Raw genomic sequence first — 69,248 nt, forward strand, 5'->3', positions numbered from 1 at the left:
CACACCCAGACAGCTATTTGTTATCCCTTGGCTTTTTGGTGATGGCCATTCTAATAAGCATGAGGTGATATCTCATTGTGGTTTTAATTTGTGTTTTTCTAATAACTAGTAGTATTGAGCATCTTATCATGTACCTGTGGCCATGAGTATATCTTCTTTGGACAAAAAAATATATCTATCCAGGTCCTTTGCTCATTTTTTAAAAAAAGTTTTTATTCATTTATTTTGACAAAGAGAGAGCAAGTGCGAGCAGGGGAGGGGCAGAGAGAGAGGGAGAGAGAGAATCTCAAGCAGGCTCCAAGATGACAGTGCAGAGCCCCATGTGGGGCTTGAACTCATGAACCATGAGATCATGACTTGGGCTGAAATCAAGAGATGAACGCTTAACCTACTGAGCCACCCAGGCACCTCTTACCCATTTTAATGGATTTTTTTTTACTATAGAATTGTATGAGTTCTTTATACATTTTGAATAATAACTGCTTATCAGATATATGGTTTGTAAAAATATTTTTCCCATTCTGAAGTTTGTCTTTTCACTTTGATAATGGTTTATTTTGCTGTGCCTCTGCCTATTTTTAAATCACATTGTTTGAGGTTTCTGTTTTTTGTTTTTTGATAGTGAGTTAGATGCATACCTTATATACTTTGGTTGGCAAGTATAGTCTCCCATTCCACAGGTTGCCTTTTCATTTGGTTAATTGTGTCTTTTGTTGTGTAGAAGCTTTTTAGGTTGATGTAGTTCTCTAGGACTTTAGGATTATTTTTCTATTTCTGTAAAAGATGCCATTGATATTTTGGCAGAAACTTAATTTAATCTTTACATAGCTTAGGGTAGTATGGACATTTTAATAATATTATTTCAATCAGTGAACATAGGATTTGTGTTTTATTCAATTTCTTTAATCATTGTGTTATAATTATCAGCATATAGTTCTTTCGATTGTTTGGTTGTATTTATTCCTAAATATGTTACTGAGGTTTTTTCTGCTTTACTGACATAATTTACATGTAACATTGTGTAAGTTTAAGGTGTATGGTGTGTTCATTTCATACATTTATATATTGCAAAATGATTACTACCATAGCATTAACTAACACCTTCAACACATCACATAGCTATTAGTTTTGTGTGTGTGGTGAGAACGCTTAAGATCTATTCTCTTAGCACCATTCAAGTAAATAATATATTATTAGCTATAATCACTATGCTGCAAACTACATCCTTAGAATTTGTTAGTCTTATAATTGTTAAGTTTTCATCCTTGGACCAATATCTCCTCTGCCACCCTTCCCCATACCCTAGTAACCACCGAACTGTATTTTATTCTTTTTGATGTTTTTGTGAATGGGATTTTACTTCTTTCTTTCTCAAATATTTTATAGTTAGTGTATAGAAACACAACAAGTTTTTATATGTTGATTTTGTATCCTGCAACTTTAGTGAATTTGGTGATTAGTTCTAGTTTTTTTGGTTGAGTCTTTAGGACTTTTTATATATAAGATCATTATATCTGCAAATAGCAACACTTTTACTTTTTCCCTGGAAATGCTTCCAATTTGGAAGTCACCCAGGCACCCTCCAGGGACATTTCTATGACCAGTTTTAGCCGCTCTCTTTTCCCCTCCACTCACCAACGGCTCCCTGAAAAGGGGGCTCCCTGCCCTCCCTCCATATCTCCGGTCCCGGCCTGTTTTTATCTTCCCCAGGTCACACTCACGTGCCAATGAGATTGTTTCCTCAGTGTACTCTGTCTCTTTTCCTCCCAATCTCCTGTGGTTCAGTGTCCTATGGTTTCAGGCCTTCTCGGTTTGAGAGATGGGGGCGAGTGAAATGTACGGAGCTCCCTACTTCTCTGCCATCTTACCTCTCCTTAATGACAATTATTCTCAAATGCTTCCAAAAAATTAAAGAGAAAGGAACACTCTGACATTCGGTTTATGAGGTCATCATTTCCCTGATACCAAAGTCAGATAAACACACTACAAAAAAAGAAAACTACAGACTAATATCCTTGACGAATATGTGTAAAAGTTATTTAAAAAAATACTATCAAACCAAATTCAACAGCACATTAAAGGACCATACACTATTATTAAATAGAATTTATTCCTGAGATTCAAGGATGGTTCACCATATACAAAATAATAAATGTGATTCACCACATTAATAGAATAAAAGATAAAAATCAAGTGATCAGTCTCAATAGATTCAGAAAAAGCATTTGAAAACTATAGCATCATTTAATGATAAACATTCTCAACAAACTGTGTATAGAAAAAACATGCCTAAGCATAATAAAAGCCAGATGTCAAAGCCCAATCAATAATGTTATTGAAAGTATTTCCTCCAAAATCAGGAAAAAGACAGGGTGCCCACTCTCACCACTACTATACAACAGAGTACTAGAATTCCTAGCCAGAGCAATCAGGCAAAAAATTGAAACAAAATGATTCCAAATTGGAAGTCAGGGGAAAAAATTAACAATATAGAATCCAAAAACACAGTTGAACAGATCAATGAAACTAAGAGTTGTTTTTTTGAAAAAATAAACAAAACTGACAAACCTCTAACCGGGCTTCTCAAAAAGAAAAGAAAGAACACCCAAATAGAGAAAATCATGAATGAAAATGGATTTACTACAATCAATTCTTCGGAAATACAAGCAATTATCAGGGAATACTATGAAAGATTATATGCCAACAAACTGGACAACTTAGAAGAAACGGACAAATTCCTAAACACAAACACACTACCAAAATTCACACAGGAAGAGATAGAAAATCTGAACAAACCCATAACTAGTGAAGAAATTGAATCAGTTATCAAAAATCTCCCAACAAATAAGAGCCCAGGGCCAGATGGCTTCCCTGGCGCATTCTAACAGACATTTAAAACACAATTAATACCCATTCTTCTCTTTTTTTTTTTTTCTGTTTTTACAAAGAGTTTATTGTCAAATTGGTTTCCACATAACACCCAGTGCTCATCCGCACAAGTGCTCTCCTCCATGCCCATCCTCCCTCCCCCGCCCACATCCATCAGTCCTCAGTTTTTGTCAGCATTCAAGAGTCTCTCATGGTTTGCCTCTCTCCCTTTCCCTCACCATTTCCCCCCTTCTTCTCCTCCTTTTTCCTCAGTTAAGTTCCTCCTAATCCTCCTATACGTGCAAACATATGATATATGTCCTTCTCTGCCTGACTTATTTCGCTCAGCATAACACCCTCAAGGTCCATCCATGTTGCTACACATGGCCAGATTTCATTGTTTCTCATTGCCGTGTAGTATTCCATGGTATAGATAAACCACATCTTCTTGATCCATTCATCCGTTGATGGACACTTAGTCTCTTTCCATGTTTTAGCTATTGTTGAGAGTGCTGCTATGAACATTAATACCCATTCTTCTCAAGCTATTCCAAAAAATAGAAATCGAAGGAAAACTTCCAGACTCATTTTACGAAGCCAACATCACTTTGATTGCCAAACCAGACAGAGACCCAGCCAAAAAAGATAACTACAGGCCAATATCCTTGATGAATACAGATGCAAAAATCCTCAACAAGATACTTGCAAATCTAATGCAACAGCACATAAAAAGAATTATCCACCAAGATCAAGTAGGATTCATTCCTGGGTTACAGGGCTGGTTCAAAATTTGCAAATCAATCAATGTAATACGTCACATCAACAAAAAAAAAAAGATAAAAATCATATAATCCTATCCATAAATGCAGAAAAAGCATTTGAGAAAATACAGCATCGCTTCTTAATAAAGACCCTCGAGAATGTCAGGATAGAAGGAAATTACATAAACATCATAAAAGTCATTTATGAGAAGCCCTCAGTTAACATCATCCTCAATGGGGAAAAATGTAGAGCTTTTCCCCTGAGATCAGGAACACGACAAGGATGTCCACTCTCACCACTGTTGTTTAACACAGTGCTGGAAGTCCTAGCATCAGTCTTCAGACAACAAAAGGGAATACAAGGCATCAGAATTGGCAAAGAATAAGTCAAACTTTCACTCCTCGCAGACGCCATGATACTCTACATAAAAAACCCGACAGACTCCACCAGAAGCCTACCAGAACTGATCCATGAATTCAGCAAAGTTACTGGATACAAACTCAAAGTACAGAAATCGGTTGCATTTTTATACACCAACAATGAAGCAACAGAAAGAGAAATGAAGAAACTGATCCCATTCACAATTGCACACACACACACACACACACACACACACACACACAAATACCTAGGAATAAACCTAAATAAAGATAAAAGAGATCTGTTATGATGAAAACTATAGAAAAGTTATGAAGGATATTGAAGAAGACACAAAGAAATGGAAAAACATTCCATGCTCATGGATTGGAAGAATAAATATAGTTAAAATGCTATTACTACCTAAAGCAATCTACACATTCAATGCAATCTCAATCAAAATTACACCAACATTCTTCTCAAAACTAGAACAAACTATCCTAGAATTTGTATGGAACCACAAAATACCCCGAATAGCCAAATTATATTGAAGAAGAAAACCAAAACAGGAAGCATTACCATCCCAGACTTTAGCCTCTACTACAAAGCTGTCATCATCAAGACAGTATGTTATTGGCACAAAAACAAACACATAGACCAATGGAATAGAATAGAGAACTCAGATTTGGACCCAAAAGTGTACAGCCAACTAATCTTTGACAAAGCAAGAAAGAGTATCCAGTGGAAAAAAGACAGCCTCTTTAACAGATGATGCTGGGAGAACTGGACAACAACATGCAGAAGAATGAAACTAGATCACTTTCTCACACCACACACAAAAATAAACTCAAAATGGATAAAGGACCTGAATGTGAGACAGGAAACCATCAAAACCCTAGAGGAGGAAGCAGGAAACAACCTCCTTGACCTCAACCACAGCAATTTCTTACTTGACACATCCCCAAAAGCAAGGGAATCAAGAGCAAAAATGAACTATTGGGACCTCATCAAGATAAAAAACTTCTGCACGGTAAAGGAAAAAATCAATAAAATTAATAGGCAACCGACAAAATGGGAAAAGATAGTTGCAAATGACATATCAGATAAGGGGTTAGTACCCAAAATCAATATGGAACTCACCAAACTCCACACCTGAAAAACAAATAATCCAGTGAAGAAATGGGCTGAAGTCATGAACAGACACTTCTCCAAAGAGGACACCCAGATGGCCAACAAACACATGAAACGATGTTCAGCGTCCCTCCTTGTCAGGGAAATACAAATCAAAACCACAATGAGATACCACCTCACGGCCAGTTAGAGTGGCAAAAATGAGCAAAGCAGGAGACTCTAGATCCTGGCGAATGTGGAGAAATGGGCACCCTCCTACACTGTTGGTGGGAATGTAAACTGGTGCAACCCCTCTGGAAAACAGTGTGGAGGTTCCTCAAAAAATTAACAATAGAACTCCCCTATGACCCAGCAATAGCACTGCTAGGAATTTACCCAAGGGATCCAGGAGTGCTGCTGCATAGGGCACATGGACCCCAATGTTCATAGCAGCACTCTCAACAATAGTCAAAACATGGAAAGAGTCTAAGTGTCCATCAACAGACGAATGGACCAAGAAGATGTGGTTTACCTATACAATGGAATACTACATGGCAATGAGAAAGAATGAAATCTGGCCTTGTGTAGCAACGTGGATGGAACTTGAGGGTGTTATGCTGAGTGAAATAAGTCAGGCAGAGAAGGGTAGATACTATATGTGTTCACGTATAGGTAGATTGGAAGCAACTTAACGGAGGACTATGGGGGAGGAGAAGGGGAAAAAATGGCTGGGAAGAGGGAGGGAGGCAAACCACGAGAGACTATTGAATGCTGAGAACAAACTGAGGTTTGTTGAGCGGGGGGGAGTGGGGTAGGGGGAGGACGGGCATGGAGGAGAGCACTTATGGGGATGAGCACTGGGTGTTATATGGAAACCAATTTGTCAATAAGCTATTTGTAAGAAAAAAAGGGAAAAAAAAGAAAAGAAAAGAAAACTTAAAAAAAAATTCTTATGAGAAAATCCCAATATCTGATTCATCTCAGTCTTATTGTCTGATGATTATCTTTTCTTATTTGCATAGTGACTTTTCTGATTGTTGGTATGACACTTGACTTTCTATTGTATACAGAGCATATTAGATATTGTATTATGAGGCACTAGATCATATTTAATATTTTTGTTTTAAACCAAGCATAGGTCCTATTGACGTGTACCACAAGAGCTATGTGGGTGGATCCAACAATTGCAGATTGATGGAATGGATATTCAGCTTCCCCTTGACTCCACTAACTTTCTCATTGTGGTAAAGGGCACCAAATTTCATTGCCTCTGTTCCTTCTGAGTTCTGTGTAAGCCCAGATTCCCAATATTTTTAAATTTGTCTTGAAACTTCCTCTTTGATTCATTGATCACTTACAAGTGTAGAGTCTTTGAAAATATTTACAGATTTTCCCAGATACTTTCCTTTTATTAATTTCTGGTTTAATTATGTTATAGTTGAAGAGTGTATCTTTTCTTTTTTATTCTTTTAAATTCGTTAAAGTTTTTTTTTCTTTTATGGTCCAGATGAAGGCCTATGTTTCTTAATGTTCAGCATACACCTAAAAAAATACTGTTTATGCTACTTTTATTAGGTGGAATGTCCTGTAACTATCAGTTAGGTTAAGTTTGTTAATGATATTGTTTAGGTCTTGTATACCTTTGTTGGTTATCTGACTACGTTTTTATCAATTACTGAGAGAAAAGTACTGATTCTGAAAGTATAACTATATATTTGTCTGTTTCTGTGTGATGTTCTCTCAAATTTTTCTTTATGCACTTTGTAGTTTTATTGTTAGGTATACTCATATTTAAGATTATTATTCCTTTTTGGTGAATTAACCCTTTTATTATAAATTAATGTTCTTCATTATGCCTAATACTTTCTCTTATTCTGAAATTTGCTTTTTCTGATGTTATTGTAACTACCCTAGCTTTCTTTTGGTTAGACATTGTATAGTATATCTTTGTCCATCTTTTATTTAAACCTATCCATGTCATTATATTTAAAGAGGATTTTGTAAATGGCACATAGTTGAGTCTTTTTTCTCTTTACCTAATATAACATTTAATTTTAATAAATGTGTTTTGAAAATTTATATTTAACATATACTTATTTATATGTTGGATTTAGCTCTACTATTTTATTGTATGGTTTTTGGCTTTTCGTTATTGTTGTTTTTCCCTTCTAGCTTTATTTTTCTGTTCAACACTACTTGAATTGCTTTAGTATGCCATTTTATTTATCTTTTGATATTTTAACTGTCTCCTATTAATAATTTTAGTGCATGTTCTAATGATTAAAATATTTATACCTTATATTTAAAAATTGATTTCAGTTAATGTTTTATCATTTCAAGTAAAATCATCTTCCCTTTATAGTTGTCATATACCTTACATCTATGTACTATGATAATCTCACCATCAATGTTATAAGTTTTGCTTTCTATAGCCAAACATATTTTGAAAAACTTAAGAGGACAAAAATAGTCTATTACATTTATCTGGCATTTGCCATTTTTCTCTTTACTTTTCTTCATTCTGAAGTTCAAAATTTTCTGTTCTTATCATTTTTCTTCGGTTGAAAAAACTTCATTTAACATGTATTTTAGACTAGCTCTACCAGCAACAAACTCTATTAGTGTTCCCTTTATCTGAGAATGTCATTATTTCATTGTCATTCCTGAAGGATATTTTTGCTGAATGTAGAATTTGGGGTTGACAGTTATTTTCTTTCAGCACTTTAAGGATGTTGCTACACCGATTTTGGCCTCTCTGGTTTCCTAGGAGTAGTGCACTGTTATTTGAATTATTATCCCCTTGTACGCATTGTGTTATTTTTCATTTTCAAGTTTTCTTTAAAATATTTGGGTTTTAGAAGTTTGATTATGATTTTTTGGACATGATTTTCTTTCAGTTTATAATCTTCAGGGTTTGCTGAGTTATGCCTTTCACCTATTTTGGGAAGTTTCAATAATTATTTTTTGAAATATATGTTCTTGGTGCGCCTGGGCAGCTCAGTCAGTTGGGCATCCGACTTTGGCTCAGGTCCTGATCTCACGGCTCGTGGGTTCAAGCCCCGTGTCAGGCTCTGTGCTGACAGCTAGTTCAGAGCCTGGAGACTGATTCAAATTCTTTATCTCCCCCTCTCTCTGACCCTCTCCTGCTCACGATGTCTCTCAGAAATAAATAAAATATTAAAAATTTTTAAATGAAATATATGTTCTACACCAATATTTTTTCCTCTCCTTTTGGGAGTCCAATGAATACTATAATTGTGTTGTCTCTGCTCATTTTATTTCGATCTTTGTTTTTCTCTGCTCATGTGATTGGATAATTTCTATTTATCTAATTCAAGTTAATGAATTTCTTTTTATCATTTTCATTCTTCTATTGAGTCCATTTAGTGAATTTTAAAACTTCTGATATTGTGTTTGATTTATAAATTTTCCAGCTGGCTTAAAAATAATTTCTATTTCTCTGCTTAAAGTTTCCATCTTTCCTTTTGTTTCAACAGAATTTGCTCTCATTACAACTTCACCCCATGGAGCATCTTTTTAATGGCTTTTTTAAAATATTTAACAATTCTACTATTTAAGACACCTTCCAGTTGACATATGTTGTATTTTCCCTTACTTTTTGCCCTAAGTTTCCTCATTCTTGACATGAAGTATAGTTTGAATTGCATTCTAATATACAATTTCACTGTATTTTGGGGGTTTTTTTGACATTTTTAAAATTTTATTTTTTATTTATTTTATTTTTTTCTTTTCTTTTTTGTTTTTTTTGTTTTTTTTTTTTACAAATAGTTTATTGTCAAATTAGTTTCTACATAACACTCAGTGCTCATCCCCAAAGTGCCCTCCTTCATGCCCATCCCCCCCTCCCCCCCACATCCATCAGTCCTCAGTTTTTGTCAGCATTCAAGAGTCTCTCATGGTTTGCCTCTCTCCCTTTCCTCCACCATTTCCGCCCTTCTTCTCCCCCTTGGTCCTCCGTCAAGTTCCTCCTAATCCTCCTATACGTGCAAACATATGGTATTTGTCCTTCTCTGCCTGACTTATTTCGCTCAGCATAACACCCTCAAGGTCCATCCATGTTGCTACACATGGCCAGCAATAGCACTGCTAGGAATTTACCCAAGGGATACAGAAATGCTGAGGCATAGGAGCACATGTACCCCAATGTTCATAGCAGCACTCTCCACAATAGCTAAAACATGGAAAGAGCCTAAGTGTCCATCAACAGACGAATGGATCAAGAAGATGTGGTTTATCTATACCATGGAATACTACATGGCAATGAGAAACAATGAAATCTGGCCATGTATTTTATTTTTTTCTTAAATAGTTTATTGTCTATTGGTATATAGTCTATTGTCAAGTTGGTATACATATAACACCCAGTACTCATCCCAATAAGAGCCCTCTCCCATGCCCATCACCTTTTGAATTGTGTTGTTAAACTCTAGATCCTATTAATATTCTTTGGAGAATACTTTTTTTGTTTGGATGCTTTAGCTAGAAATCAACTTGGTTAGGTTTAAACTAGGTTAAAAGTTCTGTCTCACCTTCTTTGGACAATTTTTCCATTTTCAGTCCAGTTTGCAAAGAAATTACTACATTTACTACACTTCTTTGACTATCCCATGCATGTGCCTTTGAGGATTTTGTCAGAGACTTGAGAGGTGGTTTATGGCACAGTTAAGTTCAAAGTATCTTGGTATGCTGCTTTGTATCTATCCTGTGCATTTGCAACTTAACAATAAGCCTGAAATATATACATATTTACTCATAAGATTAGAATATTCCTTGTTTGCACATTCTCCAAGATTCCCCTCCCATAGAGTCTGGCTTCCAAGAGCCCCCTTAATCAAACCTTTGTTCAGAAAGATGAATTTCTCTTGGAGTTTTAATCACCCATGACACCACAGAGGAACCCTGTGGATTAAAATTCTCTCTAGCTGTGAGTGACACAGAGCTTTAAGGTAGGATATAACCTCTTTCCCAGATATTCTGGTAAGCTGGTCTCCCTGAAGAATTGACCCTACTTGAAGGGCAGAACAGAAAAAGCAATGCTATTTCCCAAGTCCCTTAAACTCTGTAAGATACCCATCCCTCTTGTAGTGCTTTTTACTTTTGTTTAAGTTGCATGCATCGTCTTTGCCAATGGAAATTTGAAAAGGTAGAATACAAATTTTTTTGTTTCTACCAAAAAGAGCCATTAAGTATTAATCAAGAATACTTTACAGGGATGCTATGCCCTGTGAGGTGACTATTTTTCGTCATTTTTTTTTGACATGGATGACTATCTTAGAAATAAAGACATCTATATCTCAACAATTCTAACATAATTTAATTACTATTATTATCCCATACTGAGTATTTATCTACATGCTATGAAATAGAAAATGGTCCATTACATTAAAATTCTTAACTGCATGATAAAAACAATTATACTTATCAGCATAATGAAATATTTCCCCTTTTTAAATAATTACAAAAACATATTTAACTTCCTGAATATTACAAGCTAATTTGAAAAAAAAATCCCCTTACATGTGTCTAAAGCATATGGCTTCTCTCCATTCTTATGTTTTTTTCTCTTTGGGGGCATCTTGACTTCTTTCCCAAAATCTAAGTCCTTGATCTAAAACTTTAAAACGACTTTAAACATTATATCTCCCTCACCATCACTCTCCACAATAGCCTCTTTAAGAATAATGCTTATGATCCCTACTTTTTGATACATTACAATTTACAGTATCTATCCACTTCATTGAAAATGCAATGAGGTTCCACTACTTATTCTTTTCTAAATATTATATTGGAGCATGGAAATTTTATTGACAAAATGTGTAGCTCCAGGAAAGGCTCATGCAGAAAACACAGATTTTTTTTAACTTTAACAATATCCATTCATTCATTCATTCATTCCAGCCATCCTAGATGTAGACACACACACACACACACACACACACACACACACATGCACACACACATCATATAAATTCAACACTGTGACAAACAAAAACTAAAGGCTGCCTATAAGAGAAGGACAAATGCCATATGCTTGCATGTATAGAAGGATTAGGAGGAGCTTAACGGACGACCATGGGGGGAGAAGAAGGAGGGAAATAGTGGAGAAGAGGGAGAGAGGCAAACCATAAGAGACTCTTGAATGCTGAGAACAAACTAAGGACTGATGGCTGTGGGGAGGGAGAGGGGAGATGGGCATGGAGGAGGGCACTTGTGGGGATGAGCACTGGGTGTTATATGGAAATCAACTTGACAATAAACTGTAAAAATAAAATAAAATAAAATCTAATAAAAAAATAAAATAAAATAAAGGCTAACTATATAATTTTAGACATAAATAACCAGAAAATTCAAAGTGAGGGGATTGAGAAATATCTATCGTGCAAATTGACATCAAAAGAAAACAAGGGTAGGGGCACCTGGGTGGCTTAGTCGGTTAAGCGTCCGACTTTCGCTTAGGTCATGATCTCGTGGTTCGTGGGTTCTAGCCCCGTGTCGGGCTTTGTGCTGACTGCCAGCTCAGGGCCTGGCGCCTGTTTCAGAGTTTGTGACTCCCTCTCTCTCTGACCCTCCCCTACTCACGCTGTCTCTCTCTCTCTCCTAGAAATAAATTTTAAAAAAATTTAAAAAAGAAAACAAGGGTAGCAATATGTATATCAGGAAAAGTAGGCTAAAACAAAGACTGTAACAAGAGACAAAGAACACTCTATAATAATAAAGGGGGTGATCCAAGAAGATAAAACAATTGTAAACATGCACCCAACATAGAAGCACCCAAAACACATAAAAGAGTTAATAATAAACAATTGGTAATAATACAATTATAGTAGGGGACTTTAACACCCCACTTACATTAATAGACAGATGTTCTAAACAAAAAATCAAAAAGGAAACAATGGCTCTGAATGACACACTGAACCAGATGAATTTAACAGATGTTCAAAACATTGTATCTTAAAATAGCAGAATACATATTCTTTTCAAGTGCATGTGGAATATTCTCTAGAATAGATTACATATTAGGTCACAAGACAAACCTTAACACATTCAAGAAGATTGAAGTGATACCATGTGTCTTTTATGACCACAAATCTATGAAATTAGAAGTCAACCACAAAGAAAAATGTGGAAAGACCACAAATACATGGAGGTTAAACAATGAATGGGCCAACCAGGAAAATAAGGAAGAAATAAAAATGTACATGGAAACGAATGAAAATGACATAATGTTCCAAAACATTTGGGATGCAGCAAAAGCAATTCTAAGAGGGAAAGTTACAGAAATACAGGCCTACTTCAAGAAGCAAATGAAATCTCAAGTAAACAACCTAAATTTACACACAAAGGAGCTAGAAAAAGGAAAACAAAAAAACCTATTAGTGCAGAAATAAACATTATAGAAACTAAAAATAACAATAGGATAGAGCTGATTCTTTGAAAAAATCAATAAAATTGATAAAGCTGTATCCAGACTTAGCAAAAAGAAAAAAGAATGGTGTCAAATAAATAAAATGACAAATGGGAGAGGAGAAATAACAACCAATACCATAGAAATAAAACAATCATTAGAGAATATTATGAAAAACTATATGCCAAAAAATTGGACAATATAGAAGAAATGGATAAATTCCTAGAAACATATGAACTATGAAAACTGAAACAGAAAGAAATAGAAAACTTGATAAGATTGATAACCAACAAAGAAATTGAATCTGTAATAAAAAACTCCCAACAAATAAAAGTCCAGGACCAGGTGGTTTCACAGGTGAATTCTACCAAATGTTTAAAGAAGAGTTAATGCCTATTCTGCTCCAACTATTCCAAAAAAAATAGAAATGGAAGGAAAACTTCCAGATTCACTCTATGAGGTCACCATTACCCTGATACCAAAACCAGATAAAGACACCACTGAAAAAGAGAACTACAGGCCAATATATCTGATAAACATAGATGCAAAAATTCTCAACAAAGTATTAACAAATCTAATTTAACAATATATTTTAAAAAATCAATCACGATGATCAAGTGGGATTTATTTCTGGGTTGCAAGGGTGGTTCAATATTCACAAATTAATCAACATAATACATTACATTAATAAAAGAAAGGATAAGAACCATACAAAAATTTCAATAGGCACAGAGAAAGCATTTGATAAAGTACAACATCCATTCATGATAAAAAAAAAAAAACTTCAACAAAGTAGAGTTAGAGGGAACATACCGCAACATAATTAAAGTAGTATATGAAAAACCCACAGCTATCATCTCCAATGGAGGAAAAACTGAGAGCTTTGACCATAAGGCCAGGAAGAAGACAAGGAAGTCCACTCTCACCACTTTTATTCAACACAGTACTGGCAGTTCCAGCCACAGCAATCAGACAACAAAAAGAAACAAAAGGCATTGAAATCGGTAGGAAGAAGTAAAACATTTATGTTTGCAGATGACATGATACACTAGATAGAAAAGACTCCACAAAGAACTGCTAGAAATGATATATGAATTTGGTAAAGTAGCAGGATACAAAATCAATGTACAGAAATCTGTTGCATTTCTATACACCAATAAAGAAGTAGCAGAAAGAGATTTAAAAAAAATCCCATTTACAATTGCACTAAAATATAAAATACCTAGCAATAAAGTTAACCAAGGAAGTGAAAGACCTGTACTCTGAAAACTATAAAACACTGATGAAAGAAATTGAAGATGACACAAAGAAATGGAAAGACATTCTATTCTCGTGGATTAGAAGAACAAATATTGTTAAAATGTCTATAGTACCCAAACTATCTACAAATTTAATGCTACCCCTATCAAATCTCAACAGCATTTTTTCACAGAACTAGAACAAATAATCCTAAAATTTGTATAGGACCACAAAAGATCTTGAATAGCCAAAGCAATATTGAAAAAGAAAAGCAATGCTGGATACATCACAAATCAGGACTTCAAATTATACTACAAAGCTGTAGTAATCAAAGCAAAATGGTATTGGCACAAAAATACACACATAGATCAAAAGAACAGAATAGAAAACCCAGAAATAAACTCACACTTATATGGTTGATTAAAGTTCGGCAAAGCAGGAAAGAATATCCAATGGGAAAAGGACACTCTCTTCAACAAATTGTGTTGGAAAAACTGGACAGCTACATGCAAAAGAATCAAACTTTCTTACACCAGACACAAAAATACATTCAAAATGGATTAAAGATTTAAATATGAGACATTAATCCATCAAAATCCTATAATAGAGCATAGGCAGTAACCTTTTTGACATCAGCCATACCACTTTTTTTTCTAGATATATCTCCTGAGGAAAGGGAAACGAAAGCAAAAGCTATGGAGACTACAGCAGCATAAAAAGCTTTCACACAACAAAGGAAACAATCAACAAAACTACAAGTCAACCTAGGGAATGGGAGAAGATATTTGCAAATGACATACAGATAAGTGGTTAGTATTCAAAATATATAAAGAACGTATTAATGTAAACATCCCAAACCCAAATAATCCAGTTTAAAATGGGCAGAAGAGTCTGTTCATGTCTTCTGCCCATTTCTTCACTGGATTATTTGTTTTTCAGGTGTGGAGTTTGATGAGTTCCTTATAGATTTTGGATACTAGCCCTTATCTGATATGTCATTTGCAAATATCTTTTCCCATTCCTTCAGTTGCCTATTAGCTTTTTTTATTGTTTCCTTTGCTGTGCAGAAGCTTTTTATCTTGATGAGAACAAACTGAGGACTTACTTATGGTGGGTGGGGGGGAGGGGCAGGGGGGTGATGGGCATGGAGGAGGGCACTTGATGGGATGAGCACTGGATGTTATATGAAAAACAACTTGACAATAAACTATAAAAAAATAAAATAGGCAGAAGACATGAACAAACATTTCTCCAAAGAAGACATCCAGATAGCCAACAGACACAGGAAAAGATGTTCATTATCACTTAGCATCAGAAAAATGAAAATCAAACTGCAATGAAGTATCAACTCACACCCGTCAAACTGGATAAAATAAAAAACAGAAGAACTAACAAGTGTCGAGGATGAAGAGGAAAAGGAATCCTTGTGCACTGTTGGTAGGAATGCAAACTGGTGTAGCCACTGTGAAAGATTGTATGGTATTTCCTCAGAAAGTTAAAAATAGACCTACCCTAAGATCCAGCAATCACACTACAGGGTATTTACCCAAAAAACATAAAAACACTAATTCAAAGGGAGATATGCACACCTATATTTATAGAAGCATTACTTGCAATGGCCAAATTATGGAAGCAGCCCAAGTGTTCATCAATAGGTTAATGTATAAAGAATATGTGGTAGGATGTGTGTGTGTGTGTGTGTGTTTGTGTGTGTGTGTGTTGTTACAAATATAATGTTATATTATTCAATCATAAAAAAGAATGAAATCTTGCCATTTGCAATTACATGGATGGACGTAGAGAGTATAATACTCAGTGAAATAAGTTAGTCAGTGGAAGATGCATACCATATGATTTCATACATATGTGGAATTTAAAAACAATTGAGCAAAGAGAAAAAAGAGAAGGAGAGAGACAAATCAAGAAACAGTGTCTTAATTATAGAGAACAAACTGATGGTTACCATAGGTGGAAGGATGGGTTAAATAGGTGATGGGGATTAAGGGGAGTACACTTGTGGTGATGGAAATATTGAATCACTATATTGTACACCTGATACTAATATAACACTGTATGTTAACTAACTGGAATTAAAATAAATCTTAAAAAATAAAGTCAAACAGACCCATAACCAGTGAAGAAATTGAATCAGTAATCAAAAATCTCCCAACAAACAAGTCATGGGCCAGATGTCTTCCCAGGGGAATTCTATCAGATATTTAAAGAAGAGTTAATACTTGTTCTCAAACTGTTCCCAAAAATTGAAGTGAAAGGAAAACTTCCAAACTCATTCTACAAAGCCAGCATAAACTATATTCCAAAAACCAAATAGACACCCCACTAAAAGGGAGAAATACAGACTAATATTCTTGATGAACATGGATGCAAAAATTCTCAACAAGGTACTAGCAATTAAAATCTAACATACATTAAAGAATGTGTCAAGTAAGAAATCGCTGCGGTTGAGGTCAAGGAGGTTGTTTCTGGCTTCTTCCTTTAGGGTTTTGATGCTTTTCTGTCTCACATTCAGGTCCGTTATCCATTTTGAGTTTATTTTGGTGTATGGTGTGAGAAAATGATCTAGTTTCATTCTTCTGCATGTTGCTGTCCAGTTCTCCCAGCACCATCTGTTAAAAAGGCTTTTTTTCCACTGGATACTCTTTCCTGCTTTGTCAAAGATTAGTTGGCTGTACACTTTTGGGTTCACTTCTGAGTTCTCTATTCTATTTCATTGCTCTATGTGTCTGTTTTTGTGTCAATACCATACTGTCTTGATGATGACAGCTTTGTAGTAGAGGCTAAAGTCTGGGATGGTGATACCTCCCGTTTTGGTTTTCTTCTTCAATATAATTTGGCTATTCGGGGTCTTTTGTGGTTCCATACAAATTTTAGGATAGTTTGTTCTAGTTTTGAGAAGTATGCTGGTGTAATTTTAATTAGGATTGCATTGAATGTGTATATTGCTTTGGATAGTAATGATATGTTAACTATATTTATTCTTCCTATCCATGAGCATGGAATGTTTTTCCATTTCGTTGTGTCTTCTTCAATTTCCTTCATAAGGTTTCTATAGTTTTCATCATACAGATATCCTATATCCTTGGTTAGGTTTATTCCTAGGTATTTTATGTTTTATTGTGCAATTGTGAATGGGATCAGTTTCTTCATTCCTCTTTCTGTTGCTTCATTATTGGTGTATAAAAATGCAACCGATTTCTGTACGTTGATTTTGTATCCTGCAACTTTGCTGAATTCATGGATCAGTTCTAGTAGGCTTCTGGTGGAGTCTATCGGGTTTTATATGTAGAGTATTATGTCGTCTGCGAAAAGTGAGTGTTTGACTTCTTCTTTGCCAATTCTGATGCCTTGTATTTCCTTTTATTTTCTGAAGGCTGATGCTAGGACTTCCAGCACTGTGTTAAACAACAGTGGTGACAGTGGACATCCCTGTCGTGTTCCTGATCTCAGGGGGAAAGCTCTCCATTTTTCCCCATTGGGGATGATGTTAGCTGAGGGCTTCTCATAGATGGCTTTTATGATGTTTAAGTGAGCTCCTTCTGTCCCGACTTTCTCGAGGGTCTTTATTAAGAAGGTATGCTGTATTTTGTCAAATGCTTTTTCTGCATCATCCCCAAAGGCAAGGGAATCAAGAGCAAAAATGAACTATTGGGACCTCATCAAGATTTAAAGCTTCTGCACGGCAAAGGAAACAATCCATAAAACTAATAGACAACCGACAGAATGGGAAAAGATAGTTGCAAATGACATATCAGATAAAGGGCTAGTATCCCAAATCTATAAGGAACTCACCAAACTCCACATCCAAAAAACAAACAATCCAGTGAAGAAATGGGCCAAAGACATGAACACACACTTCTCCAAAGAGGACATCCAGATGGCCAACAGACACATGAAATGATGCTCAGCATTCCTCCTCATCAGGGAAATACAAATCAAAACCACACTGAGATACCAACTCACGTGGGTCAGAGTGGCTGAAGTGAACAAATCAGGAGACTCTAGATGCTGGCGAATGTGGAGAAATGGGCACCCTCCTACACTGTTGGTGGGAATGTAAACTGGTGCAGCCCCTCTGGAAAACAGTGTGGAGATTCCTGAAAAAATTAACACTAAAACTCCCCTATGACCCAGCAATAGCACGGCTAGGAATTTACCCAAGGGATGCAGGAGTGTTGCTGCATAGGGGCACATGTACCCCAATGTTCATAGCAGCACTCTCAACAATAGCCAAAACATGGAAAGAGCCTAAGTGTCCATCAACTGACGAATGGACCAAGAAGATGTGGTTTACCTATACAATGGAATACTGCAGGGGAATGAGAAAGAATGAAATCTGGCCATGTGTAGCAACATGGATGGAACTTAAGGGTGTTATGCTGAGCAAAATAAGTCAGGCAGAGAAGGGTAGATACTGCATGTATTCATGTATAGGTAGATTGGAAGGAACTTAACAGAGGATCATGGGGGAGGAGAAGGGGGAAAAGTGGCTGGGGAGGGGGAGGGAGGCAAACCATGAGAGACTATTGAATGCTGAGAACAAACTGAGGGCAGATGGGTATGGAGGAAAGGGAAAGGGGGATGATGTGCATGGAGGAGAGCACTTGTGGGGATGAGCACTGGGTGTTATATGGAAACCAACTTGACAATAAACTATTAAAAAATAAAATCTAACATATATTAAAATAATTATTCACCATGATCGAGTGGGATTTATTCCTGGGCTGCAGAAGTGGTTCAATAATCACAAATCAATCAAGGTGTTACTCCACATTAATAAAAGAAAAAATAAGAATCACATTATCTTCTCAATAGATGCAGAAAAGCATTTGACAAAATACATCATCCTTTCTTTAAAAATATCCTCAAGAAAGTAAGGATAGAAGGAACATACGTCGACATCACAAAGGCCATATACAAAAGATCCACAGCTAATATCATCCTCAGTGGGGGAAAACCTGAGAGCTTTTCCTCACAGGTCAGGAACAAGACCATAAGGTCCACTTTCATCATTACTATTTAACATAGTACTTGAAGTCTTAGCCTCAGCAATCAGATAAGAAAATGAAATAAAGGGCATGCAAATGGGCAAGAAGAAGTCAAACTTTCACTATTTGTAAGTGACATGATACACTATGCAGAAAGCTTGAAAGATTTCACCAAAAAATTCCTAGAACTAATACATGAATTCAGCAGGCACGGGATGTAAAATAAACCTGCAGAAATCTGTCGCATTTATACACCAAAAACGAAGTAGCATAAAAAAGAAATCAAGGAATAGGTCCCATTTGCAATTGCACCAAGACCAATAAGACACCTAGGAATAAACATAAGTAAAGAGGTAAAATATCTGTATTGTGAAAACTATAGAACACTTACGAAAGAAATTGCAGAGGACACAAAGAAATGGAAAAAACATTCCATGCTCATGGATTGGAAGAACAAACATTGTTAAAATGTCTGTACTACCCAAAGCAATCTACACACTTGATGCAATCCCTGTCAAAAGATCACCAGCATTTTTCGCAGAGCTAAAACAAACAATCCTAAAATTTGTATGGAAAACAAACGACTCCACATAGCCAAAGCAATCCTGAAAATGAAAAACAAAACTGGAGGCATCATGATTCCTGATTTTAAGCTCTATTACAAAGCTGTAGTCAGCAAGACAGTATGGTACTGGCACAAAAACAGACACATAGATCAATGGAACGGAATAGAAAACCCAGAAATGAACCCACAGATATATGGTCAACTAATCTTTGACAAAGCAGGAAAGAATATCCAATGGAAAAATGATAGTCTTTTCAACAAATGGTGCTGGGAAAACTAGACAGCAACATGTTGAAGAATGAAACTGGACCACTTTCCTACACTATACATAAGAATAAATTCAAAATGGATGAAATACCTAAATATGAGACCAGAAACCATCAAAATACTAGAGAACACAGGCAGCAACCTCTTACACTTTGGCTGCAGCAACTATTTACCAGACACTTCTCCAGAGACAAAGGAAACAAAAGCAAACATGAGCTACTGGGATTTCATCAAGATAAAACGTTTCTGCACAGTGAAGGAAGCTATCAAAAAAACTAAAAGGCAGCCTACAGAATGGGAGAAGATATTTGCAAATGCATCTGATAAAGGATTGGTATCGAAAATCTATAAACAACTTATCAAACGCAACACCCAAAAAACAGCCCAGTTAAGAAATAGGCAGAAGAAGACATGAATAAGCATTTTTCCAAGAAGACATCCAGATGGCTAACAGACATCTGAAATTATACTCAACTTCACTCATCATCAGGGAAATACAAATCAAAACCACAATGAAATACCACCTCACACGTGTCATAATGGCTAAAATTAACAACACAAGAAACAACAGGTGTTGGTGAGGATGTGGAAAAAAAGGGAACATTCTTGCACAGCTGGTGGGAATGCAAACTGGTGCAGCCATTCTGGGAAACAGTGTAGAGGCTCTTCAAAAAACTAAAAATAGAACTACCATATAATCCAGCAATTACACTATTCGGTATTTACCCAAAGGATACAAAAATACAGATTTGAAGGGGTACATACACCCAATGTTTATAGTAGCATTATAAACAATAGCCAAACAATGTAGAGAGTCCAAATGTCCATTGACTGATGAATGGAATGGATAGAGAAGATATGGTATGTATATGTGATGTAGGTGTGTATACATACATATATATATGTATACATATACACAAAATGGAATATAACTTAGCCATCAAAAAGAATGAAATCTTGCCATTTGCAACAATGTGGGTGGAGCTAGAATGTATTGTGCCATGTATAGGAGGATTAGGAGGAACTTAACGGAGGACCATGGGGGAGAAGAAGGGGGAAAATAGTGGGGGAGAGGGAGGGAGGCAAACCATGAGAGACTCTTGAATGCTGAGAACAAACTGAGGGCAGATGGGAGTTGGGGAGAGGTGAAGGGGGATGATGGGCATGGAGGAGGGCACTTGTTGGGATGACCACTGAGTGTTATATGGAAACCAACTTGACAATAAACATAAAAAAATATAAGCTATATTCAGGTATAAATGACGTGCAATAAACTGCACACATTTTAAGTATACTGTTTGATAAATTTTGATTTATGGATACACCTGTGCACTATTGTTACAATAAAAATAATGAACATACCCATTACCCTTAAAAGTTTCCCTCTACCTCTCTTTGTCCTTCACTTCTGCATCTCCAATCGCTGGCCCAGTTTCAATCATTATAGATTCATTGACCTTTCTAGAATTTCATATAAATGACATCAGAGTATATATTCNATATACAAATCAATCTTATGTTTCTGGAATAAATCTTAATGGGAGACAATGTTCTTTATATGTTGCAAGATTGGATTTATTAAAAATTTTTTAAGGATTTTTGCATTTATGTTTATGAGGGATATTGGTCTATGATTGTCTTTTAATTTATATGTCCAATTTTTATTTTATTTTATTTTATTTTTAAATGTTTTATTTATTTCTAGGAGAGAGAGAGACAGCATGAGCAGGGGAGGGTCAGAGAGAGAGGGAGTGACAGACTCTGAAACAGGCTCCAGGCTCCGAGCTGGCAGTCAGCACAGAGCCCGACGCGGGGCTCGAACCCACGAACCGCGAGATCATGACCTGAGCGAAAATCGGACGCTTAACCGACTAAGCCACCCGGGCACCCCTATGCTCACTTATTTTAAACCAGTTACCTCTGAACTTATTTACACAGAAATAGTGATACTAACACATATTAAACACTTAGGATATGCCAGCACTTTTTAAAGTATTTCACGTGCATGGACTGACTTATATGTGAGGGAATGAAAGTCCTTAGTTAATTTACACAACAAATGGTGCTGAAATTTCAATCCAAGCATTTGTTTTGTCCTAGCATCCATGTTTTAGTCCACTACAGTACAATATTTTTTCCTTATTTGTGAAAAGAAAAAAATAAAATTTCATGCAGGAATACAGACATGGTAGGAATTTAACCCTGTTAAACTACTCTCTTTCCCTCCCCTTTCCTACTCTAGTCCATCAAGTCTGTACTATATGATATTGTACACTTTTAAATTCATGTGCTCCTTTGACATTCTTTGACCACAACCTCAAAATAAATGGCCATCCTTGGAGAGACAAAGTTTAAATCACAGAGAGCAAAAGCCATCTTGGCATGCTAGAATGGCTGCAGCATTGGAGACTCTCCAGAAAGTGGAGGTGATCAACTGTAGCAATTTCTTCCCCCCCAAAAAAACGTTGTGGTTGTCAGGCTATGAGGAAGGAGTGTATTAGGAAAAATAGGTCCTTGATTCCTTCTTAAAGTAGTGTTGGGGAAAAGGGAGGGTGGAGGGTAGAGGGTAGGAAGGAGGGCACAAAGGCAAGCTTTGCTTTTCTGTGTAATGGGCATAATTGCCTAATTATTTCTACCCTGCACAAAATACATCACTACTTCTTGGGCCCTTTACACTGGAAAGTTACTGCATAGTAGAGGTCTACCACGCCTAGGGTACTAATTGGTGATGACGGTTGATTCATGAGAGAAAAGTACAGGAGGTTAAAGGGTACCCAATGTGAAGTTACAGCAAAGGAACAGTTTAGAAAACCTGCTGTTTTCATGCTGGCAGGCTCTGTGTAACTGGCTTTATAGGTTATTTCTATTATAGTACACTCATGTCAGAATAAATGAGTGTTATTTTGATTTTTATGGATTTAAAAAATAGTTTATAAAATTCATTTAGTAAAGAATTCAGTAGCTCTCCAAGTGAATTAAGTATATTGATCAACAGATTCCCTATCCATTTTTACTAGCACACTGTACACACTGTTCTGTACCTTGCTCTTTGGAAATAGAACTGTTACCATAGACAACCAAAAAAACCCCTACATATTTCTCAAAGTGGGCAGTGATTAAATGAATTATGCTATACCTATGAAATTAAATATTATGGAAACATTAAAAATGTTGGTGGAGGCATATATTATTCAACATAAAATATATCCACCTACCAACACAAATGAGAAAAAAAAGCAACTTTTGAAATAGAAATGTGTGTGTGTGTGTGCATGCACATGCATAGTAAAAAGTTTGGGAAGATACCCAAACACACAAAATGGTTCACTGTTGACATCTCTGAAGAATGACATCACAGATACTATGTTTCCTCATTTTTATGTGAATTTTGTTATGTTTGGGATTTGCTACCATGTGAATTAATTGCATATTCAATTATTTTATTTTTGGTTATATATTATTTTCACAGAATTTTTAAAAATCAGCAAATAACCAAAGGTATATATTAAAGTCTCCATCTCACACCAGGTCCTTAGCCACTCCCCCCCCCAAGTTCCTATTCCCAGATTAGAGCACTTTAGATTCAAAAAATCAAAATATGAAAGGGTTCTCATGATACAGTCTGTATATAAGGAGAGTGAGATGCTATGTAAGCAAAGAAGCTCAATGTATTAGTATCACAACTAGGATAGAAATCTGTTCCTTTTGCAAACCAAGCTGTCTTTGATTTTCAGGGCCTCAGATATACTGTTCCCACTATGTGGAAAACTTGTTGGCCCACAGTTGTCTGTCTCTTACTGTCTTTTCAGGTCTCACCTTATACATCTCTTTCTTTGAAGGTCACTCTAACCTAGGAGGGATTTCCATCTTATCTAATGTCAAAGTATCCTGAATGTCTTGTATCTCAGAGAGCACTTACACACTTTTGCTATAGTTTCTTTTTTTGTTTTGTCTCTTAGCAGAAATCATGAACTTGGTGTCGCTCATTTTTGCATCCCAGGATCTAAAAAGGTGCTTGACAGGAAAATTTGGGAAAATAATTTACTTTATTTGGACCCCAAGAACCAATACTAAAACTTTGTCCCCACCATTACCTCATTATCCAACACAAATTAGAGTGGTTTGAAAGGGCACAAATAAAGGAGTTGAATATTTAGTGGGTGGAAGATGACAGAAGCTCATCACTAATATCCCAAATGGACAAAGATCTTTCTAAGGCTCAGGAAAATATAATTGGAAATAGAATTAAGGGCATCAAGGGCCCTGGGTGGCTCAGTCGGTTAAGCGATCAACTTAGGCTCAGGTCAACATGTCATGGTTCCTGAGTTCAAGCTCCGCGGCGTTGGGCTCTGTCTGATAGCTGGAAGCCTAGAGCCTGCTTCCGATTCTGTGTCTCCCTCTCTCCGTTCCTCCCCGGCTCGCTCTCTCTCTCTCGCTCTCTCTCTCTCTCTCTCTCAAAAATAAAGATTTTTAAAAATTAAAGAATTGGGAGCAGGAGATTTCTGCGGAGGGTTTTCTTACTCCTCAAGAGAGAAGTACAAGAGAGGGCAGTCTTCTCTTTCTGCTGGATGCCATTGTGCCTAGACTTGATGCCAGGAACTCTTACTGCAGAGGAAGGCATGTTAATTGAAGTATCTTTTGATGTCAGAAGGCTCATTTCTTGGACTCTCTGGAGAGAGACAGCAGCGATCTGCTGACTTCAGATAATCCTTCCAGGCATGCTGAAAAGGGGTCTGTCAAAATGCTGGCTTCCCAAACAATCCAGGATTGTACAATTTCCTCCAATATCCACTGGAGGTCGCTACTTCACTGCTGATACCGTATGCTATGGTACATTGATAGTAAATGTGAATTATTTACAGCCCATTATTATAAGCCCTTATAGCACAAAGCTCCTAAATGTACAATAGGTCTAGGACATAGGTGTGTGGACAAAGAAATAAGACAGAAATGTCAATTATCTTGCCCCAGCCTTATATTCCCCATGCAATGCCTGAGAACCCTAGGCATCCTGGCACATTTCCCACCACACTGATGTTTGGCAATAAACATGTAGAATATCACAACCATAACAAGGCCTTTGTGGGATGATATGGAATTAAACTGACATTACATACTCCTTGGAAATTTTTCATAAATTTTCTCCTAAATATCTCTAATCTCCCCCGCCCCAGTTTTCCTTCCTTATTGGCAATGACACAGTTTTTCTCCCTCTCTCTAAATCCTCCATCTCTTATCAGACTTCTTGATTCCCCAAGAATAGAAGTTTCCTCATCTTCCTTCCCTCTGTCATCTGTTTCCTCAGAAGCCAACTCCAAGCCTCCAATTTGCGTTTTATCTACCAGAAATCATTTCTTTAAATAAAGGACCCTCCTCAGGACAGTTTTTGAATGATAGCAAGACATTATAAACAACAATGATTTTTCCCCTCTCAGAAAGTGTTCAAACAAATTTCCCTGTACCCCCCAAAGCAGAAAATATGAGCACATTTCAAGAATAAAAAAAGCAATACTTAACCTCAATGGGTGATTTGAGCATTTTGCCACAATATAAAAGTCTTTCAGTTTTACTGTAAACATTAGACAAAAAGAGCACAGTAGGATCCAGAATTGCCAACAATATTAAAAGTAGTGGATAAATGGATGAGTTCTGAAAGATGTTAACCCAAGTTATGTCCTGTGGAGTGGACTATGCTGGCTGCAGTGAAGGATGACACTGAGAAATGAGCCAGAATTCCCCTCTCCGTTAATACTCCATAGCACAATAGAAAAATTTACTAGGCATATAATACACAGAAGCAAAAAATTATGGTACCTACTTTGCTAATTCCAGACAGAAAGAGAGGTTTCAACAAACACTTGATGATGCTTACTCAATTTCAGTTTGGATTTCCTAGAGTCTAGTGGGTAAAAACAATGCATACATGGAACAGCACAAAAATGAGACTATAGGAGATGAATTTGAATCCTTTACCTGGCACAGGAGGAAGAAAGATACCAAGAAGAAAAAGATTGTGGCACCTGGGTGACTCAGTCGGTTGGGCATTTGACTTTGGCTCAGGTCATGATCTCACCATCTGTGAGTTGGAGCCCCATTTCAGTCTCTGTGCTGACAGCCCAGAGCCTGGGGCCTGTTTCAGATTCTGTGCCTCTCTCTCTCTCTCTCTGCCCCTCCCCCACTCATCCTCTCTCTCTCTCGCTCTCAAAAATAAGTAAAACCAAAAAATTTAAAAGAAAGATTAATTTGAACAGATTGAAAAGGAGTGGCCAAAGGAATAGGAGGAAAACCAGGAGACTCGTCCTGTGGGTGTGAAAATGTTCACTTATAATGACAGTTTCACTAATCATTGGGCTTGTTAATTTATTTCTGTCAGGATTTAATTCTGTCAAAATGCTATCTATGAATGTAAACTCTAAAACAGAATAATACCGTTGGCAGGCTTATATTAATTCAACAGTTTATTCACCGAAAAAGAATTTATTGAAGTTTCAGTGTTTATCACACAGTTTGTATTTGGAAAAGTTTCAGTAAGTTACATAACATACTTTCACATCAGATCAGTGGACAATATAATAACAAGTTGGGAAAGATTCATAAGAAGCAAGAAAGTCAGAAGGGGTCTAAACACAGATGAAAACCAAAAATCTTATTCTAAGTGAAAGGAAGTTTTAATTCAGTGGTGGGATAAGAGCTATCCTTTACTGAAGGATCAGTCATACAATAAACATTTACTGAATACCTGTGTATGCCACAACCAGGCTTTCTGGACATGGAAGGAAACACCAAGCCAAGGCTACAAATACTTCTGGTATAGAGGAAGACAGTCTCTATTTGGTAATGACAGAAATGTTATTACCAAACCTTATGGTGAGGGCTGTGATGGGGTAAGAAGAAGAGGCACTAGAAAACCAAACTAAGTCCTCTAAACACCATGCAGAGGATGGACGAATGTGACTAGGCTGTAAAAATAAAGGCTTAACTTGGTCAGAGAGATAGAGTTAAATAGTGGTGTGGCCAGTTTTTATCACTAAATCAGTCTGACTCCACTGCTCCATGCAGTTTACATTATTCCAGGCTCCCAGCTATAATAATGCCATCAGTTTTTAGATCAGCACTTAAAAGGACATTGCCCTTGATTCTGCTGTCACTTTTCATGCTGCCTTCTCCTTGACTCTCTATAAAATGAAGTTTTTGACCCAAAGGCCTGTTAGTTTCTGAGCAGCAATTTTGAGATTTGATCTAGCACTGTACAGGGATATCTCCCCCCGCCCCCCATGGATGCCTAGAGTTTCCATATGTGAATCTTATTGAAAGCATAATGCATGCATTGTCAGGAAGAACAAGTATATCTCAGTAAGTATAATGTAAGTGAAATGTTGTCATAATGAGTGTATGAAGATCTGGTTTTGGAGATAAACTCAAACGAATCCCAGCTCCATCACTTACTACTCAAATTATGTAACACCTTTCAGCCTGCTCCCTCATCTGTAGATGGCAGAGGACATCTACATGTTGATAAATACCTGGGAAGAGTATTTATCACAGAGTAGCTGGGAAGGAAAACACTTCATTATTGAGATAATCTGTTTATAGTTCTCCCCTATGAGACTGTGAGCTCCCAAAGCACAGGGTCCTTGTCTGAGTCATCCCTGTGACCTTAAAATTTCCAGAACCATGTCCACTCCAGAGTAGCACTCCATCCAATCTCTTATGCCATTTTTCTGAACCAGGTTTCAGCTTCTTCTGCTCTAAAGCAATGATGCTTATATTCCTTATTCTCTATCTTGGAGTGTTTTTATTGCATTCTAGAAGTCTATGAAACTGCTTTTATTACAACATTGATGGTAATCTCAGAGAAAAGCATATTTTTCTCCATTGTGAGACTTTCACCGTTATTTGAGTTTTTGAGCTACATTTGGATAGATCTGAGCCAGATATAATTCCTCACTCTCTTCCATGTTAAATTTTACACACAGACAATTCAAGAGGCAGATGGAAGTAGTGATGTATAGCTTTATTACTAGAAAGATTGAAAGAACATGAACAGCAATAGCTTCTCTTATTACATCTGCCAGTGGCAGGCTATAATATCACCATCAAAGCCCTAATCCCATTGTGATGTAAATAGTGGTTACTTGTCTGTCTCACCACTGTGACCTTCCAGAGGCCAGGAAATATATTTATTCCTTTTTTTTTAATTTTTTTTTAGAGTTTATTTATTTTTGAGACAGAGAGAGACAGAGCATGAGCGGGAGAGGGGCAAAGAGAGAGGAAGACACAGAATCTGAAACAGGGTCCAGGCTCTGAGCTGTCAGCACAGAGCCTGATGCGGGGCTCGAACCCATGAACCATGAGATCTGACCTGAGCCGAAGTCGGATGCTTAACCAACTGAGCCACCCAGGCGCCCCTATTTATTCCTTTTTATTCCCAGCACCCATGACAGTACCTGGCACATATAGAACATTTAATAAATGCTTATTGAATAGATGAGTGAGAGCTTTTGTGAATTTTATACAACTATGCAGAGGAGGTAACAGGCTAAGAGTAGTTCTAAATCAATCCCAATGTCAAACAACTTTCAGATGAGGGGTGAAATCCAATCCCAGGTCCACCTAAATCAGAAAGCCTGCAGATTTGGTTGGATTGGCTTTACTAAGGTTGAGGCTTAGAACACACCTCAACACAATAAGGGCAAATATAGAAAACCCACAGGTCACACCATACTCTATGGTGCATGATACTATATATAGAAAACCCTAAGGACTCCACCAAAAAACGACTAGAGCTGATAAATGAATTCAGTAAAGTGGCAGGATACAATATCAATGTACAGAAATCCATTGCATTTCAGAGCACCTGGGTGGCTCTGTCCATTACGTGTCCAACTCTTGATTTCAGCTCAGGTCATGGTCGTGAGTTTGAGCCCTGTGTTGGTCTCTGCGCTGACAGTGAAGGGCCTGCTTGGAATTCTCTTTTGCTCTCTCTCTTTTTCTGCCCACCCCCTGCTCTTTCGCTCTCTCTCTCTCCAAAAATAAATAAATAAACTTAAAAAATGAAATCCTTTGCGTTTCTATATACTAATAAGGAAGCAGTAGAAAGAGAAATTAAGAAAATAATCCCATTTACAATTGAATAAAAAATGATAAAATACCTAGGAATAAACTTAACTAAGAAAGGGAAAGTCCTGTACTCTGAAAACTATAAAACATTGACGAAAGAAATTGAAGGTGACACAAATGGAAAGATATTCCATGCTCATGGATTAGAAGAGCAAATTTTGTTAAAATTTCCATACTACCCAAAGCAAACTACAGATTTAATGCAATCTCTAAAGTTCTTTATAGGTTTTGGATACTAACCCTTTATCAGATATACCATTTTCAAATATCTTCTCCCATTCTGTAGGCTGCCTTTTAGTTTTGTTAAGTGTTTCCTTTGCTGTGAAGAAGCTTTTTATCTTGATGAGGACCCAATAGTTCATGTTTGCTTTTGTTTCCCTTGCCTTTGGTGAAGTGTCTAGTATGAAGTTGCTGGAGCTGAGGTCAAAGAGGTTGCTTGCCTGTGTTCTCCTGCAGGATTTTGATAGTTTCTTATCTCACATTTAGGTCTTTCATCTATTTTGAATTTATGTTTGTGTATGGTGTAAGAAAGTGGGAAATTCTACCATTTTTTTTACATTAGACACAAAAATACACTCAAAATGGACTAAGGACCTAAATGTGAGACATGAGTCCATAACAATCCCAGAAGAGAGCACAGTCAGTAGTTTTTCTGTCATTGGACGTAGCAACATTTTTCTAGATATGTCTCTTGAGGCAAGGGAAACAAAAGCAAAAATAAACTATTGGGACTATGTTAAAATAAAAAGCTTCTGCAAAGCAAAAGAAACAATTGACAAAACTACAAGGCAATTTATGGAATGGGAGAAGATATTTGGAAATGACATATCCCATAAAGAGTTAGTGTCCAAGATATATAAAGAACTTATACAACTGAAAACGCCAAAACCAAATAATCCAGTTTAAAAAATGGGCAGAAGACATTAAAAAAAATTCTCCAAATAAGACATATAGATAGCTAAATAAATATATGGAAAGATGCTCAACATCACTCATCATCAGGGAAGTTCAAGTCAAAACTAAAATGACCTAACACCCTTCAGAATGAGTAAAATCAAAAATGTAAGACTGAAATGTTGGTGAGGATGTGGAGAAAAAGGAATCCCTGTACACTGTTGATGGGAATGGAAACTGGTGCAGCACTATGGAAGTCAGGACGGAAGCTATGCTAAAAATTAAAAATAGAACCTCCGTATGATCTAGTGTTCACACTACAGGGTATTTACCCAAAGAGTACAAAAACACTAATTTGAAAGGATATATACACCACTATGTTTACTGCAGCATTATTTACAATAGTCAAATTATGGAAGCAGCCCAAATCCCCACAGATATATGAAGGAATAAAGAAGAGGTATATATATATATACAACAGAATATTATTCAGCCATAAAAATTAATATCTTACCATTTGCAAGGACATGGATGGAGCTAGAGAGTATAATGCTACGTGAAATAAGTCAGAGAAAGACAAATACCATATGATCTCACTCATATGTGGAATTTAAGAAACAACACAAATAAGCTGAAGAAAAAAATTGAGAGAAAGAGACAAACCAAAAAACAGATTGTTAACTATGGAAAACAAACAGATGGTTACCAGAGGGGAGCTCAGGGTGAAATAGGTGAAATGGGTTAAGAGTACACTTATCATGATGATCACTGAATAATATACAGAATTGTTGAATGACTATATTGTACACCTGAAACTAATACAACGTTACATGTAAACTACACTGAAATTAAAATAAAATGTAAGAAAAATATTGATAATAATGTCTCTTTAATATTCTTTTGCCACAAAATGAAGGATTCCCCCAGCAAAAGCCAACGTTAAGACCATAAAGAACAGAGCACAGAGCATAGTAAAATTTCTGCATTGGTCTAATACATCTTGAGATGATGTGACTGCCTGGAGCCAATGGTTCCTAGAGACTAAAGACTTTAAATTTAGAGTAAGGGACTTGAAGTTTAAAAGAAAGGTAATTTTAGAGAAACTGGATCCCAGTTTTAGTCCTAGAGGTGGGCTGGAGGAGGATTGAAGAGGGTGGAGTTTTCTTGTGATGCACTGGTTAGGGTCTGTCTCAGTTACCTGAATCTGTGGAGACAAGGGACTCATGACTAATGGTGTGCTATAGGCAGTGCATATAACTCTACTAGAGGTGATGATTAGAAATTAAATTATATAAACTTACAATAAATTTCATTATATTAAAAAAAGAAAAAGTACTCAAAACTTACTGCTTCTGAATTCTTTTATTACACTTTACTATTGTCTATGTTCTTGAATTTAACTATGTCTTTTGTATCTGTCTTGTGGACATGTTATTTAATGGTATACAACTACACATCTTTTCTTTTTTAAAATTGATGTATAGTTAACATACAGTGTTATATTAGTTTCAGGTGTACAATATAGTGATTCAGCAATTCTATACATTTCCCAGTGCTCCTCAAGACAAGTACTCTCGATCCCCTTCATCGATTTCACCCAATCCCCGTCTGCTTCCCCTTTGGTAACCATCAGTTTGTTCTCTCTATTTGGGAATCTGTTTTTTGTTTGTCTCTTTTTTACTTTGTTTGATCATTTCTTTTGTTTCTTAATTTCCATATATGAGTGAAATTATATAGTATTTGTCGGCACATCTCTTCTTAAGTATGTATTCAATGACTGCTCATTAGTTAGTAACTTGAAATAGACCATGGTGTGGGTATTTACTCAACACCATGGAGATCAGGAAATTAGGTTTAATTTATTGTTATGTTGATTGCTTAGAATTAAGAAAGTGAAGTAAAATATATTAATAATTCATATTAAAGTGAAATGTATTTTGTGGCTGTGGCCATTGCAGTGTGAATAGAACAGCACACAAAATTTAAGAACTAGTCTTTAGTGTTTCAAATCTATTGTCCAGCTCAAGCAAAGAGGTTGCTAGAGTCATTGATGACTTAGTAAAGTCCTAATGTAGGTCTTCATCTATGTTTAAGTTTTCATCTTACTCATTAACTTAAGTTAAAAAAACAAAATTGCTATTAATTATCTGCTGTCCCCAAGGGGTAGGGATTCTCAGCTGGCAACCTCAGTGATGGTGCTTGTGGTGCGAAGTGTGCCTTCACCTCCATTCCAGCTTGCTGAGAAATAAAGGTCTTGTCTTTTACCTGTCAAAACAAACCAAAACAAAAACCAAAACAACAACAACAACAACAACAAAAACCCAAACTTCATGTCAGAACTGCATTTGGAGAGACATGTTAATTATTTGTCAGTATATATCAGGATAATACTTCAACTCCCCACCCCTCACATGAAATGACCTGTCTTCCCAGTGCTAGCTAGTGGTTCCAGAGCAGGTGACATCTGAAGAGATGGTTAGATAAATGGGTCATAACACCTGGAAACAAGGTGTAGGAGTGCGGGACAAATGGAGGAGGGAAGTGGAGATGATGGGGGAGGGGTGTTTAGGCTATTTCTATGAGTACACATGTGTGAAAATAGATATTCATGTTTACTTTGGATCTGTTTAAAAACCTTAATGAATATTTTATGCGTATCCAAGAATATACATGTATACACAAGTGAACACACAGATATATATGTATATTTATATAGCATATAAATACAGTAGATTTAATGGATTTTATTTATTCATGTTTAAACAGGTTAATGCTTGGGCATAGCAGCATGTACAATGAATTCTCAAAAACACTGGTTAGCTCACCAGAGAAATGTAAATCAAAACCACAATGAGAAATTAAGTTAAACTTGTCAGAATGACTGAAATCAAAAAAGCAAGAAATAACATGTCTGTGAGAATGTGGAGAAAAGGGAATGCTCATACACTGTTTGTGGAAATGTATATTGGTAAAGCCACTGTAGAAAACAGCATGGAGTTTCCTCGAAAAATTAAAAATATAAATACCATATTATCCAATAATTACACTACTAGGTATTAGAAGACAAAATAAAACAAAAACACCAATTCAGAAAGATATAGACCCCACTATATTTATTGCAGCATTATTTACAATGGTCTAGAAATGGAAGCAACCTAAGTGTCCATCAAGAAACAAATGGATAAGTGAGATGTAGGGTACATATACAATGGAATATTACACAGACATAAAAAGGAGATTGTGCCATTTTCAATGACATAGGTGGACCTAGAGGGTATTATGCTAAGTGAAATAAGTCAGACTGAGAAAGACCAATACCCTATCATTTCACTTATATATGGAACCTGAAAAAACAAATGAATAAACAAACAAAAAGCAGAATCAGACATAAATACAGAGAACAAACTGATGGTTGCCAGAGGAGATGGGGTGGGGAATGGGCAAAATGGGTGAAGGAGAGTGGGAGATACAGGCTTCCAGTTATAGAATGAGTAAGTCACAGAAATAAAAAAGGCACACTATAAGGAATATAGTCAATGATATTGTAATAGTGTTGTGGTGAGCATAGTATAATGTATAAACTTGTCAAATCACTATGTTGTATACCTGGAATTCATGTGACATTGTGTGTCAACTATACTCAAATAAAAAAAATTTTGAAGAAAGTATGAAACAAAGAACCTTTTGGAGGTAATGAGTATATCTATTACCTTGATTGTGATCAAGGTTTTATGGATGTATGCATATTTCCAAATTCATCAAATTATATACATTAAATATGTGCAGATTTTGTCTATCGATTATACCTTAGTAAAGCTTTTTTTAAAGAAAGTATGTGGAAATGTTTATACTGGCTGCCTTGTGATGGGATAATGATTTTTTTCTTGCAACTTTATACTTTCTTTTTTTTTCCTTACATTGTATATTTGTTGTTTTTGAAATCAGAAATAAAAGGCCTTTCTCTGTGTAAAAACAAAAACAAAAATAAAATATTGGCTAGTTGTTTCCCCACCCCAATTATTCAAATGATACTTACATTTTTCTGAAAAAAAATTTTACCATAAGCAAGAAATACCTGTATTTTAATTTATATTCTTTCTAAATAAGTCTGAATTTTTATCAAAATCCAAGAGTAGTTTTATTTCAGTGCCTGGCACATAGTGGGTGCTCTTAGTTTATACATGTATAGATACTTATTGAATATTGATAGGTCAGATACTGTACTGAGCACTTGGGGTTCAGAAAGAATTAGATAGGGTCTTCACTCTCAAAATGCTTACAGAAAACAAGCAAATACAATTTACAATCTAATATTGAGGCCAGACTAGAAATCTGTTTCTCATGTGCATCACACTCTCTCTGACTTCCAAGACCTCATATATATTATTCTATTTCTCTGGGAAATTCTAGTTCCACTTTCCACCTGACCAACTCCTATTTATTTGTTACATCTCATATGGAAAGTCTATTCCTTTGAAAGGCTATGGCTTGCTTTCATCTTGATATGTATTATCACAACGTCTTGAATTCCCACATCACGGTGAGAACCTAGTACAGTTTGTTGAAGTTTCTTGTTTAGTTGTCTGTCTCCTCCACCGTGAGCTCCTCAAAGACTAAGACCAGGTATGTATCACAGGACCTACTTCAGAATTTGGCATACTAACATAAGGGAAGACACTGTGATAGCTGGAGGTCTCAGTTTATAGGGTAAGGATAAAAAGCAGAAATAGTGCATCCACATCAATTTTCTATTCGCATGTCACCATTAACTGAATGAAAAGACACAGCTAAAGACCTGAAATTTACTGATGGAGGTTATTTTCTTAATATTTTAACTAGTGCAAGATTTTATTCAGTGAGAAAAAGGAAAAGGGAAATAAAATCTGGGGGCAATGACTTTATGAAATATTTCCTATTTCAGGAAAAGAGCCACACAAAGAGAGACAGGTCTTCTTTTTCTGCTTGACACTGTTTTTCCTAGAACACTAATTGTAGAGAAAAGCATTTCAACTACTGGAGTTCTTTTCCAGAGACTCTGAGGAGGAAAGCATCACCCATCCCCTTTGAATTTCTCAAGGGTTACAGTAAAATCATCCAATAATGTGACATTACTTACAATGTCCACCGGAGGGTGATATGTTACTGTTGGTACCACCATTTATAGCATGACCTGTGAGGACTAAATTTACATATATTCTATCTTTTTAAAAATACCAAAGAGATAAAAGAACCCTTTCAGTAGATGTGAAGACATAGAGGAAAAGATGGATATGGCACCCATCCTGCCCCCATTCCCCAGAATGGACTAGATTCCCAGGAGTCTTGAAATGCTTTCCTTCTCACATGATGTGTGATTAACAGGGCACAGAGTTCATGGTTTCTTCTGAAATATAGCTGGTCTCCTTTTTTAAATTTTTAAATGTTTATTTATTTTTGAGAGACAGAGAGAGAAGGGGAAGGGCAGAGAGGGAGGGAGACACAGAATCTGAAGCAGGCTCCAGGCTTTGAGCTGTCAGCACAAAGTCCAACACAGGGCTCCAATTCATGAACCATGAGATCATGGTTTGAATGGAAGTCTGACGCCTAACCGACTGGGCCACCCAGGTGCCCTTAACTGGTCTCTTTACATTCCTTTATATCTCATCCTAGAGAGAGGACAAGATTAGGAAAGGAGTATTATTACCATAGCCATTTTAGAGATGAGGACCCTGAAACTGAAGCCCAGAGAAGTTTATAAACTGGTCCGACAGTAGGGGACCTTTTTCTGTGCTCCCTCAGCACCTTGTTCTTCTTGTAGCTACACTCTGCTTTAAGGTTGTGGTTATTTGTCTCTCTCAACCACCAGCCAGAAAAATAGGGACTTAGGCACTGAATTTTGTTCCCTGCTCTATCTTAGCATGGAGAGCAGTGCTGGGCACCCAGGAGGCATAAAATGGCATAAAGCAGGAGAGAAAATAGGGTCTGAGGTGGTGGAGAATGAGTTTCCATCTTGGGTAATTCCCCTGTTAATAGCTTGTATGGATGAGGACAGGAACATGTTTCTGAGGACAAAGAAGTGGATACTGTCTGATGAATCTGTTAAAGGGGATAGGGCATTTAGCATCCTGCAGACTTGTGGCTTACTACTCCTTTTACCCCATCACTGGACTGCTCTTACTCTCACTTTAAGTGGTCAAAAAATGACACATGAGAGAGTGCACATGGAAGTGTCTTAATGCTAGAGTTGAATACAATTATGAGCATTGGTTCTGTGTGTTGATGTCCTGATCTAATAAGGGCATTAACCACAGCAAGTTCTTGTTGTGTGCTTGCTGCATGTCAGTCACTGTGCCAGACTAGATGTATGACTTTAATCAGTCCTCACAGTGAAGGAGAGTGTGGGTTTTTATAGACTTTACAAAGGCAGGCAGCAGCAGGTAGAAGAGTTGGCATTTCATCCCAGGCCCAAATGCCCAGTCCTTGCACTTTTCTTGAAGTAAGAAATGCCTAAAGCGTGGTCCAGAGACCACGGTCACTGTCCACGATAACTTTAATGATGCATAGACATTTAATATATAGCTTGAAAGTGTATTATATTTTTTTGTGCAACAGGAAAAAAAGCTAACACATAAAGTAACACTTAAGCCTTCTTTGGACGTAGGGGGGAAAACACTGACATCACACAACCTGTTCCAAAACACCTTAAAGACTCCCTTAAAAACCTCTACTTTCCCCAGCATTCCTCATTGGTCCTAGGCTGCTTATTGCTTCTCTTTCTCTCCAAATCTCCATCCTCAGGTATCTGGGAGATACACTTTCCCCAACAACTAGTCCATCCTCAAGTTCTAACACTGTTTCCCATCCCTTTTCACCACACAGCTGTCCCCTATCTGCACTCTCAAACACCAAAAGCAGCCTAGGACCCATGAATGGTATGCAGGTTAATAATGCTCTCTGAAACTCTTGAACATGAGTTTTTAACAAAGTAAACTCATGAATGAATTGCACATGGCTTAGAGAAGCAGAAAAGTCAATATTCACTTTGAAAGAGAAGTCACTTTTAGAAAAGAAACTATACATACACACATACATACAGAAACACTGACATGGTAGAAGCATGAAGTCTTGAGTCATTTTTTCTCTTGATCCCATCCATGCAATGGAATATCATACAGATGTAACTATAGGTGCAATTTGGTATTTTCTGACCGCTGAGATAACTGAATCTCCTGAGGGGCATATATGCTTGTTCATCTTCTCTCTATATATATCTATATTCTACCTCAACCCAATCTCTAGATGGTAAAGGGCTGGACCAAGCTATTTCAAATAACAAAGGAGGAGCTTGAGGAGCAGAGGTACATGTTAGGGAAACCAGGTCATAAATTCCCTTTGTCTAGTCTGGGGTGGGGAAATGATGATAAATGAAAGGTAACGATTGGAGGATGATAGCTTCTCTGTGTGATGGCTGTCATGTTATTTGAAAAATACATAGTAACGTATACCTACTTAGTTCATTTTTAATTTTTTGATAGATACGTCAAGTTAAACAATTCAATGCATATTATATGCACATCCAATGAAACGTGTGTACAGAAGAGAGACAGACAGCAAGAAAAAGAGATGAAAAGAGCTCCAGGCCTTTTATCCAAGTGAGAGAACACTGAGAATATTTATTTGTACTTTATCGCTTCAAAATATTGATACTATAGTGAAAAGTTGGGAAAAAGGTAACCATCCATCAGAAGAGATTGGTTAAATAAGTTATGGAAGATCTACATTTTTTAATTCTATGAAGCCATTAAATGGTGGTTTTTATACACATCATTTAACAGGGAGAGACACTCACCACATATTGTCTGATAAAAGTCTCAGGTATAAAGAAATTACATATAAGTTAATGCTGATTTATAATGTACAACATAGAAATACATACTCTTCTAGTTATTAGGTACTTATTTCTGAACACTTTATCTGAATACTTAAGACATATTCAAGATAGGAATTTCAAAACATCAAAGAGGGTGTACATACAGTGCACAGACATCTTTTATCATTCTTGTATCTCCATTCTCCTTCCCAGAGGCAGTTTTTAAAACAAAACCAAGCAAAATGGCAACATCATTTGAAAACATAGGTGCAATGAGTTATGTAACACTCGTGAACCTTAAATCTACTATATACAAATACATTAAATAAACAATGTGGCCGAAAATAACGCACATCTCTAAGTAGCAAAAACGTGAATGCGTACCTAACACACCCACGCACACAGATAACCAATAGAAAACGTCCTCGTAAAGGTTCACAAAAGTGTTTGGATATAGTGAGTGGTCTTACATGCCAGATGCGACCATTAAAAACAATTTTGTTCACAATAGCACAATAACGGTACAGCACATATGAATAATATGGAATTTTATCTGTGATAACTGTAGGAAGAATAATACAAGTGAGTGTTACGCAAGGCGACCTGAAAAGGTAAAGAGACACTGCTTGCTGACTGTATTGGAAGATTAGGGCTGTTCACATGTGTGCTCTTTTTTTTTTTTTTTTTTTTTTTTTTTTTTAAGTAAGTCCGTTGAAATACACTGAGAGGGAAAGGGTGGAAGCTTGGCGCGACATCAAGGGTTCCCCAGTCCAAAAACCGACCTCAGTAATTCCTTCACAAGCACTGAGGTGGCCCCTCGAGGGGCACCGGGCACGTTTCAGGCGTGTGGCGGCCGGAGTCAGTGCCACTCTTCGGGAGGAGAGGCAGGGGCTCACTCGGGGGACACGTTCTGAATGGCCTTGAGCTCCTTCGTGGCCTCCTCCCCCCAGTCGCCACCGTCGACCTCCTCGATGACCACGCTGCGCACGGTGCCCGCGTCCAGGCAGTGCGGGGCGACGCCGTAAACCCCGGGGTCAGAGACAGACGCGTGAAAACTCTGCACCCCGCACCTGCTGCAGAAGCTGTGCAGCGCCGGGTGCGCGTGGGATCGGTACGTGACGATGCTCTCGGCGCCCAGCAGGAGAGTGAAGCGCGAGGCCGGGACGAGGAAGTGCCGGTGCTGCTTCTTCCTGCACAGCCTGCAGCTGCAATCCACCACGCGCAGGTCTGCGGGGGCCCAGACCGCGAAGCGGACCGCGCCGCAGTGGCAGCCGCCTGTGTGGTACACCAGGCCAAGGTACTCGAAGGTGTCCAGCAGGAACTTGGCGGCGCCCTCGCAGCTGAGGCCCCGCCGCTTCCTGAACGTCTCCCAGCGCTCCCGCTGCGCGCCCAGGTCCATCTCGCCCGGTGACGCGGCGGGCGCCGGCGGCTTCGGGGCTGGCAGCGGGCCTCTGGAGGCTGCCTCCCGGGCCCGCCGCCACCAGCGCTTCCGCCGCAACCTCGCGGAATCCCGCCGGGCTGCCGCCGGCTTTCTCCCAGCCGCCTGGCTCCCCACGCGGACATGGAAAGGAGGGCGCCGTGCGCCCACGACCGAGATGGCTGCGCAGGCGGCGGCAGGCTCCCCAGGCTGCTTTCGCCACCGCGGCTGCTGGGTGTTCGCGCTGTTTCTCACTCTGCCCATGGCGACTGCAGCCTTCCAAGCGCGTGCCCACCGCCACTCGTTTCCTACTCAGTTACTGAGCAGCCTCGTTGCATCAGCCTGATTGGCCACTTGTTGAATGTGATGTAGAGACCCTTCCTTTGACCCTATCAAAACAGCCTTTACTGGCCTGAAATTTTGGCTGAGCCTATCAGCTGCCTCTTCTTTTAATTATTATTTTCTACTGTTCATTCAAAGAAGAAGCCTACCCTTAAAATATCAAAACACTGAAAGTGCTGCAGACCTTTTATCAAGCATTAGCATGCATGCGGAAGCAGGCAGAACAATTTGTAATAAGCACTGTTTATCTAATGTAGAAGAGACAAACTGAAACATAGACAAAGTGTGTAGTGTGTAATTGCACTAATAAAAATGACGACCTACAGTACTATGTTACAACACACCAGTGGACCCAAAGAAAGAAACTATGTAATTTCAATACAGGACAAGAAGCTCACTTGTGTAAGTGACCTCTAAAAATAAGAAGTAAAAGAAGAAAAAATACGGTAATTTGTTCATCTATACCAAGAAAAATTAAGAGCTCTGACAAGCATGAATATGAAGCTGCAACTTTGTTCTTTGGAGATTGACGTGATCATTTCACATGGCCAGAGGAGAGACCTCATAAAATAAGCATGGATCCTCCTTCCTGAGGTGTATTCCGCATCTGGGAAAACAATGAGAAATCTTCCAAGAAGTGCTTCTTGAATTAGGTAGTGACATCTACACACACTGGCTGCAAATAGAGGTCTATCCATAGCCTAGACTCAATAATTCTTAACATTTTGTCATATATATCTACATTCATGCATGTGTGTATATATTTTCTGGAAAACATTTTTAAATTGGATATATGCATCAGTGCCAATTTATCTCTCAATATTTCAGCACTCATGTCCTAGGAATAAAGGCTGTGATGATAATTAAAGGAAAACCTCACTGAAGTGGGCTGGGGATGCTGGAAGGGGAGGTTGGTAGGGAAATACTACCCTTCAATGCCAATTATAGGAAGAATTGCCAATTAAAAACCCCTACCAGGGGCGCCTGGGTGGCTTAGTCGGTTAAGCGTCCGACTTTCGCTTAGGTCATGATCTTGCGGTTGGTGGGTTTGAGCCCCGCGTCGGGCTCTGTGCTGACTGCCAGCTCAGAGCCTGGAGCCTATTTCGGAGTCTGTGTCTCCCTCTCTCTCTGACCCTCCCCTGCTCACGCTGTCTCTCTCTCTCTCCTAGAAATAAATAAAAATTAAAAAAATTAAAAAAAAAAAAAACCCTACCAGAAGTATCTCAAAGGAAAGAATGGTCAAATGAAGGCTTATCTTAACAGGGAAAGATGTACATTGCATCTCCTACAAGAAATCCACTACCCCTGCAACTCAGCCAACGAGAAATGGGCATCACCCTGAATCTTGTTTTTCTCCAAAGGACTTTTGTTCAAAACAGCCCTTCCCAACTTGCTCCTTCTTCCCCTTAAAATAATGTTCCTCTCCTTTGTTTGTTGGACTTACCTATAGTTTTGCCATAGTTTGCTTGTCCAGGATTGCAATTCTCTGCTATTCCCAAATAAACCCAATTTTGCTGATAAAATAACTGTCAGCTTTATTTTTAAGCTTGGCATAATTTCTTGTCTAGCTACAGTATCATTATCACATCTACAAATCAATCATAACTCCCCAATTTCATCTAACTCCCAGTATATTTTTAATTTCCTAAATTGTTGCTTAAATGTGTTTTATAAACAGTTTCCTCCTCAATTCAGGATTAATTAAATTCACTCATTAATTTTGGTTATTTCTTTTTAGTCTTTTTAATCTGGAACCATCTTACTGTCATGTTTTTAACATGACATTGAATTTTGTTTTTAATTAACCAGGACAGTCCACAAAAATAGACACACAGGTCAATGGAGCAGAATAGAAAACCCAGAAATGAACCCACACCTATATGTTCAACTAATCTTCAACAAAGCAGGGAAGAATATCTAATGGGAAAAAGATGTCTCTTCAACAAATGGTGTTGGGAAAACTTGACAGCAACATGCAAAAGAACGAAACTAGACCACTTTCTTACATCGTACACAAAAATACATTTAAAATTAATTAAATACTTAAATGTGAGACAGAAGTCCATCAAAATCCTATAAGAGATCATTGGAGTAACCTTTGTGACATCTGCTATAGCACTTTTGTTCTAGATATATCTCCTGAGGCGTTGTAAACAAAAGCAAAAATAAGTTTTTGAGACTCAGAAAAACAGTATGGAGTTCGCTCCGAAAGTTAAAAACAGAAGTACCTATGATCCAGCAATTGCACTACAGACATTTGCCAAAAGGACACAAAAACACTGATTCAAAAGGACACATACAGGGGCGCCTGGGTGGCTTAGTTGGTTAAGCGGCCCACTTTCGCTTAGGTCATGATCTCGCGGTTCGTGGGTTCGAGCCCCGCGTCGGGCTCTGTGCTGACTGCCAGCTCAGAGCCTGGAGCCTGTTTCAGTCTGTGACTCCCTCTCTCTCTGACCCTCCCCTGCTTACGCTGTCTCTCTCTCTCTCTCTCTCTCTCTCTCTCTCTCTCTCCTAGAAATAAATAAAACATTAAAAAAAATCAAAAGGACACATACACTCCTATGTTTATAGCAGCATTATCACCAATAGCCACGTTATGGAAGGAGCCCAAAGGTCTATCGGCTGATGAATGGATAAAGATGTTATACATATAACATTAACTGGAATTTAAATAAAAACTTTTAAGTTTTAAAAAAAACATAATAATCAACCAGGCCAACCACTTACTGATTTTGCCTGATTTTTTTCCTAATAGTGTCCTTTAGGTTGCTCTTTTACCCAATATTTTCCCCATACATCTAAAAGTCAGGTCTAAAGGCTTGATAAGATTCAAGTTACACATTTTGGCAAGTATGCTGACAGATGTTGTATACTTCATATTGCATCATATCAGAGATTCATGATGTCAAATTATTCTGGTAGTAATGATTCTAAATGCTGTATCTTCAGTAAGATAATTACTGCCAGATATCTCCATTATGGAGATACAGTTTTCTTTTGCAATAGCAAGTAATCTGAAGGGTGTTATTTTGACACTGTGTGAATATTTTGTTCCTTTCCAACTTTTGCCTAATGATTTAGGAGTCCATTGATAACCTTTGATTGAACCAATGATTTCAATGTTGTTTGATTATAAAATGGTGATTTTGTAATTCTAATTTTCCTTCTACTTTTTTTTTAAATATTTTTATTTATTTCTAGGAGAGAGAGAGAGAGAGAGAGAGAGAGACAGCGTGAGCAGGGGAGAGAGATACAGACTCTGAAATAGGCTCCAGGCTCTGAGCTGGCAGTCAGCACAGAGCCCGACGCGGGGCTCAAACCCACTAACTGCGAGATCATGACCTAAGCGAAAGTCGGACGCTTAACCGACTAAGCCACCCAGGCGCCCCAAATTTTCCTTCCACTTTTATTAGCTGACTTTCAACCATAAACATGAACTTTATCTCACCAAATGTGGATGGACTACTGTTTTTCCCTTAAAGGAAGGGTATATACTTAATTCTTTACCTTTAATTATCAGTTTCCAGAGTAAAGAGTAGGAGTAATAGTAATCTCCATTTCAATAATTTACAGTGAACTATTTTTTTTAAGGTCAAAGTATTCCAACTTTGGCCCATAGGAGCCTTTTTAAACTGGATCCTATGTCTTTTTGCATTTCTCCATTAATCTTTGACCATTTCCTTGTTTTTTTGGAACCAGATGCTCCAAGCTTTCCTTAGACTTTTACACTCCCATCCCTGGAATCACACATTTCTATAAAGAGCTCTGGTTCGTTTTAGTGGACCATGGTATTTAGAACAATGCCTAGGCACATCACGACAGACTTATTATTGTTGAACTTTTTATTGAGATAATTATAGATATACATAGAGTTGTAATATATAACATGGAAAGGTCTCTTGTACCCTTTACCCAGTTCCCCCCAATGGTAGTATTTTGTAAAACTCTAGTATGATAACTAGAATATTTTTATCGATAAAATTCACCAACCTTATTCAAATTTCCCAAGTTTTATGTGTAAGTTCTGACAGCTGACTTTTCCTTTTGAAACGCAACTGCCTTGACTTAAGCTTTGATTGCCAAGTCATCTACATAAAATAGGTATCCACTTTATTTTTTAAATTATTTTTTCTTTGCATTGGAGAATTTTTAAATCAGTCTGAGTGTAGTGTATTTGAGGAGAGAAACCACAGTGAATACCTGTGCATAATTAACATAATTGCCAACATAATCAAATATACCCTGCCGTGCATATCTGCATCCCAGAGGGTCTCCAGTGACTGGTTGATTTCTGCCACCCTGTCATTACACATTTTCTGAATTCAGCTTTACTTTTGGTTTCACAGGGTTTTGGTTACACACTGAACTGTTAATTTTCATGGCCGTGTTTCTGAACCAGCTAAAGTCATTGCTGCAACGTCACAGATGGACAACGGAGAAATTGCTGCAAAGTGGATGCAGGGGGAGCGATGGACAGAGGGCCTTTGCCATTGTGTGCACTGCCTCTGGGGGCTTTTCTTATGAAGGAAATCTTGATCTCTTGGTTATTAAGTAGCTACCTCACTATTTTTTTTATTGGTGGGAAGAGTGTCAAAAATCTTTTTATTTTTTTAAATTTTTAAAAAATAGTTTATTGTCACGTTGGTTTCCATATAACACCCAGTGCTCATCCCCACAAGGGCCCTCCTCCATACCCATTACTCCTTACCTCCCCCACCAGAGGACCTCACTATTTTTTTTGAGGTATCCACTTGAAGATGGCTATTTTAAATAAATAACAGTACCAGCTACAAGTCTAGATAAAAAGCCAGGCTTCCCCCGCCCCACCCCAGACTCCTTTGTTTTATAAATCATTTGGGCCGCTTGTTTTTTTTTTCTTTTCCTATGCTTTAAATTCTTGCTATTTTGTTTTAACTTCATCAATAATGAGTGAGCCCTCGAAATCTGAGACCCCCACCCTACACCCCAATAAAAGGAGAACCCTAGGCCCTTACCTACTCTCCCCTGCCTCCCCATGACATTGCTGTGATGCTCCAAGTGTGTTATGTAATTTCCAGAATGTGCAAGTAATAAACTTTTATTTTCAAAGTTTCCTGATGGTTGCTGATGAGGGAATCTTGAAATCACTATAAGAACCACAAGGGTCAGTCCAGCCACAACATTGGTTATTGACAGACTGAGACTGGCACAAAACAAGTTCTTCAGAGTTAGATCACATATATAAATTCATGTCCCATCATTGCAGTCACTAACCACTAGTACTACAAATCTATTCACCATTTCTAATGTTTTGTCATTTCTAAAATTTTATATAAATGAAATCAAACATGTAGCTGCTTAATACTCTGTATCATCCAAGTTGTTTGGTGTATCAATAATTAATATTTTATTGCTGAGTCATATTCCATGGTGTATATATAACACAGTTTGCTTAAACATTTACTTGTTGAAGGACATCTGGGATGTTTCCAATTTTTGGCTATGACAAACAAATCTACTATGGATATTTGTGTCTGTATGACCAAAAGTTTTTATTTAAGATAAAGAGTGTGTTTTCTGGGGCATATAGTAATAATTGCATACTTAGCTTTATAAGAAACTGCCAAACTATTTTCCAGAGTGACTGTACCATCTTACATTCTCACCAGCAACACAGAGTGATCCAATGTCTCCAAATCCTTCCCAGCATATGATGTTGTCACTAACTTCTATTTTAGCCATTCTGTTAGGTGTATAGCAATATCTCATTGTGGTTTTAATTTGAGTCTGCCTCATGGTTAATAATATTGGACATCTTTTTGTGTACTTATATGCAATCTGTCTCTATATCCTCATGCCTTTCCCAATTTTCTTATTGGATTTTTGTTGTTTTCTCTTTGTTTTGCATTTTTACTGTTGGGTTTTAAGTAATTCCTTGTTGGAGATTTGGTTTGCAAATATTTTCCTCTAGTCTGTACTTATTTTTTAAATCATCCTTACAAGGGGTTTTTCAGAGCAAAAGTTTTTATATTTTATGACATCCAATTAATCAATTTCTCCTTTACTGATCATGCTTTTTATCTGTCAGGCCTAAGAACTCTTTGGCCCTAAACCCGAAAGATTTTATGTTTTTTCTCCTCAAGATTTTAAAGTTTTTTATTTAAGTCTGTGATTCACTTTGAGTTAATTTTTATATTAGGTGTTAGGTTTAGATCAAGATTTTTTTTTCTTTTTTGCCCATGGATGGTCAATTACTTCAGTGCCATTTGTTGAAAAGGCTATCCTTCCTCCACTGAACTGTTCTTGCACCACTGTAAAAAACAAGATAAAGATATTTGTGTCGTTCTATTTCTGGACTGTCTATTCTGTTCCATTGATTTATGTGTCTATACCTGCACTAATACCACAGTCTTGAGTAGTGTAGCTATAAAATAAGTCTTCATATCACATAAAGTAATTCCTGACACTTTATTCTTTTTGAAGATTATTTAAGCTATTCCAGGGCCTATGACTTTCCATATCAATTTTAGAATAAGCTTATCTGTGTGTACAAAAATCTTGATGGAATTTGGATATTAAATTGAATTACACCTATGGATCAATTTGGAGAAAGTTGATATCTTTATTATATTGAATGTTTCTATCTTTGCATATAGCATGCCTCTCCATTTGCTTAGTTCTTTGATTATTTTCATCAGTATATAGTGATGTTCAGCATACAAATACTGTACATATTTTAAGTGCATACCCAAGTGACTTAGTATGCTTGGGCTGCCATATGAAATTACCATAGATTGTGTGGCTTAAAGAACAGAAATTTATTTTCTCACAGTTCCAAAGCCTGGAAGTCTGACATCAGAGTGCCAGCAGGGTTGGGTTCTAGTAAGAGCTTCTCTTCAAGTGCTCACATGGCAATTCCTCAGTGCATGCATGTGGAGGGAGATTAAGAGAGAGATCTTCCTCTTCTTTAAAGGCCACCAGTCTTGTTGGATTTGGACTCTACCTTTATGACATAATTTAACCTTAATTACTTCCTAAAAGCCTCATCTCCAAATAAATTCACACTGGGGGTAGGGCTTCAATGTATGAATTTGGAGGGAGTGGGGTGGGGCAAATTCAATCCATAGCACTAAGTAATACATTTTCTTTAAAGTAATTGTAAATGGAATTGCATTTTTAATTTGGTTTCCACATCTCCAGTGTTACTTTATATAGAAATGGGATATATTTTAATGTATTGATCTTTTAACCTGTGACATGGCTGATCTCAATTACACTAAATACTAGGATTTTTCTTTTTCACTAAATACTATGATTTTATAGTAGATTCCTTGGAATTTTATAAATAGACAATCATGTCATCTGCAAATAGAGGCAGTTTTATTTTTCTATATAATTTTCTATCTTTTCTTTATCTTGCCTTATTGTACTGGGTAGAATATATGTAAATTTTAGGGGTACAACATGTTGGCTTGATAAATTTATATATTGTAATATGATTGCCATTATAGCAGGCAATAGTCAACAGCTCTATTGTGTCCAACATTGTCATTTCTTTTTTTGGAGTGGGAATAATTAAAACCTAGTCTCCTAATAAGTTTGATGACTATAATAAAATATTGTTGTTTATATTCACTATACTTTGCTTTTGATTTCCAGGACTTATTTATATACTAGTTATATGTTTGTACCCTAAACAACATCACCTATTCTCCCATACTTAGCCCCTGGTTACCACCATGTTTCTCTCTGCTTATATGTGGCCCTTTTAGATTCCACATACAGCATTTGTCTTTCTGTGTCTTATTTATCTCACTTAGTATAATGTCCTCAGGGTCCATCCATGTTGTTGAGAATTGAGAATGGCAGGAGTTACTTCTTTCTTACAGCTGAATTATATTATATCTTCTTTATCCATTCATCCATCAATGGGCATTTAGGTTGCTTTCATATCTTGGCTATTGTGAATAATGCTGCAAAAACCATGAGAGTGAACATATCTCTTTGATATTCCATTTTCATTTCCTTGGGTATATTCCTAGAAGTATAATTGCTGGATGATATGGTAGTTTATTTTTAAATTTTATGAGGAACTTAAGTGCACAGAACTTTGAGCAATGCATCTGTTTGTCAATTTTGCTTGGAAGGAGAAATGGTCACTTCATGGGCTATGGCCAAAGTGTCTGATTGTCAGGGATTCAGAAGGAACATGGAAAATTCTTGACAAGGAAATTTGGGGAAGATGCATGTGGATAAACATTTCTCAGTGGGTGAAAATGCAAAAATTTGTGTCTCATGTTAATGTCTTTTTGAAGGTAACCTCAGAAAAGAATAACTTTAATAATAAGGATAGGATGACACACTTTGTGGATACCAGTCAGTTTCTTTCACCAGCCACCCTGTCATCTCTGTTATGCTCGCTGGATTCATGAACAGAGTGGCCATGGTGTCAGGGATAGAGGTTATGCCTTAGCTCAGTAATATGGACTTTTACTCACCAAGGTAACCTGGCTAGAGCCACTTCTGAGTGCCCAGTCTTCGAGCAGCAGAGAGCAATACTGAGTCCCCAATATGTGACCATTCCTCAGCATGATCAGGCAGCTACCTAGTGTCAGGTTGATTATATTATATGCCTTACATCATAGGAGGAGCAGCATTTTAGCCTTACTAGAACAGACACTTACTCTAGATACTGACTTCTAGTTCCTACATGCCATGCTTCTCCCAAAACTACCATCTGGGGACTTAAGGAAATCCTTATCCACTCTCATGATACACCACACAGCAAATGAAGAGCAGCAGTGAGCCCATGCTCATAGAATTTATTGGTATTACCATGCTCCCTACCATGCTGAACCAGCTGTCTTAGAATGGTGGAATGGCCTTTTGAAGACTTAATCACAACTCTAGGTATGTGGCAAAACCTTGTAGTGCTGGAACACATTTCCCCAGAAGGCTGTATATGCTCTGAATGAGTGTTCAATATATGATATTGGTTCTCCCATAACCACGATTCATTGGTCCAGTAATCAAGAGATAGAAATGGGAGTAGCAATACTATTACCCTTAGTGACCCACTAGCAAAATCTTTGCTTCCTATAACTGTAACCATATGTTCCACTTTCCTACAGAACTTAGTTACAAAGGGAGGGCTGCTTTCGCCAGGAGAAATAACACTGATTCCATTGAACTAGAAGTTAAGACTGTCACCTGGCCACTGTGAATGTCTCATGCTTCTGAATCAACAGGTAAGGAAAGGAGTTACTGTGCTAGCTGGAGTGATTGATACTGACTTCTAAAAAAAAAATTGGTCTGCTATTCCACAATAGAGATAAGGAAACATATGTCTAGAATACAGGGCATAACTTTGTATTACAATGCCTTGTGATTAAGGCCAATGGAAAATTATGCAACCCAATCCAAGCAGGACTACTAATGGCCCAAACTTTTCAGGAATAAGGTTTGGGTCACTCTACCATATAAAGAACCATGGCCAGCTGAGGTGCTGGCTGAAGGCAAATAGAATATGGAATGACTAGTGGAAGAAGTTTATTACAAATACCAACTCTGACTATATGACCAGTTACAGAAATGAGGACTATGATTGTCATGAGTGTTTCTTCCTCATTTTGCTATGACTATATTTGTGCATGTGTATTTAAAATATCTTCCTTTTCTTCCTTCTCTTATCCCCTTAACATATAACATAAGATGTATTGACTTTATGAACATTGGGGTACATGTGCTCCTATGCATCAGCACTCCTGTATCCCTTGGGTAAATTCCTAGCAGTGCTATTGCTGGGTCATAGGGGAGTTCTATTGTTAACTTTTTGAGGAACCTCCACACTGTTTTCCACATGGCAATGAGAAAAAATGAAATCTGGCCATGTGTAGCAACACGGATGGAACTTGAGGGTGTTATGCTGAGCGAAATAAGTCAGGCAGAGGACAAACACCATATGTTTACATGTATAGGAGGATTAGGAGGAACTTAACGGAGGACCATGTGGGAGAAGAAGGGGAGAAATAGTCAGGGAGAGGGAGAGAGCCAAACCATGAAAGACTCTTGAATACTGAGAACAAACTAAGGACTGATGGGTGGGGCGTGGGAGGAGGGAGATGGGCATGGAGGAGGGCACTTGTAGGGATAAGCACTGGGTGTTATATGGAAACCAACTTGACAATAAACTATTTGTAAAAAAATAAAATTTAAAAAATGATGTATTGACTTTATGTAGCAGTATTTAAGAGTTTTACATTTTACATCATGGTATTTAAGTTATGAGCAATCAAGGAGAAGAGAATATATCACACAAGGAATGTGCAACCTTTTTTGGTGAAAAAGTGCATTTTCAGTTGCATGCACCATAGCTTTATCATGTTAAGTAGAAGTATAACATTATATTGTCTTTATTTGTGTGGGAGCCAGAAAGTGACCACGAGAAAGAATGGTTAAGGAAGCGGGGATGTGCCTGCACACGGGACTCTCTGCTTGGGCAGATCATGCCTGCAAACAAGATGCTCTGCCAAGAGGCCTGCACACAATATCCAAGGTTAATGATCTGCTTGCATAAGAGGGAACATGCCTTCCTTAGAAATAAGGAAGAGGCTGGAGTTGTGGGCAGGCCTCTTAGTAAACATGTTGTGGTCGCTTCCTCCCTTTGCTCCCCCCTGTCCTTGGAATGTGTTTGGCTTCTTGCCCTTATTTGGTAAAAGAATACATCTTGTAGATTTCAGTATGTATCCAGCTACCAGGGTATAAAAATAAACCGCAAGGGGGCTTGCGTAGGATTTTTCCTCCGGCTGGAGTTGTGTCTGTGTCTGTCTTTTGTGTGTCTTGTCTTTTGTCATTTCGTCCACAACAATTTGGAGATCAATATGGTTTATTAAGGAGATGCATACCGGTGCCAAGTTTGCAAGAGGTGGACTTGTAATGTTTGATTTTATGTGTCAACTCGGAGGATGTTTTTGAATGAGATTAATATTTAAATCAATGAACTTTGAGTAAGCAGATTTCCTTCCATAATGTAGGTGAGCCTCACCTAATTAGGTGAAGGCCTGAATAGAACAAACAGACTGGCAGTCCAGACCAAGAGGGAATCCTTCAGCAGATTACCTTTGGACTTCTTATGCACCATTGGCTCACCTGGGTCTCTACCTGCTGACCATCAGACTGGAACCACATCATCATCTCCCTCATGTTTCCAGCCTGCCAGCCCACATTGCATATTTTGGATTTGCTGGCCTCCATAATTACATCAGCCATTCCTTATAAGTCTATATATGTACACATCCAATTGGTTCTGTTTCTCTGGAGAACCCTAATATAAATATTTTGTCAGTTTCACAGTCTTTTTCCTTTCCTTCTGGGACTCCAATGTTATGAATATTAGATCTTTTGTTACTCCCCCAAAATTCTCTAATACTCTGTTCACTTCGGTTTTTTTTCAGTATGTTCTTTCTGCTCATTAGATCGAGTAAATTATATTGATCTCTTCACAAGCTCACTTATTCTATTTTCTGTCATCTCTGCTCTACTATTGAGCCTATCCCAGTTAATTTTTTGTTACATTATTATGTTTTTCAATTCTATACTTTTTATTTGATTCTTTTATATAAATTGTATTCCTTTGCTGAGGGTTTTGTTTCTTTTTCTTTTGTTTTAGCAAAATTTTAATTACTTTTTGAAGCAGTTTTATAGTGGCTGCTTAAAGTCTTTATGAGATTATTCCAACATCTAATTCATCTCAGTATTTGGTGCCATTTGATTGCTTTTTCATATTCAAGTTTTTATCTTCCTGATTCTTGGTATAAGAAATGATTTTCAATTATATTTCTAACATTTTGAGCATTAGGTTCAGAAATTCTTGATCTTATTTATAACTTTTTTTTTTTAAATCAGGCAATCAACTTGTATACTGTATAGGTTCTGGCCTATTTTGTAGATTGTAGTTTCGATGGCAATTTAGTTTCTTGAGACTTTGCAATGCTATTTTGATTGGCTTCATTCTTCTGGCTTTGCTTGAGCTCCTACTGGTACCACATGCAGAGAAAGAAGATGCTTTCTTCATCTCCCATTATAGTTAAGTGAGTTGTGGGGAATTTGGATCCATGAGACAGAAAACATTTTCCATAACCTATTATCCAGCTACTTAGTGCCAGTGGGCTTCCCACTCTATCTCTGCTGGGATAGTCAAAGATGGGCTGCCTCTGCCATTGTGTGGAGGGCCAGGAGCCTTGGGTCTAGGTGGAAGGTCAGGAGACCCTGGTCTCCATGTGCCACTGGGTATAGAGCCAGGTTGTACCCAGAATGTGTACTTCACCCATTAGGTGAAGGTCCAGGATCCACTGGAACTAGGTGACTGTCTGTCAGTGAGTGGAAGATAAGGAAACATTGGCCTTGCACTGTCTTATTCAGTTGGGTAGAGAACTGAGAGACACTAAACCAACTAGCATTACCATTACAGATGGAAGAGCTCATCTGCAGCCTTCTAATGTGGGGCAGGGAATGTGTTGGTCTTCCCTGGGTTCTGTTGTTACTGCTTAGGGAAGATCAGATTCTGCTGTTGCTTCTGGCTGGTGTGGAACATGGGGGATGGGTAGTTTTCTTCTACCCTCCCCAGCTCTTTTGGTGAAGCTACTGCAGGCAGACAACAGCTGCTGCCACTGGGTATAGGTCTCCCTGCTAAGTTTTCCCTTTCCCAGATTTTTGTCTAGGGAGGGAAGGCTTTTCTTTTCCTTTTCCTTTTTTCTTTTCTTTCTTTCTTTTTTTTTTTGTTGTTTTTTTTTTTTGTTTTTGGAGGACTTTTTTTTTGGATCAATGCCTACTGGCCATGTCAGGGTTGTAGACTATTTAGGCACCCAGTCTAGGATATGTAGGTAATATAAAGAAAACGCAGAGAATTCACTGTGGTGTCATTCTTCAAGTCCCGAGGTCCCTATTCAGTTTACATAGAAATTATTTTTTTTCTATCTTTCACAGTCTGTTGAATTATTTCCAGGTCAATTAGTTGTATTTATAGAGGAGGTTCGGGAAATGTGAGCCCATGCCTCTAAGAACCAGAACATACCGTCTAATTTTTGTCATACTACAATCTAAATATATTTGTTCTCTACTTGGTTACATTTCTGTTTCCAGCTAAGAAGAGTTATGAAAACTTGCTTAAAAAAAAAAAAAACACCTCTCAGTTCCAAAGGATAATTACCCCTGGAATGAAAGTGGAAATCAGTAGTAAGTCATAGGACAAATATCTAAAAATATTTTAGTTCAGTTATCCAGGGTCTGTTTTACTCCACCAAAATGGAAAAACCACGATTCAACTAATTCTCCAAGTATTATACTACAGCTAGTATGTTTTTATTAAAACAGTTATAGCTTCAGGACATAGTAAGGCTGGAAACAGAATGTAATTAAAATAATTCTATCCCAGTTGTAATGAGAACATCTGGCACCCAGATCATTGTTTCTAAATACTATTTCCTAATGAAAGAAACTAGGGGTCTTTGGACAAATCATTGATTCCAGAGATGGTGCTCAAAAAATGATATTGTCTTCTCAAAACAACACAGAAAATAGCTTGAATAGGACTCAAACTGTCTAAACCTGCATAATTTGAGGATTAGAATAAATGACATAGAACATTCTCCAAGATAGATCATATATTGGGTTACAAAGCAAGCCTTAAGAAATTTAATAATGTTGAAATCATATCTAGTATCTTTTCTGACCATGATAGTATGAAACTATAAATTAATAACAGGGGGAAAATAGAAAAATCCACATATACATGAACATTAAACAACAAACAACATGCTCTGGAACAACCCATATGTCAAATTAGAAATCAAAAAGGAAACTATAAAGCATCTTCAGGCAAATGAAAATGAAAACAGAACATACTGAAATATATAAGATGCAGCAAAAGTAGTTCTATTTTTTTGTTTCTTTTATGTTTATTCTTTGTGGTTTCAATTTACATTTTCCTTTTTTTGAGTTTATTTATTTATTTTTGAGAAAGAGAAAGTGCAGGCCGGGGAGGGGCAGTGAGACAGGGAGAGAAAAATATCTCAGGCAGGCTTCACACTGTCAGCACAAAGCCTGACTTAGGGGCTTGAACCCACAAACTGTGAGATCATGACCCGAGCCAAAGTAGGATGCTTAACCAACTGAAGCACCCAGGTTGCCCCTGAATGTTCTATTTTTAAATTTTAATCCCTCTGAAATTAACATAAAGTGTTATATTAGTTTCAGATGTACAATATAGTGATTCACCTGCAACCATTTAATTTCAGTGACCATACAATATTCCAGTGAGTGGAAGGATCACAGTCCCCTATGGGTTGACATTTAAGTTACCATTTTTCCCTATTACAAAGGAAAGAGTTTTATGAACTGATACATCTTAAAGGATTTGTTCATAACACAAAATGCTTCATTCAGAAAGATACCCAGATTTCTCTTCATTATTTACTTCTTTTTAGTGAATTCTTAGTTGTTATTTTAATTCCAGTTAGTTAACAGAGTGTTATATTAATATGTTTCAGGTGTACAATATAGTGATTCAACACTTCCACACATCACCTAGTGCTCATCGCAAGTGCATTCTAGTCCCTATCACCTATTGAAGCCACCCCAACCCACCTCCCCTCTGGGTTACCATCAGTTTGTGTTCTATAATTAAGAGTGTATTTCTTGGCCTATTTATCTCTCCCTCTCCTTTTTTCCAATTGTTCATTTCTTTTTTTTCTTAAATTCAACATATGAATGAAACCATATGGTATTTGTCTTTCTTTGACTTATATGGCTTAGCATTTACTCTCTAGCTACATCCATGTTGTTGCAAATGGCAAAACTTCATTTTTATAGCTGAATAGAATTTCATTGTACACACACACACTATTTTTTCTTTATCTGTTCATCAATCAATGGACACTTGGGCTGCTATCATAATTTGGCTAATATAAATAATGTTGCTACAAACATGGAGGTGCATGTATCATTTTAAATTAGTGGTTTTGTATTCTTTGGGTAAATACCCAATACTGAAATTCCTGTATCATAAGGTAGTTCTATTTTTAACATTTTGAAGAACCTCCATACTGTTTTCCCCTTTGGCTGCCACAGTTTGCATTCCCATCAACAGGGCACAGTGTTCCCCTTCTCCACATCCTGACCAACACCTGTTATTTTTTGTATTGTTGATCTTAGCCATTCTGACAAGTGTGAGGTGATTATCTCATTGTGGTTTTGCATTGTATTTGCATTTAGAATTTGCATTTCTCTGCTGATGAGTGATGTTGAGCATCTTTTCCTGTGTCTGTTAGTCATCTGCTTGTCTTCTTTGGAGAAATGTCTATTAATGTCCTTGCTCATTTTTTAATGTGTATTTACTTATTTTGAGAGAGACAGAGTCAGCATGAGTGGGGGCGGAGCAGAGAGAGGGAGACAGAGAGAATCCCAAGTAGGCTCTGCATGGTCATCACAGAACCTGACACAGGACTCAACTTGGGCCTTGAACTCATGAACCATGAGATCATGACCTGAGCCGAAACCAAGAGTTGGCTGCTTAACCAACTGAGCCACCCAGGTGCTCCTCTTCTGCCCATTTTTTAATTGGATTGTTTGTATTGGGGGTATTAAGTTTTAGAAATTATTTATATTTTGGATACTAACCCTTTATTCAGATATGTCATTTGCAAACGCCTTCCCCCATTCCATAGATTGCCTTTTAGTTTAGTTCATTGTTTCCTTTGTTGTGCAGCAGCACAGCTTCTGCTGTGCAGAAGATTTTTACTTTGATATAGTCCCAATTGTTCATTTTTGCTTTTGTTTCCCTTCCTTCAGGAGACATATGTAGAAAAAAGTTGGTATGGTCAATGTCAGAGAATTTACTACCTGTATTCTCCTTTAAGATTTTTATGATTTTAGGTCTCACATTTAGGTCTTTCATACATTTTGAATTTATGTTTTCTATGGTGTAAGAAAGTGGTCCAGTTTCATTCTTCTGCATGTAGCTATCCAGTTTTCTCAGCACCATTTGTTGAAGAAACAGTCCTTTTCTCATTGGATATTCTTTACTGCTAAAGGTTAATTGACCATATAGTTGTGGGTTTACTTCTAAATTTTCTATTCTGTTCTATTGATTAATGTGTCTATTTTTGCATCAGTACCATACTATTTTGATTACTACAGTTTTGTAATATAATTTGAAGTCCAGAATTGTGATGTTTCCAGCTTTGTTTTTCTTTTTCAAGATTACTTTGGCTATTCGGGGTCTTTTGTGGTTCCATACAAATTTTAGGATTGTTTGTTCTAGCTCCGTGAAAAAAATGCTGTGGGTATTTTGATGGAATTGCATTAAATGCATAGATTGCTTGAGGTAGTGTATATATTTTAACAATATTTGTTCTTCCAATCCATTAACATGGAATATCTTTCTATTTATTTGTGTCATCTTCAATTTCTGTCATCAGTGTTTCATAGTTTTCAGAGTACAGGTCTTTCACCTCTTTAATTAGATTTATTCCTAGTTATCTTACTATTTATGGTGCAGTGCAAATAGGATTTTTTCCTAATTTCGCCTTCTGCTGCTTCATTATTAGTGTATAAAAATGCAACAGATTTCTGTACATTGGTTTTGTATCCTCCAACTTTACTGAATTTATTTATCAGTTCTACCAGTTTGGTGGACTCTGTAGGGGTTTCTATATAGAGTATCATGTCATTTGGTATATTTATTTGGTATTAGAATCAGGATATTGTTGGCCTCATAGAATGAATTTGAAAGTTTTCCTCCCTTTTCTTTTTTTTTTTTTTTATGACAGAGAGAGAGGGAGAGAGACTCAAGCCTCTACATAAGGCTTGATTCCATGACCCTGGAATCTTGACCTGAACTGAAATCAAGAGTCGGACGCTCAATTGACTAAGCCAACCAGGTGCCCCCCACTTTTCTGTTTGTTGGAATAGTTTGAGAGGAATATGTATTAGCTCTTCGTTAATGTTTGGTAGAATTCACCTGTGAAGCCATCTAGTCCTGGACTTTTGTTTGTTGGGAAGTTTTTTGTTTGTTTGTTTTGTTGGGAGTTTTTTGTTACTGATTGGACTTCTTTGCTGGATCTCTGTATGTTCAAATTTTCTGTTTCAGTTTTGGTAGTTTATATGTTTCTAGAATTTATCCATTTCTTCTAGATTGTCCAGTTTGTTGGCATACATTTTTTTCATAATATTCTCTAATGATTGTATTTATGTGGTGTTGGTTGTTATTTCTCCTCTCTCATTTGTCATTTTATTTATTTGAATCTTTCTCTTTTTTTCTTGATAAGTCTGGCTAGAGCATTATCAATTTTATTGATTTTTTAAAGAGCCAGCTCCTGGTTTCGTCCATCTGTCCATTCTTTGTTTGCTTGTTTGTTTTAGTTTCTGTGTCATTTATTTCTGCTCTAATCTTTATTATTTTCTGTTGCTTTTAAGTTTTGTTTGTTGTTCTTTTTGTAGTTCCTTTAGGTAGAAGGTTAGATTGTTTATTTGATATATTTCTTGCTTCTTGAGATAGACGTGTATTGCTATAAACTTCCCTCTTAGAACTATTTTGCTGCATCCCAAAGGTTTGGGACCATTGTATTTTCATTTGCATTTGTTTCCATATACTTTTTAATTTCTTCTTTGATTTCCAGGTTGACCCATTCATTGTTTAGAAGCCTGTTAATTAACCTCCATTTATTTGTGGTATTTCCAGATTTTTTTCTTTTGGTTGATTTGTAGTTCATAGCATTGTAGACAGAAAAGATATATGGTAAGACTTCAGTCTTCTTGAATTTGTTGAGGGATGGTTTTGTGGACTAATATGTGATCTATTTTGGAGAATACCCCAAGTACAGTTGAAAAGAATCTGCATTCTGATTTTTTAGGGTGGAATTTTCTGAATACCTGTTAAATCCATCTAGTCCAGTGTGTCATTCAAAAGCATTGTTTCTTTGTTTATTTTCTGTTTAGATGATCTGTCCATTGATATAAGTGGGGTGTTCAAGTCCCCTATTATTATTGTATTATTATCAATTAGTTCCTTTATGCTTGTTATTAACTCTTTTTATGTATTTGAGTGTTCCATATTGAGAACATAAATATTTAAAATTGTTATAACTTCCTGTTAGATTTCACCCTTTTTTTTTTCATGTTATTACATTTAGTAGTGATTTATTGGATCTGATACCAAAAGTACAGGCAATAAAAAAAGGAGATAAATTGGGCCACATGAAAAATGTAAAACTTGTGTGCAAAGCATTCAATTAACAACATGAAAGAGCAATCTCTGAAATGGGAGAAAATTTGCAAATCATGTATCTAATAATTTCACCCTTTATTGGTATACATTATCTTTGTCTCTTATTGCTGTCTTTGTTTTGAAGTCTGTTTTTTTTTTCTGATATAAGTATTGCTACTCCAGCTTTCTTTTGACATCCATTTTCATAATAGATGTTTGTCTATTCCCTCACTTTCAATCTGTAGGTGTCTTTAGGTCTAAAATGAGTCTCTTATAGGCAGCATAAAGATAGATGGGTCTCATTTTTTAATCCATTTTGTCACCCTATATATTTTGATTGGAGCATTTGGTCCATTTACATTCAAAATAATAATAATTATTATTCTTTTTATTTTTGAGAGAGAGACAGAGTGCGAGCTGGGGAAGGGCAGGGAGAGAGGGAGATACAAGATCTGAAGCAGGTTCCGGGCTTCAAGCTGTCAGCACAGAGCCTGATGCAGGGTTTAAACTCACAAATCATGAGATTACAACCTGAGCTGAAATCTGTCGCTTAACTGAATGAGCCACCCAGGTGCCCAACATTTAAAGTAATTATTGATAGGTATTTATTTATTGTCAATTTTTAGTTGTTTTGTGGTGGTTTTTGAAGATTTTCTCTGAAACTTTCTTGTATTTTCTCCTTTCGTGTTCGATTGATCCCTCTTCTTTTTTCTTTAGAAAGAGAGCTCAAGTGGGGGATAAAAGGGCAAGAGTGAGATAGAACCCCAAGCAGGCTCCATGCTCAGCACAGAGACTGATGCGGGGCTCAATACCATGAGACTGGAATCATGATCTGAGCCCAAATCAAGAGTTGGGCACTCAACTAACTGAGCCACCCAGGCACCACTTTACTGATTTTCTTAGCGATATATTTGAATTTCTTTCTCTTTATTCTTTGCATGTTTATTAGTGATTTTTGATCTGTGGTTACCATTAGGTTTGTATATAGCCTCTTTTGCACATAACAGTCAATTAAGTTGATGGTTGTTTAATTTTGAGCCCATTCTTTCTCCCCTCCTCCCTACATTTTAGGTATATGTTATTATATTTTGTATCCTTTCAGTTTTTGAGTTCCTTGACTGAGTTTTTATAGAAATATTCATTCTTGGGGCACCTGGGTGGCTCTGGTTAAGTGTCTGACTTTGGCTAAGGTCATGATCTCACAGTCCGTGGGTTCAAGCCCCGCATCAGGCTCTGTGCTGACAGCTCAGAGCCTGGAGCCTGCCTCAGATTCTGTGTCTCCCTCTCTCTCTCTCTCTGCCCCTCCCCTGCTCACTCTCTGTCTCGGTTTCTCAAAATAAAATAAACACATAAAAATAAATAAATATTCACTCTTACTCCCTTTGTTTCCTACCTTTATACCTTCACTTTTGGTTTCTCCTTTCCACTAAAAAAGTGGTGTTAGCTAAATTTGCAATGGACCAATGCCAGATCCCCTGAAGCATTGTGGTGGCTGAGGACTATGCTCTGAGACAGCTGGGGGTACCAGGCCAGGCCCTGTGTGCTAGGTTGACTGATTGTGGCTGGGAACAGTGCATGACTGTGGCTGGGGCCACATGGCTGGGTGTGATGCAGTGGCAGCCATACGCTCTGTGGACATAAAATGAACATACCTTTTAGAATATCTTAAAAAAAAAAAAAAGGAAGAGAGTTTTATTCGAGCCCAGGTGAAGACAGCTGCCCTGGATACATAATCTTCACAGAGAAGAGAGTGTTCCAGAGAAGGAATGTTTAATACAGAGTTACATGTTTTTTGTTACATCAAGTTTTAAAAATGATCGTGATGAAGGGAATTTTAGAAAATTAAAAACTTTATCTTATGTTTTTATTATGTGCAAGGTTGCAGGCTTCAGAGGTATAGGAATGGAACACAGGGAGATTTTTTACTCCTATCTTTACTTTGAAATGTTTCTTTTAGGTATTTTGCTAATGAAACAGATGTATAACATGTGCTCAGGGCAGAAATAGAACCCATGCTTTGAAGTGCATATAGACTCTGCCTTTGTTAGCAAACAAGCAATCAATTAGAGGGATTTTTGTGGAAACAAAAGAAAACCACAGGTTAAAGTTTGGAGAAAATTACATTTAAAAAAATTTTTTTTTTAAAGAGAGAGAGTGCGCAAGCAGGGGAGAGAGGCAAAGGAAGAGAGATCAGAGAATCCCAAGCAGGACCCATGCTTAACATGGAGCCCAATAAGGGCTCAATTCCATTACCCTCGGATCATGACCTGAGCCAATATCAAATGTCAGATGCTGAACGACTGAGACACGCAGGCTTCCCAGAGCAAATTATAAACCCGGTACCTGAGTTCCTAATGTTACCAGTGAGAAGATTTTAGATGTCAGGCTTGAAGTTTCCTCAGATGGAATGGGAACAGGTAGCAGCAATCTGATGGATTTTTCTGGTTTGTAGTTCAAATGTCTCTAGTGATCCGTTTTTTAAAATGTTTATTTATTTTGGGGGGGCGGTCAGAGAGAGAGGAAGACATAGAATCCAAAGCAGGCTCCAGACTCTGAGCTGTCAATACAGAGTCCAACACGGGGCTCAAACTCATTAACTGTGAGAACATACCTGAGCCAAAGTCAGATGCTTAATCGATTGCTGATCCTTTCGAGTGGGTCATAGAGCAACAGGCACAGAGACTGTCTGTATATGAGGTATTGTGGCAATTTCTCTAAAGCTTACCTCAAGTTGTCTAGCTTCAGTCTACAGGGCTGGTAAGGCTGCTGGAAACTCTGTAAAAAGGGTATCAGGCTGGCATATCCAAGGGACTCTATTGGCTGCATAAAGTCAACCTTCATTCCTTCAAGTTGTCTAGTCATATCTGAGCCCAGGCATGTCTCTCTAAAATATAACATTCCAGTCAAAGTCTGGGTCATATAACCAATGTTTCCAATGGTGTCCTGTTATGAGGAGAAGAGATTTTTATTAAACTTATGTAAATAATTATAATTGCCATGAAAGAAAGAATACTCATTGAGAGTTTCTGAATTCTGGAGGTTTTGGGTAGGGAGAAAAGATAAATACTTCAATTTCTTCATAAAGAAATATTTCATCACATTTCTATAAGTTATAGATACCTAAGGAGAAAAAGTTTCCTTAAATCTGGAAGAATAAACATCAGAGAAACAGCAATATTTTCAAACAAGTGTCATAAAAACTATAATCATCTTCCTTAATTCATTTAGTCCCATGTTATTAATTTTTGTTCTGTTTGATGTAGTTTTCCAGTTCATTTTAGAAATCCTTACTCAGTTTACTTTTATGACCTTAAGAGTATCAGAAATCTGTATTCATCAAAAGTCTGTTTCTTGAATCTCCTTGAAGCTAAAACATATTTTTCAAGAGCATCAGAACAATAACCATAAATGACAAAAGATTAAAAAATAGACATGATTTGATGAAACTCCAATGAGAGTTAATTACAATACGGTTGATAAGGAAATTCGGTTATTTTTGTGACACACATTTTAATAATTAGAATTTTAAGTGATGACATTATACTATGACATATCAAAACCTTAGGAATTTTATATGGCTGTAAAGTAGCTCTAGCATTTACCCACAATGATAACCTAAGAAACTTTGTTATCGTTTGACAATGCTTTCCAAGTAACTTAACATATTTAAACAAGACTAATTAGTCAAAAAGACTTCATTTAGATTTGAATTTCTGAGAAGTTTGTTTTAAAAAAAAACACCTCAGATTCCACAGTAAGATGGTGAAGGAGTAGGGGGACCCTAAATTACCTCCTCCCTCAAACACAGCTAGATAAATATTAAATCATTCTAAACACCCAAGAAATTGATCTGAGGACTGAGAGAACAAATTGCACAAGTAGAAGTAGAAAAACAGTCACATAATGGAAGGTAGGTGTTGTGGGGAATTGATTTGGGGGAGAAAAAAACTGGGGTTGCTGAAGAGAGGAGGGAGCTCTGATTATGGAGAGAGGATATAGGAGATAGAGAGATGAGAAAGAGAGAGAGAGAGAGAGAGCGCATGTGCAGGCACTTGCACAAGAAAAACTCTTCCCCAAAACCACAGACTGTGAAAAGGAGAGGGGCTGACTGCCAGAAGTTATAAGCAGCTGAGTGCAATGTCTGAAGTTTTACAAGTCCTCCACATCACCAGGGATGTGCCTGGTGGGCGTGGCAATGCTCCTGAGGGGAAGAAGGGCAGAGACCTGGGAGCGAGCAGCCTAGTCTGAGATTACATAAAAAGTTACATAAAAAGTTCCCCTTCTTGGAGTGCATTTGGGAGTGGCGACATAGCCTCTCTGGGGACCAAAAAACTGATGGCGCCTGTGTACTGCCCTGTTCCCTAGCAGAGGAACAAAGACACCAGCTGAGGGCAGCAAACCCTGGCACTGGCATTTTGTTACACTTTAGCATAAACTCCGAACTGATGCACAGTCACATGCCCATTTTCTGGGACCAACAAGTACCAGATGGTGTAGCGAGACCCATCCCCAGAGGATCAACATAGGTCTGTGTGGCACAGGCCCCTAAAATTTGGAGTTTTGAAATCCAGCCCTGCGCCTGAGATAAAACATAGTAGTATTCTGCCGCCAACATCTAGACAGCTTGGAGACAGACAGGGTGAAGGCAAGGATATGACAGAAACCAGAGACACAAGAGGGGTGAGTGTTTGCTTCTCTGTGAGGGCTTCCTGAAAAGTGACAGGCACTAACTCCCCACTCTGGGGACCAGAGAGAAGGGCAACACCATTATCCTCCTACCCATCGGTACTGATGGACTTCAGTGTGTCCAACAGCTCCACCCAGTGGAGGCGGGAGCCACTTACACCAGGCTCTGCCCTCCTGCACCCTGCAGGTGCATCTCCACTGGGGGAAGTCCCGTGAGAATAAGTGCAGTAGGTCCCACCCCCAGAAGACCAGCACAAACCCCTCACAGGCACAAAATCTACTGATCATAGAGTGCCAAAACAAGCAAAGACCCTACTAAAAAGGAGAACTACAGGCCAATATCCCTGATGAACATGGATGCAAAAATTCTCTACAGGATACTAGCAAATCAAATCCAATAGTACATTAAAAGAATTATTCACCACGATCAAGTGGGATTTATTCCTGGACTGCAGGGCTGGTTCAATATTCAAATGAATCAACATGATACACCACATTAACAAAAGAAAGGATAAGACCCATATGATCCTCTCAATAGATGCAGAAAAAGCATTTGACAAAATACAGCATCTTTCTTGATAAAAGCCCTCAAAAAAGTAGGGATAGATGGAACATAAAATCATAAAGGCCATATATAAAAGACACACAGATAATATCGTCCTCAATGGGGAAAACCTGAGAGCTTTTCCTCTAAGGTCAGGATTGTTCAATACAATACAGGGATGCCTACTCTCACTATTTAATGTAGTACTGGAAGTGCTAGCCTCAGCAATCAGACGACAAAAAGAAAGAAAAGGCATCCAAATTGGCAAAGAAGTTTAACCTTCACTATTTGCAGATGACATGATACTCTATGTACAAAGGAGTGCCTGGGTGGCTCAGTCAGTTAAGTGTCTGACTCTTGGTTTCAGCTCAGGTCATGATCTCACAGTTTCATGGGTTCAAGACCTGCATTGGGCTCTGTGCTGACAGTGCAGAACCTGCATGGGATTCTCTCTCTCCCTCTATCTCTGCCCCTCCACTGCTCATGCTGTCTCTGTTTCTTTCAAAAATAAATAAACTTTGAAATTTTAAAAACAAAATTAAAAAAAACCTCAGAATGTTTTTTAAGGCATGTACCTATATAGAACCATAGATTATTATAAAACTTGATATTTAATTATTTGTTTAACCAAGGTTTCCATAAAAGATTTTACAGAAGGTTGTATAGTTGTTAGCAAACCTTAGCTCCTCTAATATTGAGAAAATTTAGTTTTTTTAAAGTAATCAAAGATGTGATTAAAACAAATATAGGGGCATCTGTGTGGCTCAGTTGGTTAAGCCTCCAACTTTGGCTCAGGTCATGATCTCGAGGTTTATGTGTCCGAGTCCCAGATCGGGCTCTGTTCTGACCCTGGAGTCTGCTTGAGATTCTCTGTCTACCTCTCTCTCTGCTCCACCCCTGCTCATGCTCTATCTCTCTTTGTCTGCCCAAATAAATAAATAAACATTAAAGAAACAAATATAGAAAACAGTTTTTCTGGACAAATAAGGGGAAAATCCTTGTCTATAATTTTTTATCAAGAGAAAGCAAATAATCCAAGAAATCCTTGTTTTGTAAAACAGACAGAAAAGCCTAAATTTAATTCTGTATCAGTATACTTTTAAAACTCATTTATTACAATATTAGTTAGTCCTGACTACACATAAAATTTTATTCTAATGATTACCCTCACAAACCTTCTATAACTTTCTTTTACATTTAGATTTTGTCCTAAATTTTTCCTCCCAAAATAACCAGTCTCATTTCAGGATAAAATTATTTTCTTTACCATTAGCAAAAATGTATTCTCATTCCTTATACCTTTCTTACATATCTCCTACTTTCCTATATTCAGAATTACTATATCATTTTACAGCAGTCTCAATCCCATTTATCAGAATTTTAATTCTGAGGAACCTTAGTTTCTGATGAAAAATAACTAGTAACAAATTGTGTATTATTACACTAGAATGCTTTAGATTGGCAAATTTATGATATATATTTCATAATATCTAGAAACGAGTTTTTTTCATAAAACAAACTTTCAATGAGGCACAAAGCATGTTAATCAAAAGACACAAGTATCTTTAGTTTCTCCGAAACAATGAGCCAAAAGTGAAACAAGTCAGAGAAACACAAATACCATATGACTTCACTGATATATGGAATTTAAGAAACAAGACAAAGGAGCAAAGAGAAAAAAGCAGAGAGAGGCAAACCAAGAAACACTCTTAACTGTAGAGAACAAACTGATTGATACCAAAGGGGAAGTGGGTAGGGGGATGGGTTAAAGAGTGGATGGGGATTAAGGAGGTCATTTGTGATGAGCACCAGGTGTTGTATGGAAGTGTTGAATCACTATATTGTATACCTGAAACCGATACTATACCGTGTGTTAACCTACTAGAATTTCAATAAAAACTGTATGATTTTATTTTACTGAAAAATACTTAAGGGTCAAATGAATTTAGCTTTTAAGTTTTAGATTACCAATGGTTTTTGGAAGCTATTTAAATGTTTACCTATAAACCTTTTTATTTATTTAACTCATGTATTCTTAACAATTACCCATGAAAATTTCATGAGACAGACATTATCAACCATTAATTTAAGTCTCCTCTGCTGACATGTTGCAACAGAGATAACATGAGCTTAACTGATAAATCCAGATAGAACAAAAATTGGTTATCTGTATGATATTTGATGTTGATAACTGTAAATACATGTTTATTTTAATTAAGCCAACAACCTTATATTAGATTTGATATTGAATGCTTTGCACCTGTGTCCATTAAAAAGTCAACCAGTATGTTGCCCAGTTGTCAAATTTATTTGGGGCTCCTGTGGGGAAATCCAAAGAAAATGGATTAAGTGCAGGAGAGGCCTTGGACTCCTTCATGTTGATTTGGAAGGTGCATCGGTTTGAACTTCATAAGGAGGTTGGCTTACAGCTGGCCAACAGTTGCTCCTTCATAGTGAGGGTAGGAGAAAAGGCTTATGGCACTTGAGGCACCAAAGACGGCATATGAGCTAGCTGTGTGAGCAGCCCAGGTGGTGGTGCAGTAAAAGGAGGAGGCAGAGGCAAAGACAGCAGGGGTGGCCCTGGCAAAGCTGGAGGCAGATTTACAATTTTGGAATAACATTATTTTGTAATCTCTGTCTCCTGTCCGTTTGCCTTTCAGCCATCTGGAAGCGGCAGAGGAGCAGGCAGTGGATTGGGCATCGGTTCTGGTGCTTTTGCCTGGGGAATGGGGATGAATTAGGATTTCTAGTGTCTGCCTGCCTTCCTCCTCCTCTTCCTCACTATGACTACTGAGAAGGAGATCAAGTGTGTTAAACTTTGTTCATCTTTTCCTCTTTGGGCCATCAATCAGGTCCTTCCTGTGATGCATCATTATTATGGGGTAAATAAAAGTCTTAATGTAGGGAATTTTATCTCAGATCATGTGAACTTGAAAATCATTTGGGTTAGTTTTTATCCTTTTGAGGGTTTTTTTTTGCAATTATTTCTTAAATACTTTATGGTCAAGTTGGTTTCCATATAACACTCAGTGCTCATCCCCATAAGTGCCCTCCTCCATGCCCATCACCCCCCTTCCCCTCCTCGCCCCCATCAGCCCTCAGTTTGTTCTCAGTATTCAAAAGTGTCTCCTGGTTTGCCTCCCTCCCTCTGCCCAACTACTTTTCCCCTTCTTCTCCCGCATGGTCCTCCGTTAAGTTCCTCTTAATCCTCCTATGTGTGCAAACATATGGTATTTGTCCTCTGCCTGACTTATTTCGCTCAGCATAACACCCTCAAGGTCCATCCATGTTGCTACACATGGCCAGATTTCATTCTTCAGCCTTTTAAGGTTTAGAATACCCAATTTTTATAAGTGCTTGTCTTTAAACCAATTAAACAGAGATTTTTTACAAATTAATTTTAGAAATACCATGTAGAGGTACAGACAACACCTCATGTTTATAAAACATATGGACACATATACACAGACAGGATGCAACTTTAGTCTAAGTTTCATTAATATTTGTGGAGAGGACACTAAAGAGCCAATTTCCAAATATCCTACTTTTATTAACACAAATCTAATTGTAAGACAGCATTATAATTTATGGATCCATTAATTCTTATTTTCCATTTCTAATTAGAACATGGCCAGTTTTGGGCAAAAATACCAAAAGTTGCAGTTACAAACAAACCAAATGAAACCAGAGTACCTCTGTGATTACTGGTCTCTCCTCAAAAGTCAGGAGCTTCATTGATTTAACCAAATGGCTTGCTAGTTTCTGGTTACTTAGTCTTACAGCTGTCTGTCTGTAATAGTGTGCACAAGAAACTAATCCAGACACTTCAAAAGAACCCCATTTGGGACATCTGAGACTCAGGTTATCCTTAAATTGTCCCTTTAAGTAAGCACTTGCAAGGACAGGCTCATATGTACTATACATGCAACCTCCCAGAATTTTCTGTGGGTGGCTATTGGTTTTCCAGAGATCATTCCATTGTTTGAAGCATGTTCCCCATTTCTTTTAGTGTCAGTTTTATTTTTAGAGTAAAGCCTGAACAAGACATAACAATATTAAGTGTGGTTGATCAAGAGGGTGCTGCTTGTGAGTGTCACTTCCAAATGGCCATGATACACTCTGTTATGTGTCTTACTCCCAGTGAGGTTTGAGACCATGTCAGGGGCATTGGATGACCAATATTTATATGTGTGTCCTGGACTAACAAGTTATTAGTTACCATATAAAATGGGAATTTTCTATGGGACCACTGCAGGTCTTGAGGAATCTCATTGTATACTTCTGCTAGGCTTTTAGTCACCTGAAAGTGCCATTTGGCCTGGAGGAGCAAGTGTCCCTTCTCTGGGAAGCTGATTCAGTCTCTCATATTTCTCATCAGAAAATTTATTCAAGTCTTATATTAATAACATCAGTTAGTATAAGGCCATATTAAAACAACCAATCCATCAACTCCCCCGCCCTTAGTTTATTCCCACCTTCAAGTCTTATATTAATAACATCAGTTAGTATAAGGCCATATTAAAACAACCAATCCATCAACTCCCCCGCCCTTAGTTTATTCCCACCTAGAGAATATTACCGGTAGCCTTTAACAGCTGGAATAAAAGTCATGACCATCAACTCAAACAGAGAAGGTCCAGAAATCAGGAGAACTCACAAGATCCATCTGTGAGGTGCTGTGAAGTCAGAAGGGCAAAAGAGACCCATTTTGGTACCAAGTGCCAAGTTTTCGAGGACCACCAGATGTTCTGAGACAAGTTGTTCCAATATCCTGCCAACTATGCTAAGAAGTGTAAACACAAAATGAACAAACCTTTTAGAATGTTTTGGGGTACCTGGGTAGCTCAGTATGTTACGCATCTGACTCTTGGTTTTGGCTCAGGTCATGATCTCAGAGTTTGTGGGTTCAGCCCTGCATCAGTCTCTGCACTGACAGTGCAGAGCCTGCTTGGGATTCTCTATCCCTCTCTCTCTCTGCCCCTCCCCTTCTCTCTCTCTCTCTCTCTCTCAAAATGAATATATAAACGTAAAAACACCCATAGCAGCCCATGGAGAGGAAACATAAAAAAAGCAGTTTAAACAATGCCAGAGGCAATCAGGAGACAGATATGTTCTTGTTTGAAGCATGTTGAGGGACTTCTTTGAAAATAAGAGAGCTGGCAGGCACTGTTTGTCTCCCCTAATCCCAACCATAAGCAGAGAACCACCTGTGGGAGGCAGAATTGCAAAACACTTTTCGCCTCAGCCCAGGGCTCAGAACAAACTGTGAAAGCTGAGCACAGGCCATACCTAGCTGAGAGGTTGCCAAAGAAAAATTTCAAATTTTAATGTTTGTGGGCACTGCTGCTGGGCTCTAGTCCAGGTGCCCCATGGGATTCTGTGTTTTTAAGAGCTATCACTCACCCTCTTGACTTGCCCAGTGCTGAATCACCTGGCTCTTAAAGCTCCAGGCTCCAGGTACCACAGTTTTTACAATCTCACTGAATTCAGCTGCTCTGGTTTTTATTTTATATATATATATATTATATATATAATATATATATATTAAATAGCTTATTGTCAAGTTGGTTTCCATACCAATGCCCATTACTCATCCAACAAGTGTTCTCCTCCATGCCATCACCTCCCTTCCCCTCTGTCCTCACCCCAATCAGCCCTCAGTTTGTTCTCAGCATTCAAGAGTCTCTCATGGTTTGCCTCCCTCCCTCTCCCCGACTATTTTTCCACTTCTTCTCCCTCATGGTCCTCCGTTAAGTTCCTCCTAATCCACCTTTACGTGCAAACATATGGTATCTGTCCTTCTCTGCCTGACTAATTTCGAGCAGCATAACACCCTCAAGTTCCATCCATGTTACCACATATGGCCAGATTACATTCTTTCTCATTGCCATGTAGTATCCCATTGTATAGATAAACCACATCTTCTTTTTTAAATTTTTTTTGTTTATTAAACTTTATTCATATTCCATTATATTGGCATATCAGCTGATTTTTTTGGTATTCATTAAGAATTTTTTTTATATAGTTGATTGTCAAATTGGTTTCCATATAACACCCAGTGCTCATTCCCACCAGTGCCCTCCTCCATGCCCATCTCCCCCCTCCCCCCCACATACATCAGTCCTCAGTTTGTTTCTCAGCATTCAAGAGTCTCTCATGGTTTGCCTCTCTCCCTTTCCCCCACTATTTCCCCCCTTCTTCTCCCCCATGGTCCTCAGTTAAGTTCCTCCTAATCCTCCTATATGTGCAAACATGTGATTTTTGTCCTTCTCTGCCTGACTTATTTCGCTCAGCATAACACCCTCAAGGTCCATCCATGTTGCTACACATGGCCAGATTTCATTGTTTCTCATTTCCATGTAGTATTCCATTGTATAGATAAACCACATCTTCTTTTTTTTTTTTTTTTTTAATTTTTGAATTTTATTTTATTTATTTTTTTTTTACAAATAGTTTATTGTCAAATTAGTTTCCACATAACACCCAGTGCTCATCCCCACAAGTGCCCTCCTCCATGCCCCCTCCCCACCCCCCCTCCCCCCCACGCCGCGACCC

At 37.6% G+C, this 69,248-nt stretch overlaps 1 protein-coding gene across 1 annotated transcript; it reads right to left on the reverse strand.

Annotated features, from left to right (window-relative positions):
• Positions 1–38,169: 38,169 nt before the first annotated feature.
• LOC120226719 (centromere protein V-like protein 3) lies at positions 38,170–39,178 on the reverse strand. The gene has a single exon (XM_039224910.1). The coding sequence runs from the start codon at positions 39,142–39,144 to the stop codon at positions 38,356–38,358; it is 789 nt and encodes a 262-aa protein (XP_039080841.1). The 5' UTR covers positions 39,145–39,178; the 3' UTR covers positions 38,170–38,355.
• Between the last annotated feature and the right edge of the window lie 30,070 nt (positions 39,179–69,248).

Source organism: Hyaena hyaena, unplaced genomic scaffold, assembly GCF_003009895.1.
Source record: "Hyaena hyaena isolate Hyena2069 unplaced genomic scaffold, ASM300989v1 scaffold_1825, whole genome shotgun sequence".
NCBI classification, from domain to species: domain Eukaryota; kingdom Metazoa; phylum Chordata; class Mammalia; order Carnivora; family Hyaenidae; genus Hyaena; species Hyaena hyaena.

Coding starts and splice junctions, on each gene's coding strand:
- LOC120226719 (XM_039224910.1), bottom strand. CDS start 39,144: ATGGGCAGAGTGAGAAACAGCGCGAACACCCAGCAGCCGCGGTGGCGA.